Source organism: Phragmites australis, chromosome 14 (genome assembly GCF_958298935.1).
Source record: "Phragmites australis chromosome 14, lpPhrAust1.1, whole genome shotgun sequence".
In the NCBI taxonomy this organism is placed as follows: Eukaryota; Viridiplantae; Streptophyta; class Magnoliopsida; order Poales; family Poaceae; genus Phragmites; species Phragmites australis.
In genome coordinates, this window is record NC_084934.1 from 28,790,255 (window position 1) to 28,860,216 (window position 69,962).

The 69,962-nt window shown below is 46.3% G+C and overlaps 5 protein-coding genes across 10 annotated transcripts in view; 3 read left to right on the forward strand and 2 right to left on the reverse strand.

The window, feature by feature from the left end:
• Nucleotides 1-1,811, reverse strand: part of LOC133890072 (uncharacterized) — a 3,467-nt gene extending 1,656 nt beyond the window's left edge. Inside the window, exons 1-3 of the mRNA XM_062330515.1 lie at nt 1,573-1,811; nt 1,186-1,431; nt 1-281 (exon numbers count right to left, since the gene is read on the reverse strand). The exon at nt 1-281 is cut by the window's left edge and continues 634 nt beyond it. Coding sequence (XP_062186499.1) covers nt 1-281; nt 1,186-1,431; nt 1,573-1,593 — 548 coding nt within the window. The 5' untranslated portion in view covers nt 1,594-1,811. The remainder of the gene's footprint in view (nt 282-1,185; nt 1,432-1,572) is intronic.
• A 4,125-nt stretch (nt 1,812-5,936) lies between these two features.
• Nucleotides 5,937-22,362, forward strand: LOC133890408 (beta-glucosidase 26-like). The gene is made up of 11 exons (XM_062330787.1): nt 5,937-6,189; nt 6,311-6,372; nt 6,479-6,557; nt 6,622-6,687; nt 6,802-6,889; nt 6,981-7,091; nt 7,811-7,943; nt 8,075-8,190; nt 8,953-9,028; nt 20,268-20,385; nt 21,995-22,362. The coding sequence occupies exons 1-11, from the start codon at nt 5,937-5,939 to the stop codon at nt 22,360-22,362; spliced, it is 1,470 nt and encodes a 489-aa protein (XP_062186771.1).
• On the forward strand, nt 22,266-24,501 carry LOC133891353 (uncharacterized). Its single transcript, XM_062332067.1, has 5 exons — nt 22,266-22,626; nt 22,728-22,805; nt 23,519-23,618; nt 23,751-23,893; nt 24,197-24,501. The coding sequence occupies exons 1-5, from the start codon at nt 22,384-22,386 to the stop codon at nt 24,431-24,433; spliced, it is 801 nt and encodes a 266-aa protein (XP_062188051.1). The 5' UTR covers nt 22,266-22,383; the 3' UTR covers nt 24,434-24,501.
• An 8,217-nt stretch (nt 24,502-32,718) lies between these two features.
• Nucleotides 32,719-41,038, forward strand: LOC133890861 (uncharacterized). Of its 6 annotated transcripts, none has more exons than XR_009904118.1 (8): nt 32,723-33,159; nt 34,017-34,277; nt 34,365-34,384; nt 34,466-34,518; nt 34,634-34,664; nt 34,871-34,952; nt 35,619-35,705; nt 40,585-40,710. XR_009904118.1 is itself a non-coding variant. In XM_062331474.1 (8 exons), the coding sequence occupies exons 1-8, from the start codon at nt 32,922-32,924 to the stop codon at nt 40,779-40,781; spliced, it is 804 nt and encodes a 267-aa protein (XP_062187458.1). In that variant the 5' UTR covers nt 32,743-32,921; the 3' UTR covers nt 40,782-41,038. The 6 variants fall into 6 exon arrangements, 5 of the variants coding, with proteins under 5 accessions (XP_062187461.1, XP_062187456.1, XP_062187460.1 ...); XM_062331474.1 differs by lacking the exon at nt 35,619-35,705 and having other exon boundaries at nt 32,743-33,159; nt 34,017-34,130; nt 34,209-34,277; nt 40,585-41,038; XM_062331472.1 differs by lacking the exon at nt 35,619-35,705 and having other exon boundaries at nt 32,739-33,159; nt 40,585-41,038.
• A 251-nt stretch (nt 41,039-41,289) lies between these two features.
• LOC133890860 (serine carboxypeptidase II-3-like) lies at nt 41,290-45,002 on the reverse strand. Its single transcript, XM_062331471.1, has 6 exons — nt 44,106-45,002; nt 43,716-43,976; nt 43,474-43,592; nt 42,230-42,322; nt 42,037-42,142; nt 41,290-41,782 (listed from the first exon to the last, which is right to left on the reverse strand). Exons 1-6 carry the CDS (start codon nt 44,925-44,927, stop codon nt 41,606-41,608), a joined length of 1,578 nt encoding a protein of 525 aa, XP_062187455.1. The 5' UTR covers nt 44,928-45,002; the 3' UTR covers nt 41,290-41,605.
• Between the last annotated feature and the right edge of the window lie 24,960 nt (nt 45,003-69,962).

A 69,962-nucleotide genomic window follows, 5' to 3' on the forward strand; every position in this document is an offset into this window, starting at 1 on the left:
ATGACGCGCACCATGGCGCGCGGCCACGCGCGCACCGCCTTCTGCCACGCGAACGCCAGCACGATGCTGAACGCCACCGCGCCCTCCACAGGGAGCAGCCAGTAGCGCAGGAGGTTGCGCTCGCGCCGCGCATTACGGGAGCGCGGGTGTTGGGTGATTTCTTGGACGGTCTTGAACACGAAGAACACAACGGCAAACCCGGCCGCGGCGAGGTGGAGCAGGAAGAGGCACAGCGAGATGCCATTGGTGTACACGCGCGAGTTGAGCGACGGGAGTGGCCCCTGCAAAACGTATCAGTCACTCAGCCCAACCGGATCAGCAAGTCATTAGCTGCTACAGCTTGTCAGCTTCAAGCTTAATTAGCACCAGGTCATTTGCAGGTTCGGAGATTCGATTCCAAGTAGTCGAACATTCCAAGCAACCCAAGAATCATGCATGTAGCTAGTTAATCAAAGCTATACGTTAGGCTACATTGATTAAGAAATCGTATCAAACACTACCACATATGCTCCTTTTCTTTAGTGGGAGGTTGAGCACTTCGAGTTCTTATAAAATTGCTTGTGGCGTTCTTCTCTAAAGAAAACACATATTGCTTGTAGTGCAGATACTCCACCACGCATTATTCGGTTGCTGGTGTGTGCTATGTGGAAGCTCCATAATTGAAGTACCTCAACCTAAAATATACATGTAAAGATCGCCCCCTTTTTTCTTTGTGACACCAAACATATCTGCAAATATCAACAATGCACTTGCAAGTAAACTAGTCTTTCGCCTGTTCTAATCGAAATCAATCGCAACTATCAGCATCAAACTATTCTTTCACCCCTAAGAACTATTTTTTTGGAGTACATTAAAATTCATTCTGTCAATGTAGTGTAGTGGCAGAATATTTCTGTCAATGTAGTATACTGGTAGAATAATTCTACCATGCATGAACTCCCAAAGTCTGAAGCACAGGACAACACAAATATACTAAACCAACTAGTACCAAACAAAATTATTGTAATAGCCTACTTGCCTACCAACAAGCCTGATGCAGTTGGATCACAATCCACGCACACCCACATGTCCTAAAAAGACCGAGCCAACCTCGCTAATTTAAACCGAAAATTCTAATCAATTCAATCGAGAGTTTTTTTAAAAAATAATGAAGAATCAGCAACTGGACATTTCTAGAATTCTCACCTGCTGCGGGGTCTGCAGAACGGGCTGGTACGTCGCCACCTGCGGCGGCGGCTCGACGGCGCCGGAGGCCACCGACATGGGCGGCGGCGGCGCCTGCGTGGTGACCTGCAACGGCGCCAGCGGCCGCTGCGCCTGCAGCCTCGCCGGTGGAGGCGGAGGCGGCGGCTGGTCCACGACGACCACCTTCACCTCCTTCTCCTCCGCCTCCGGCGCCGTCCCTCGGGCACCCTCCTGCCGTGGAGGCGCCTGCACGCGCCACACGGACACAGCAAAGCCAAGAAACCAATGAGCGCCAATGCCCAAACGGCAAGAACAAGCGAGGAACCGGCGCGTTACTCGAAAAAGGGGCAATCTTTCGGGAGAGAGAAAGAAAGAAAGAAACCGTACGGCGTTATCGGCGGCGCCCATGACGCGACTCCCGGCAGCCTTGTTTCGCCCTGTCTTGGTGGATGAGTAGGTGGAGGAATGGAGCGGTGGACTGGTTGGTAGTGTAGAGACTACGGAGGACAGGAAGGGTGAAGGCAAGAAGGACTCGGGAAGGAGAGAAGATTTAGGGACTCGGCGTTGGCGAGAGGAGAGAGAGACGACGACGACGACGAGGCGAGGAGAGCCCAATCAGTGGCCGTTGGTGTGGCCTTTTTCGCTCGTGTCGTGCGGTGGCTTACGTATCCCTGGCTGCGCAGGGGCGCGGCAGGGCGTGGTGGGACCGGCGTGGCATTGGGCGCAAAAAGTCTGAGTCCTGTGCTCCTGTGGGCTCCCTTGTGGCGTATACGCTTGTTCGGTGGGGAGTTTAGCCTCGTTTTTCTCTCTCCTCGTCAGCATGGCAGAGTGGCTGCGTTGTATGCTGAACAGCAAATTGACCTTTTTTTTTCTCTCTCTCGAACTCTCTCGTTGGAGTTTGGAGTTGGATTTTTTTTTTCTTATTGAGATGGTGTACCGAAAGGAAATGGGTTCTTTGGTCGGGGCACACGTTGAGCACGCAGGGGAATGGCTTTGTTGAGTTTTTTTACATGTTACTCCAACCTTTTTCCTACCTGTATGGTCCACGTGGGCCTTCGGCTGCCTGCTACCTTTGAAGTATGTGGGCCACGTCGTCCACGATGGTCCTCGATGGCATGCTGGTACCTTTTCGGCTTTTTTTTTGCCAGGGATGAGATATGCGATGTGGATGCAGGGTTTGGCTTATCCACAGGAGCTCCATTAAAAAAAATCACAGTTACCGTAGTAACCGGTCGAAAAATTAAAAAAATTGGACAAAATTTATTTAGTAAAATTTGAAATTAGGAAAAAAAATCACAATTTTAGTTGTATTTGCGATTTATCGAGCGGTTTTCTCGAATTTTCTGTATTATCGGTAACCGCTCGGTTTTCTCGGTAACAGTTCAGTTTTCTCGATTTATCGAGCGGTTTTCTCGATTTTTAATGAAGTTTAACAAAAAAACCAAAATTATCTTAATCTTATAAAATCAATAACTAATTCATCTAAGCTTCAAATCAAGTGAAATAAATTTTGTTGGTTTCTTGTAACATGATCTACATGATAAAAATATTTATACTCATAAAAAAGTTCAAAATTTTCTGTGAGAAATTATATTTGTTAAACCAAGTTAAATGCATAGTTTACTCTTTGCTAATCCAAAAATCATGAAACTAATTTTGTTAGTCTTCTTACATTATCTTATGTCTTTTAAAAATATATGAACTCATGAATTAGTTATTGTAACATGCAGGATTGTGTAAATGTGTTGCGACTATATTAATTCATAACTGACCCATCACACCTCAAAAATTAGTGAAACCACTTTTATTAGTTTATTTATACTATGATTTACGTAGGAAAAATAATAGTAGACATGAAAAAGTTAATTGCAGTGTTGTTTCTTAACATATTCACTTTATTCTTGTGAACTTTGTAAAAATCATAGAGAAATTAATAAAACTCTAAATAAAGTGAAATCAATTTTAAAGATCCTCTTAAGATACGTTTTACACAAGAAAAATATGTGTTTATATGTTAAACTTTTCCTTAATATGAGTTAATAACTAAGCCATACGCTTCAATTTTTTCATTTTTTTCAAACTTCCTCCCTATAGAATATGAGGCAAACGATATTATTTTTGAAAAGTTTTTTCACAGAAGGTCTTAGAATTATGTCTAGTTTTTAAAGATTTTTTTGATTTTTTTGAATTCAAATTTGGTTACCGTTCGGTTTCTGAAACTGAACTGGACCGAGATGGTCGGTTTTTGCAATTTTTACTCGGTTACCGTCGGTTTTTTAACCCTGTGTGGATGCGAATCATGTGACATTTTTTCACCTTGCAAGTAAGAACCATAGAAAGATAAACCCGTCATGTCCTTACCGGTTTGGGATCGTGATCCGGTTATCATCACCATGCCTTTCTTTTCGCCATTTGTGTGTTCCATAGCATAGTCATAGTCAGTGACGGAACTTGGTCACAAAACAAGTAGAGGCAGCACCGAAAGTAGGGTCGGAGGAATACTTCGGAGCTCGCGAGCTAGTTTAGTTCACATTTGGTTTGATTTGCTTTGGTCCGTTACAAAATTTAATGAGTCGAGTTAGGATGTTATCTTGTTTAGATAACAAGATGATTTGAACTAACTTGTAAATCAAACGAGTTAGGAGACAACCCATATAACATTGTACAGTCCAGCAGCTTATTTACATAACCAAATATATATATACCATGTTTCTAGAAACCCTAACGCCACATTCCATTCTATTATCCCGTAGCCGTCGCAATCGGTGCTCGAGGGATGAGGGCTCGATCGCTCGAGGTATGGGCCCGAGGGCTATGAGGCCCAAGTGCAGAGTCGCCAGTTGCCGACGATTCGTTGAGCGGTGAATTTGTGACGCTAACCTCCGTTTGTAGCAGTCATCAGTCCCCCGTCCACGACGTCTGTGTCGTTGGCCACCCAGATCCTCATCCACCTCGGTTGCTCGGTGTCATTGCGAACCTCTGTTCATGTCATCCATAGTCCTCTAACAACCAGGCTACGTCATTCTCCATCTTGATGTACCTTTTAACCCTTTCTGTCCCTTCTCCTGTGCTAGTTCTTCTAGATCTAGTGCAAATATTGTACTGATTTAATATGCACATGGTTATAGGAAAATATGACCCCAACTACTAGTTCGTCGCAAGCTACAGCAATACCAACATCTAACCAAGTCCAAGTTGAAGCTGCAGTTGTTAGTCACCTTATTGTCATGGATCAAAACTTATAGTTTGATGCAATCAGTTATGTTTGAATCAAATTCTAAACACTCATATACATGTATGAATATGGACATATGATATAAGTTTATGTACCAAGATGATTGACTTGCAGAATGATAAGTCTGTTAAAGAGAAAAGGGGATGAATGAATTATCAGTAACTGGCTTGCGAGCCAAACGAGCTTGCTGGAGCTTTAAATGAACCAAGCCGAGTTGATATTTTTACTCGTTATGTTAATGAGCCGAGTTGAGCTAGCTCGTTATCTAAACGAGCTGAAACAGGTGGAGCTGAGCTGCTCGTTATCTAGCCCTAACTAAAAGCAACGAATTTCATAAAAAAATGTAGCTGGTTTATCATATTCAAATGCTATATAGACCAAATGCCCTATATTTTATCTAATAATTTGCATGTTGAGTTCCGTTCCTTGTTACATGTCTCAAAATGCGTAAAAACTAAGGTGATATTTGGTTGAGGTAAATGTAACGTAATCTAATAACAGTGACAAATGATTCTATTAAATAGTGTTTGTTTGAGCATTAGTCATAATTCAATTCCATATAACTAGATACCAGCAGTAGAAACTCGATACCCCTCACATCTGATTTGCGCGCGACTCAGGTTGGATCGCGTTCGGTGACGCAATAGAGGGGATCTAATGGGGTCGATCATGTCCGATGAAATCGACAAGGATGAGCCACTGCAATGGGATGACGCACAGCCCACGCGCGCAGACTCTGATGAGGTCGTATCTAGGCTGCAGCTGGAGATGCAGAGCTCACGCCATAGCTTCGACTCGACGGTGGCTGGAACCAGCTACAGAAAGCCTAAATATCCTGACAGAACCATTGCAAAGCCCGCTGCCAATGCCATGCCTAATGAGCCAAAATTCCAAAACCCATCGCTTCCAATTCTATTACAGCGGGAGAGCCAAACAAAGTCAGAACTCGCTTTACTTCCTTAGCAGTATCGGCGTTTTCTGATACCCTTTACGTTACTTTTGCACTTATAACCAAACAATAAAGGGAGACCGTACCCAGAGCCCAGAGCACGCGCGGAAGACCGTACCTCAAAAGGAATGGCACGTGTGGAGTAGGTGAGTACGCGAGCACGGGACATCGCCGCAAAAGATCACACGACCCACCGTCGTCGAACGAGCAGCCAAGTTTTACTTTGAACTGATATGCGCCCATGCTCCGTGCGATCAGCTCATCGCAGAAGAAACCTGGGCGGATCGGATGCGCTGCCGAACGGATAATTTGATCCTCGAAAATGTGGCACGAGCTCACTACCGTTTGACCGTCCGTTGGATGCGTCTCGGCAGAGACGACGGCGACGGCGACGGCGATGCTTCGGCAGAGACCACCAGCGGGTAGGCACGTCTGTGTGTTCCTCTAGCATTCCTGCTACCATGGGTAGTGGCTAGGTAACGGCTCAGCTTCTCTCTCCCCTCTCTTTTATAAGCCTTCGGAAAGCAAGGTTTTTTTGTCTCCGGCCTTCCTGCTCCCTCTGTGTCCATGCACAGTACCATGAAGCTCAGAGCACAAGTGATAGTGCTAGCGGCGGCAGCCCATGTTCGGCTGACGCTGCCGACGGCGCAATGCTACTGGCTCAACCCGGAGATCTACGACACCGGCGGGCTGAGCCAGGGCGTGTTCCCTGAGGGGTTCGTGTTCGTGTTCGGGACGGCCGCGTCGGCGTACCAGGTCGAGGGGATGTCGAAGCAGGGAGGGCGGAGGCCGAGCATCTGGGACGCCTTCATCGAGGTACCAGATAAGTAGCAGAGTAGTTTACACGTTTCAAGAACAAAAGCATGCTTGTTTTTCTTCGATAAAGAAACGTTAGTGGTGTGGTGAACAGGTGATACATGCAATTGTGTTTTTTTGGTAAACAGGGACGATCCCTGACAATGTCACCGCTGATGTCACGGTCGACGAGTATCATCGGTACAAGGTCATGTGTATCTTGTCTCGTGTAAGTATTTTGATCAGTATGGTTTTTTCTTTCTTTCTTTGGTGTTTCTTGTGTTGATGCCAGATGGATGTTCTTTGAGGTGTAGGAAGATATGAACATAATGAAGAACCTGAGCTTCGATGCGTATCGGTTTTCGATTTCTTGGTCTAGGATTTTCCCAAGTAAGTGACTTTGATTTATAAAATTTTTATTTGGTCAAGGAGTTTGTGATGCAGAATTCTGTATAATATTCTGGTCAGGCGAACCAGGAAGGAGTGGAGTACAACAGGCTCATATATTACATGATTCAGCAAGGTAATTTTCACATATGACTTGCCTAACCTTATAAGAAACCAATATTTGTACCAGATTTCTGACATATGATTCCTCAGAAAAGATTCCTGACTTATGGTTTTCATGCTAAATCAGGCATCGCCCTATATGCAAATCTCTACCACTATGACCTCCCGTTGGCACTCCATGAGCAGCACCTGGGCTGGCTTAGCCCAAAGATTGTGTCAGAATTTCAAATTATGAACTGTGTCATTCACATTTCATATTGATTTAACCATGTGTTTGATAAAAGAATGTGCATTGTACCCATGAAGGGAGGCGTTTGCAGATTACGCCGACTTCTGCCTCCAGTCGTTCGGGGACAGGGTGAAGAACCGGTTCACTTTCAACGAGCCAAGGTGCGTCGCTGCCCAGGGCTACGATAATCTTATATTTACTAATTAGAGGCTCCTTTTGGTGCCTCCATATTAATCCTAGAAAAATCTTAGAAATTCTCATAAAAAAGCAAAATATCCGACCGTCAAATTGATTGATTGACTAACTGTAACCCTAGATCAACAACCAGAAGAAACAAAAGATTAAAAAACAAATCAGAGTCCAACTCTAAGACTACTTCCTTCCTGATCTTTCCTTCTTCTTTTTTTATAGATATCCTTTGTCCAACAAGGTTACGTTAGCAAACTCCAACTTAGTTACGTTAGCAATAAACACACTTTTCTAAATCAATTAAAATATACCAATTAAATATACGTGTAATCAGATATTACAAAATTAAAACAACAAAACGCAAACATATTACGGATTATCACATAAAAGTAATATCAAAGAATTTATAATGTATCTCAAAAAAATAATATGAGATACGGTGACAATATTAAAAATAATAATAATTTCAAAAAATCAAGAAACAAATAAAAATCAATTTGCATAACACATAAAATGAAAATTATAAATTAGATCTATTCACAAATAATAAATATGATTTCAATATTATGAATAAAAATTACATTTATATTTTATATTCTAATATTTAAATATAAATAGCTGATGTATCTTAGCATATAATTATTATTAACACAAATATCTAAAATTCAGTTGTATGCTAAATTTCTAGCCTGTACAATCGCACATGTTGATGCGCTAGTGGCTACAATGCACCGGGAAGGTGTTCTTCGCGCGACGCAAGAGGCAACTCCACGACGGAGCAGTACCTCGTTGCCCACCATCTTATCCTTTCTCATGCAGCTGCTGTGAAGCGATACCTCGATAAGTACCAGGTAAACTACAAGATAGCAATTCAGTTCAAGGACCAAAACTGTACACCACACAGTGTAATTTTCAGTTCAGCTAAGGTTTTACTGTCCAAGTATATATAAGAGATTGGTCTGTATTTCTGTCAACTGAACAGCTTTACCAAAAGGGGAGGATTGTAATTCTCTTGGATTTTGTACGGTTCGAGCCTTTCAGCGACAGCAACGCAGATCAAGCTGCAGCGCTGAGGGCTAGGGATTTCCATCTTGGATGGTAAAACCTGAATTATACTTGATTCATGATGAACTATCAACGCTTACCTTATAAGTTAAGGTGTTTCAGTGACAGTGATACAGTGTAGCCATAAACGGTAAAAATTTAAAATTAGATGACATATATGAGCGTATTTATCAAAATAGACAACATGTTATCGTATTTATAAATTTAGCATCCATATTCCGCGCATCATTTACCGAAAATGGATTTTCGGTATATGTACGCCGAAAAACCCATATTCAGCACACCGTGTGCCGAACACGGTACGGTAGCCCATATTCAACACACAATATGTCGAATATCAACAGCATTCGGTACACGGTGTGCCGAATATGACCAGGACGTGAGTTGACGTGACCGCACGGCAGGCAAAGGTTATATTCGGCACACCGTGTGCCAAATACAGCACTGTAGCCCATATTCGGCACACGGTGTGCTGAATACGGTTGATATTCGGCACACTGTGTGCCGAATATGTGCTACAGTGCCATATTCGGCACGCGGTGTGCCGAATATGACCGGGCTCACGGTTTTTCGGCTTACGGTGTACCAAAATTCTATTTTCGGTAAATGATGTGCCGAATACGAATGTTAAAAATTGTAAATACGATAACATGTTTTCTATTTCAGCAAATACGCTCATATATGTTATCTAATTTTGGATTTTTGCCGCCACAAACTGATGCTATCATCCTTTTGAGGGAAACAAATCACTCTGCTGGATTAAAAAAATACAATGAATTTACAATCAATTTACAGGTTTCTTCACCCCATTACATATGGCCGGTATGCGTACTCAATGTTGAAGATTGTCAAGGACAGAATGCCAGCGACGGTGGGGCCGACGACGCGCCAACGCTGGCGCTGCCATACGAGAGCGCCGCAAGCGACGACGCGGTGACCGCGGGATCCCAGCCGCCACACGGGAGCTAGTCAATGGTGTGCGCCCTGCCTCCAGCCGGCCCTCCATGTCGAGCACTAGTGTGGGCCGACCGATGCGGAGCCCCTCCGTGCGGCACACCACACAGCCAGCGTGCTCCAGCATGTGTAACGCCTTGGAATCGAACAATCCCGGATCGCTATTGTCTTTCATCTAAACCTAACAAGTTCGAAAATTATAAGAAATTTCGACAGAGTTTTCCCTGTATATAGTGCTTTATTGGATAGCAAAAATACATTCATTACAGGCAGGATATTTATAAACTGAAAGTAGACATAACCGTCTAAAACTAATACCTGACACAACTCACGGACCCGTTACAATACACCAAAAACAACCACGAGCAGTATACTGACCAATATAACAAAGTACGGTGCTAAAGAGTTATGGATACAACTATAAAGTGTTTTAAGTGTGAACACTTGCCCCTAAGTGATGCTATTTCCCTTTCCGAATATGTCGCGAGCAGAGGTACTAAAATCCAAATGAAATACAAGTGTGAGTAAAAACACTTAGCAAGTACAAATATAAAACCGGAAGAACGGACGTATCAACAGCATCAATGAAGAACAGGAAATATTGGGTTTCCTTTTTCTTGGAAACAACAAGAAGATAATAGTTTCTGTCGATACAGACCGCCCTGAATTTCCTTTGCATTAACCGGTAAGGCCGAGCAAGTGGGACCAACACTCACTCATATGATCATGAACATAAGAATCAAGTTGTCTGGTAACACCCGTTGGCTACTGACATGAGTGGGCTCCCGTCGGGCTTCTAACCGATGGAGAGTGGCATAGGGACGGCATCGTCCTCCTCAAGCTCCTGGACAGCACATGGACGGGGGATCGACAACAGTGAGCTGCGGTGGCGTGCAATGGCGGTGGTGAATTGGGGAAAAGGAGAAGGAGAGGTCCTGGGATGTGCTATTTATAGAGGGGAAGGGGTGGAGTGAGGCGGTGGGCGCGTGACATCAGGCGGATGTTGGTGTGCAGCGCTGCGGCTAGGTGGTGGGGCGGCGCCCACTATTTTTCCCATGTCACGGGCGCTCTGCGCCGTCCAGGCACGGGCGTGAGCACGAAAGTCACGCTGTGTAGTGGTATGGGTGGCACAAGCATGGGCAGAGAGATAGAGAGATAGAGAGAGAGTGAGGAGGGTGTCGCGACGATATTTCTCGGAGAAGGCGGCCAGCGCGATGGCAGGGATAGCGTGGTGTTGTGTCGTGCTAGAGGAGGGAGGAAGACGATGGAGACGCGGGCGTGGATGGCCGACACGTGGGCGGTTGAGGTCGCACACAAACGCGCGAGCGGACAAGCCAGCGCGTGGTGAGGCTAGGCTAGCAGCGCGCGCGAGTGGGTTGAGCACGGAGGAAGGAAAGGGGAAAATGAGCTAGGCTGGTTGTGCCGTGCGATGGAGAAAAGAGGGGGAGGAAGGCCGGGCTGATTATGCGGAGAAAGAGAGAAGGAAGGGGGAGATTGAGCCCGAGGGAAAAGGAAAAAAGTTTAAAAGGAAAAAAAAGAAAAAGAGGTAGGGTTTTGGAATAAATTCAAAAGAGCGTTTTGAATTTGGATTCGAGTTTGGTTTTGTCATAAATTCAAATAGGGACATTTGAATTTGGATTTGGAAGTAACACTCTGAGATTTGGAAGATGATTTGAATCAAATTGGATTTGAGCTGAATAGAATCTAAGAATATATTTGAAATCGAGAGACATTCAATTTCAAATCTCCACACAAAGAACAATAAAAACCATAAACCAACACATATTAACCAATTTAATGTAGGGATTATTTTAGAAACAATTTTAATGCATTTTAGAATACCTGGTCAACTTAATACATTTAATATATGCATGTATAAATACTGGTATATATATACATTCATATACATACCTCCTTGATTTTAGTTAGTCTAATTAATTACAAAAGTTTTAATTTAAAGTAAATTTTGTAATTAATTAATATGTTAAACTCAGGATGTTACATTATCGCCACCCACCGGTTCTGAAATCAGAGATCGAACAGCAAGTGCAAGACATAGTGCAACAAGGACTGATTCAAAATAGCACAAGTGAATTCTCCTCCCCAGTCAAGTGTCGCTTCTGTGTCGACTACTCACAACTGAATGCTTTGTCAGTCAAAACCAAATATCCAGTACCAGTGATCGACGAATTACTCGATGAACTGTCCGGCTCCTCTTGGTTCTCCAACTTGGATCTGCGTGCGGGTTATCACCAGATCCGCCCAAGCGAGGGAGAATAATTCAAGATGGCCTTCCAAACTCATTCGGGTCACTACGAATTCTGAGTTATGGCCTTCGGTTTATCAGGCACTCCAGCCATGTTCTAGAGCGCGATGGACACAACTCTGTCAGCGCTTCTCCACAAGTGTGTCCTTGTATTCTTGTATGATATCCCCATCTACAACAAATTATTCAAAGATCATTTGGTTCACCTGGATAAGGTCTTGCATCTATTACGCACTGATCACTGGAATGTCAAACTCTCCAAATGTGCATTCGCACAGTGGACAATTGCATACCTGGGACATACTGTCAGTGTCGCCGGGGTGCAAATTGATGAATCAAGATAACAATGATTCATGATTGGTCTACACCTACTTCGGTGAAAGAATAGCACAGCTTCGTGGGACTTGGCAGAAACTGTCGCAAGTTCGTTTGTAAATTTGGCTCTATCAGTAAGCCACTGACTGATCTCTTGCGCAAGAACACCATGTTCATCTGGACATCACAAATGGAGACAACGTTCCATGCCCTCAAGCAAGGCTTAATTGAAGTTCCAATTCCGCTGGCCCATCCCTTCACGTCGGTGCTAATCGCTAAGCTATGCATGGATTCCATTTACAAATTGCACGGATTGCCCCTCTCCATCATTTATGACAGGGGCAGGATATTCACGAGCTTGTTCTGCAAGAGCTTTTCAAATTGGTCGGCACCAAATTGAGCATGAGCTCCACGTACCATCTATAAACAGATGGCCAAACCGAGCGACTCAACCAGTGCGTCGAGACTTATTTGCATTGTTTTGTCAACGCGTGTCCGTCGCGCTGGAGCCAGTGGATTGCACAAGGAGAGTTCTGGTTCTACACGAGCTTCCACTCAACACTGAACAAATTCCCTTTCGAGATCCTCAACGGCATAATGCCTCACCATCTCGGCATCGAATCGCCAGACTCTTGTCCAGTGTCAGAGTTGGCAGCTTAGCTGGAAGAACGCAGCTCCAATTTGAGGTGGGCGCTATGGTCTTCTTAAAGCTGCAATCTTATGTACAATCATCAGTCGCCGTCCGATGCAAATCACAAGCTAGCCTTCAAGTATTATGGGCCATTCTGCATTCCAACTCAGTGGCGTATCGATTGGACTTGTCACAATCCAGTTCAATTCATCCAATCTCTCACGTGTCTCAGTTGAAAGCAGCGATCGGAGCCAAGGCTCAGATACTTCCTGAATTACCATCTGCTAACCATTGTCTCCAGGTGCCAAGCTTGTTTTGCAGCGTCGCATGGCCACGCGGGAATCGTCATCCATCGCCCAAGTGCTGGTGAAATGATCTTCCTTACCGGTGGAGTTGGCGACATGGGAGGACACCGAAGCGCCACCGCTCCTTCCATCCGTTCCTGGAGGCCATGGATCTCAAGGAGAAATTCGTTGGCTTTGTTTGCAATTTTAATGGATGCGCCGTGCCGCGTGTCAAAACCGTGGTGGATGCGCCGTGCCGCGCGCGGGGGGCGGGTTTCATGGTGGGAGACGGAACGGGCGGCCGCGGCGGTGAACGCTCTCGCAGTTGACGTGCCAGTCGGGGTGCAGGCGTGTGCAGGCGTTGTGTAGCCTGGATCCGATGACGAGCCGAGCTACCAAGTCGTGCACGCACTGGCGTGGAATAGGACTGTGACTCGAGCGTACGTGATATGCCACAAAAAGTCGAGAGCAAGCTGGTGTTGGATGAAGGCAGTGAACACAACGGGGTGGCGTCTCCGGCGAAGGGGAGAACGTTCTAGTGATACCAAAGCGGATCAAGGCTTACTTTCTTACACGTGCTGCACGCGAAAGTTCAGGTGCAGGTGTTACAGTTATGAACTATCAACGTTTACCTTAGAAGTTCAGGAGAATCAGTGACAGTGTTACAGTTTAGCCCAAACCGATGCTATCTTCCTTCTGATGGAAACAAAGCACTCTACTGGATTAAAAAAATAAACTGAATTTACAATCAATTTATAAGTTTCTTCACCCAATTACATATGGCCGGTATCCTTATTTTTTTAACAGTACAATCTCAGCATGGTTTTCATGAAAAACAACGGGCGTGTGAAGCCTGAGATCAAAACCGCGACCGGCTCGGCCTCTCTCTAATGCTTTGCCACCGGGCTACCAGTCCGTTTGCTCCAGTATCCTTAGTGGATGCTGGAGATTGTCAAGGACAGGCTGCCAGCGACGATGGGGCCGACGACACGTCAGCGCTGGCACCGGATCAAGGAGGCCGACTAAGGGGCGTGCTGCCTATGGGCTTACCTGTTTGCTTGGCATGAACTTGAGGGACCCGTGTGTGCCAAGTGCAGAACAGTATCCGCTTGGAAGATCTTGTCAATAAAGGTGTAGTATGCTGCAAAGCCATGGCGAAGGCTGGCAGACTTCGAGAACAGAAGACGCATTGGATCACCTTCATAGCCAAAAGTGGGCTGCACACAGATGAAGACATTGCCGTACTGCTTCCCATAGACAAGGAAGTTCTCAGCATCAGAAATTCAGAATTGAGGTGCCCACTGGTGGTGCCCAGGTGGCTTGCCCCAGCAAGGAGGCATATGAAGTGTGTGCCTGGTACTTCCGCACATTCATGTGGTAAGCAAATTGAGGCTAGGACTGTTGAACTGGGCTTCCTTATCATGGATCACTTCCTCAATGAGGGCTTCAAGTGTGTCTGGAAGACCCTCAACATTGTAGCCATCCTTCTTGAGATCTTTCAGGACAGAGTAGAGTAGACGGAGTTGCAAACATCCAGATATGCTGCCTACCTCTTCCTCCATTATAAAATTGCAACTGTCTGCAGATGAACCTAGTATGGCATGGGAGTAATTTATCATAATGGATGTTTCTATTTGGTTTTCTAATTTGAAGTTGAAGGCAACTTCAAGAGCAAAAGGAAACTGCAGACAATCAGTACTAGGCAACTTCGGGTAACAATTGCACTCAGGACAATCTAACGACCAGATTTACATGCTGTGTAATGTAAGAAATAAACATACTTGAATATTTGTTATCCACTGTTCCTACTTGCATCAGGTCTGGGCACTGATTTGTTCAAGGATCGGGGCGAATTTTAGTATACCAGCAACTTAACAATGAACAACGTAACTCTTGACGAAGAACTGGTGGTGCTGGTGCACAACCTGAGAAGTCTTTAGACACTCTGGTCGGTTATTCTTATTCTGTTGCATTAAAGGATCTCAAAAGAATGGAAAAACAGAACTTCTCAGCAATCAGCTCTATCACCTAATAACGCTATGTGGTTTATCAAAGTGGTTTGGTCATGAAAAAACAGCAACAAAGATCCACATCAATTAGATTATTAAGCTGAAAAGGTTGGTGTAACCTCCGGTTCTTAGCGAGTTGTTTCTAACAATATTATTTCTTTTATTTCGATGGAAGTAATTTCAGTGCCAATCATGAGATCATATTTGAACTCATATATGGTTAAATTTAGCATGATTTGCAAAGAGGAAGAGAAAGCAGCAGAATTGTTAATTGTTAGAACATGGGATTCTAGAAGTCTCTCTTACATAATATGCATAAATTTCTAGAACAGACATACAAAAACTAGCTGATCAGAAAACATTGAATTTCCACGCCGACGAGACTTTTTAATGATTTCTCTTTATAGTACCAATCTAATGTATAACTTAGATCTAGGATACAAGTGGGCTGGGTTTTGCAGTTCACAACACGCACTAGCTTTTTTGGTTGAAACCCAAATAGTGGATTCAGGAGGTGCAACATGTTGCAACCAACCAAATAGCTTCTACATCCAGAATGCTTTAGAAGAAAAGTAATATTTATGCCTAGATACTTGGTAGGAGCACTTGGATCGGTGATTTGTAGCTTGCAACTCTCCCTTATGATTGTACTTGAGGTCAAACATGGCCAGATGGAGCAAACAACCATCGTCGTCATCCAGTGGGTACTTCTCCTCCGCTCCCTTGCATATCACACTCTGGACGCGACATAATTTGCTTTTGCCAATGTAGGTGAGAGAGGCCCCCAAGCGCCTCTCGGTTTCCTTGCGAAACAACTTGTCCTCCACCATCTTCCAATCCATCCAGTTGCGTGTTGCCCAACTCTGTTGAAGTTTTGTTGCCAATGTCAGAGGTAACTTGGCAGCAACAAATGTAGCCATCCATTTAAATCCCAACCCATGCATGCAACTTGCTGTCAAAGTGACCTTGGCCTCAGAAAGGTAGAACAGAACCCAGTCATGCCATCTCTACACATGATACTTGGTGTTGAACGACTATGTGCTCTTCTGAAGGTCCGTATGGTCCCTGTAAGGCGTGTTCATGGAGATGGTGCATCCATCTAGGTGCATGGCGTAGGAGGTGATTATTTTGTAGATGTTGAATGGTGGTGGTGGCAGCGGCGACAAACTTTTCCAGGACCAACACTCCTCGCTTGGATACCTTGAATCATGATGCAAGCCAGTGGGTGCCCACGACATCACCTCAAAGGAGTGCTGCTTGTTGTAAGCTAGAGATGAGAATTCATAGTGTTTCACAGGCAGCCACTACGATGCTAAAGCCACATTGCAGGTGAGCAAGGACTACAGGGCCAATTGCACATCCCGCCGTCTTAGTGTCGTAGATAAGGGTAGGGGTCTGTCCATAGCATGCATTTTAACAACAAAATTTTTGCTGCCCATGGTGGTGAAGAACATGCCCACATGAGCCCCTGATGTCTCTAACTACAGGGCTGAAGGCTCAGGGAGGTGCCCAGCAACAACAACCCTAGGGCCCTACCAAAGCTAGTCCTGATCTCACTCCTCGCCATATTAGAGGGGAAACCCTAGGTTGCTTTCTCCCTCCCTGACAACCTCCCATGCCCGCCAATGTCGCTTTCTAGGCTACAAGCCCATGTCCTGCCACCACCATCACACACTTCTTCCTTGCCTCCAGCGAGCACCTCCACTGTGCCCTCGCTCGTGTCTTGCCTACCTGGTCTCTAGCATCTCCTACCACCAGCCACCTTCTAACCACCATGTCCTCATTGCCCCCACAGTGGAGTCTGCCCATTACCCAGCTAACAAACCCACGATGCCACCGCTTCAGCCTAGCTATAGGAGTGGAGGCAATCACAATTAATTCCCTCAAGAAGTTGTCCATTGGTTGCATCTTATCAGCAAAGGAATCAGGGATACAAGTATGTCATCAACTACCATAACTCAATGATAGAGTATCATCAAGCAATCACATCTCACATGTCATTGTACATGATATTTGTACACTTATATTACAAGAATCCAAGGCCGCATGAACTAATCATAACCTAGCTATCACAATACAATGGGTAAAAGATGGTCCCTGTCACTGCATCAATACTCTGATGAGCAGGACAAGAACACAAATTGAGCCTAATAATGGGATGGAAATAGACTACCGGAATGACATAAGGGGTGTTTGAAGCTCGCCCGCCATTGTTGGCAACACATGGACGGTTCTATGAGGAGGTGGTTAGCTTGATCATAGGTGTGGACTTCTCGTAGCTCCTAACGCGTTTTCATGAGGTCGATGCAGCACAACTCGGTCAGATGAATTTGGAATCTAGCATGGGGTAGATGTCTTACTTCACATGGCTTCTAACTCATTTCCAAGGGGCCATGTTTAATGCAACACAACTTGGAGAGCCGAATCTTGAAACTATGATGGAGTAGATGTTCTTTACTATGTGGATACATGTATACTAGAATATATATGTAAACACACATACACACACACACACCAAAAATAGAAGTCTGATTCTTACCAAGTGAATGAGAGACTGTATGGAGATGCATACAGACATGCTAGGATTTGTTTGTTTTGTGGAGTTTTTTCTGTTTAGAGCTCTTTGACACATGGTGTGGTGCCGACCATGCATTTTATACTAGTGTTTTTGGATTTTGATATTGAGTTAGTAAATTTATTTTGCAGATAAATGTATATATCTGTTGTATCGTATTGGGGTGGTTGTAATACCCACTAAGTTGAGGACCTAGAGCTACATCAACTCAAACGAGTCAGTTAGCCCCTCCCCCCCCCCCCCCCTTTTACAAGAATACACTCTTTATTACAACAATTGTTGGTATAACAAGGCTCACACTTTTCTTAGTGGCTATCTATCTCTACTAAAGACCTTCTCATGGCCATCCCTAAGACTCAAACTCTTGGTAGCTTTTTGTTCTTCATGATACTATCTTACTTCATGGTGTGGTATAGTACATAGGAGGGCCTAGCACCCCTATTTATAGGATTGCAACACAGTTGGATGCATGACAAGCATCATCATCCCGACCATCCTACTATAAATATCTATCTTATAGAGTTCTCCACAAAACCATCCAAGCTCTAGATATTTTCTTACTTCACCATGAAGAAACTTGTCTACCATCTTCCTTGGTAAATATCCTTGTACTTATGGAAGCTCTCAATGATTCTAGAATGTTCTAATTTTGTCATGACAAAATACTTGCCATTTTCTAGGAGCTTTCATGCAAACATATTTCTCTCTTGTAGTACTCTAAATATTCCAGAGTATTCAAATTTGACCATGAAAAAATACTCCTTGCAAATATCTTCATCATGCTCTTTCCAAAATTTTCTAGAATGCTCCATCAAGTATGCATTGCATTTTCTCAACATCTGCATTTTGTTTTGATGATAAAATGATTTTGGTCAGTTGTGGTTAACATACTTGATGCTACAATATTTGATGATTTAGATGGCTGGTTCGGTTGGCATCGACAACCAAATATATATTATTTAACTGTGATGATTAGCTCAGTTATCTTAAAAACAGGATAACCAGAGGCTTGACTTGGTAATTATTGAGTGAAGTATCTGCATTGTTGGCTTGTCATTGTAACTGCATTACCCTTGTACTACATCTTAAGTGTGTTACTCAATTACGGGAATGTCTCCATTGTCCATGTCTTTCATTTAATTTCCTGTTGTTAGAGAGGTCCGTCAAGATTTTGAAAATGCCGATGGTATTAGACGCCTTCATGAGGAGGGAATGAGAATCCCGTAGCTTGAAGAGGAAGCAGAGAACATCCCAACAAATGAGAACAAGGGTGATCCGGCAAAGTCAGCCAGAAGATGATTTCAACAATCCATCCACGGAAACTTAGGCCTTATTTGGTACGGTTCTGGATTCTCCTAGAAACATTTCGAATTCTGTTTCTCCTTAGAAATATTTCTATGGTGAATCGGAATTAATGTGTACAAACATTTGGCTAGTTAAGTAGATTCATATTCCTGAAGATTGTATGTGAGAGGGGGAGGTGATTCTAGTGAGAAACACCATTTTGTTATGGCTAGTACAAAAACATAAACGTTTCTCTTGGTTTCTTACATGAACCAGAAACCAAACTACCCGTTTGGCAGGGATTCTCTTGTTTCTAGATAGAAATGCTCCAACAATTCTTGCCAAATGCTCCCTTAGTGTGGGTGTCTATTGAAAAATACTCATTCACCTTCATATCATGCTTTGAAAAATATTGCTTCACTAAATACTGATTTTCATAGTGACAATTCCAAAAGTGAGAGTAGAGTGAGTGACATTAGCACAAAGTGCAAATCAAAATAATGAAATTCCGGCAGTTAATGTGGTGTGATCTTCAACTGATGTTCTTCCTATGGATAGGGAATTAGAGGAACCTTATCCTGATATAACGAACATGGTAAAGATTTAAATTCATGAATGATATATTATTGTTCAGCGAATGCAATTTCATAAAAGAAATCCCAAGGATTCTTGAAGAAGATAAAGTCCAGTTCTGCCCTCTATACCTTTTTTCTTCTTTAAATTAGATAATAGAATAATAAACATATCCCAGCATCTACATCCCTAGATGCACATCTGCCCTCTACTACCTAAAAAATAGGCCAGATATCAATAAAATAACTTTCTATTGATGACCATTTTTCCTAGCTTCTATTTCAATTTGAGATAATATTAAGGGAAATTCGTTGGTGACCAGGGGTTCCGGCGTCTCCATTAGCGAAAATACGATATCCAACATGTTGCAATGTTTAAATTTTTTATAAACAATCATGTATGTAGTACACATAATGTTAATTAAACCTACAAAAATTTATTTTCAAATTTATCATTGATACCAAGATTAAAAAAACACAGTGGTAGTGTTAGCACATGATGAACAATGCTAGATTGGATGCTTGTCTATTTTGTTTCTTGACATCTAGGATGAATTTGATGTTGATTTTTTACATATTTATTTAACTTCATGTGTACTACATACATGATTTTATGACAAAATTTTGAAACATTGCAACATGCTCAATTTGCTAATGGGGATGTCAGAACCTTGGACACAAAATCCGCACTCTATTATTAAAGCAAAAAATAATTTTCTGCAGCACATGAATCAGAGCCATCAAGTTTTCTGGCAACATTGTTTGCTTGCTGCAGAGGATTTCACTGTTCTGGAATGTAAGTTATGTTTGTCTGAAACTATTTGTATGACCTTCTTTTTATGCAGTCTTGTGTGCCATTTATGTTACAAATATAAAACAGAAAGGTTTCTTTCAATGAGTAATTGTAATGTGATGTCCTGCTAAACTGTTTTAAGTTATTATCATACTATTTTTCTCATTTTTTATTCTTTTTCTTGTGATTATTGCATTTTCGTTACATTCTTAGATAAAATGGTTTTTTTTCAGCGTTTGTTTTGTACTGTACAATAGTAAACATGCCCCTTCCTACTGTATAAAAAATTCAATGCACCATGGTTTAATGCAGCTCCTCAACCTGAGATAAAGTACCTTACCTGGCATAGATCAGTGCCTTCACAATTTTCACCATCTAGAAATCCTCTTGGGACGAATGCTGGACGCTGTATCTCAACACTTTATAGGTTGTATCTGCAGAACTAATCTGTTTCATGTATGTTCCACAATCAGAGATTGGGACACCTGGAATCAATCTATCTGATTTTGATTCTGCTTTAAGGCCAGCAGCACCATCTGCAGGAGGTACGATGAGAAATGTAAGAAACTGAGACTGAGACACCAAGAATCAAGAGGGGAATATTTTACCCGTGCTACTGTAAAGGACTTGCGTTCAAGAACTCTAGTCGCTGTTCAGAAAATAAACTTTATTTCTAAGAACATAGAAGATCTAAGGGATAAAGATCTTCAACCACAGCTGGATGAACTTCTAATAGGAAGGTATGTTTATCTGTTTCAGTGCCTATCAGCCTATGTAAAAGTATGGTCTTCCTGTGCATTATAACATAATATAGGTGTGTTAGGAACTGCATGCTGCAAGATATTGTCAGATTGGCTTAAAAGAAAAGGGTTTATTACAATAGGCAGTTTGCATTTATTTAAATGTTTATGTATTGATAGCTATGTACATCTGATAGAGTATCTTTTTTTCGTGCAGTTTAACTAGGAATCTAGGATGTGTGCCACAATGCATGCAGTTTAACTTAGTATCCAGAAGCTACAATCTGAAAATACCATTTCGGTCAGAATCTTAATGCTAAGCTGGGCTTCTCCTCTCGGTGGAGTTGAGAAAATTATGTAGAACTTCCAAAATTGGATGGCATTCCACAAGGCTTTACCTCTGTAGCCTGAACTTTTGGTTGCACAAGTGCATGAAACCACTGAAGAGGAAGAAGGGCTCTAGGAAGCAAAATATTGTAGACGTTTCACTAACAGGGTGTTCTGTTGCACCCATTTTCACAACCTGTGAAGTCTGCATAAAGATTCTGGATGATTTACCTAATGCTCGTCGCAACTTTTGCTGCGCAGACTGAAAAAACCAATGAGCTGATCAGCATTCAGCCGATGTTGTTGAAACGGTTAGAAGTCAGAACAGATTGTTGTTTGCTCCATTTTCTCAATTCAGATATGCATGCTCCTTGATGATCAACTAGGTCTTATTAGTCTTACGGATTGTTGCGTTGTGGATTAGATGACTGAGGAAGCACTGTTTTTTCTCATGTTAAAGTAGGTCTCATTTTGATGGTGAGAGCTTGGACGAACAATGCAGTTACAGTACCGCCGATCGACTCAGTCTCGGAGTGCTGGCGTGCCTCCTTGTCTCCGTGACGGGTGACCAGAAGCGCGCGACGGCAGCAATCCTGGAAGGAAGGCAATACACTGCAAATGTTGAACAAGTGCCCCCTCCAACAAGCATCGGGTTATTTTTCAAAAAAGAAAAAAAAAACAACAGACACAACTATGCATTTAATTATAAGCTGAGATGATGTAATAATGAATAAGGGATATATATATCACACGATAAAAAAGTCAGAACTCTTTTCTATTGTCTAAAAAAACAACCATGCACGCTGTGTTATTCAGAGTATCGATCTGTTTTGTGGGCTCAAGTTGTTTATGACTAATTGGCATCTGCAAGTCCGTTCCTGGCCATCTCAACTCGAACTCTCATAACCGTTAAAATTAAAATGCAGGCCACACGTCGTGGATTTCCAAAGACACAACACCATGTGAATCGAGCCAGAAACGCACTTCTCCGGATAGGTATGGGCACAGAGCAATTCGTGATTATCCGAAGATCCACTATAATACAACTTAAAATGACTAATTACTTGATAAAATTGATTTATAATAGATCCACAAATCACTCCACACGATCACGTCCACCCCTACGTCTGGACGAGCCCGGCTAACTTCAATGAACGTGTGTCTGAGGAGGAGCCTCTCCGCTTCTCCACACCACAACACTCGCACGCCGTCGTGTTCCACGAGCGATTGAGCGGTGTGTTCCACGCGCCAGAACCAACAGCCAGCTTGGCTGCGTGGGGACGCGCGCGGCCGGAGAGCGACGCGCCCAGGCCCAGCCGCGATGCCAGGCACAGGCAGCTATATCTCCCGCGCTCCTCTCCCGACCACTCGTCACACACTCTCACTCCACTCCAAAATTTTCACCGGTGCACCGCACGCAACCCGCAGCTGCACCGGTGCACCGCACGCGTGTAGCAGCGGCCCGGCCCGTGCGCGATGGCTCTCCTGCTGCGCGGCTGCGTTGCGCCGGTCGTCCGCGCGGCCCCGGCGTTCCGGCGGGCGGGGCTGCTCCCGCGCCGTCGGCTCGTGCCGGTCGCCTCGGCGGCTTCCTCCACGCCGTCCGCGTTGCCCGGCGACGGCGCCACGGCGGTGGCGTCGTCCGAAGCGCGCAGCTACGGGCCCAACGGCCCCATCGCGCCCACCGCCAAGTCCACCGCCCTCGAGACCACCGTCGAGAGGGTGCGTGGTTGCCCGTTCGCTTGGTTTGATCGTTGCAAGATTTGCTTTGCTTGTGATTCGGGGCGTGACGTCTAAGCTGACGCTGTTGTTGCTTGCGGCAGGTGATCTTTGATTTCCGGTTCCTGGCCCTTCTCGCTGTCGCCGGCTCACTGGCCGGTTCCCTCCTGTGCTTCCTCAATGTAAGCAATCTTGTCATGCTACCTGTGTAATTTCTGATCCTAATTCTAGTCTAATTACATCAAGCCAATCAAAATTAGTACTCTCTCCAAGGAGTTGGAAAATAAATTTGCTGGCAGTACAGAATGGCAATTGCAGAAATTTGCGTGTCTTTGGATAAAGCTTTCTTGAATACTGACATACCTAGTTGAACAGTAGTTAGTTAGTCAGCTAATTGAAATGTCACCGTGTTTGTATACCTTATCTAGTGAACATAGACCAACCGAAGAAGTTGCTGCCCCGTCATTCTTCCGCAATAGATTCTTCGATTCTTCAAGATGTAGAACGATATATATAATGTTAATTCGAGAGGTGCTTCTATGAGCTAGATGTCCCAGTTTTAAATCTCAACTCAATGGTTGACTCCAGATTTCCAGTTATTTACCCCTCTGAGCACTAGATTTTCCCTTCCAATTATCATAGAATCAGCTGAATGGTCGAAAGCCGAATACCATGAGTGTATTTTGACCATAACTTTTAGCAGTACTTTTACTTCTGTTCTTGCTAATTGTTCCTTGTAAACATGATCACTTCTGAAAATGATAGGGTATTTTTGTGTATAATTTCAAATTTTCGACGTTGCTTAAGCGTCAATGCTTTACTACTGAGTACTGATTACTGATTACTGAACAACAACGTTCGTGGACCTTATTATCTGACGTATACTCGTGATCAGGGTTGTGTCTACATAAAAGAGGCATACCAAGTTTATTGGTCGAGCTGTGTCAAGGGAGTTCATACGGGGCAGATGGTCCTCAAAGTCGTCGAGGCCATCGGTGAGATGTTCATCTAGCTAATCTGTTCTGTCAGTTGGCACCAACAATGGTATTTGTCGCGACAATGCGATCCTCTGGCTGTGATATCTCGCTAACTGCTGCTTTGTGGCATACTTCTACCTGATCTTGCAGATGTGTATCTTGCTGGAACAGTCATGTTGATATTTGGGATGGGTCTTTACGGGTTGTTCATCAGCAATGCTTCCACTGAGCTGCCTTCTGAATCAGATCGAGCCCTGAAGGGATCGTCGTTGTTCGGGATGTTCGCTTTGAAGGTAATTGTCAGTGTCATCGATATCAAACTTATCATTCAGCACTCCTCTTCTGCTTGCTCTTCAGTCAACTGCTCAATTCAGACTAACTCCACTGCTAGTGAAAAATTCAGACGATCAGTTACTGAAACATAAACAAACTGTACATTAGCACATAAGCATTTCCTACTCCTGGCTTGAAAACTGTACTTACCATCTCTGCAGTTTTTCTTCTAACTTGAGAAACAAAAAGGCACATGCATATTCCCAAATCCTTTTTGAAGCAAAAGCATGCGATGAATCTGAATTCTTTTCTTGTTCATGCAGGAACGGCCAAAGTGGATGAAGATCACCTCCCTCGACGAGCTCAAGACGAAAGTCGGGCACGTCATCGTTATGATTCTGCTGGTGAAGATGTTTGAGAGGAGCAAGATGGTGACGATCGCCACGGGGTTGGACCTCCTCAGCTACTCGGTCTGCATCTTCTTGTCGTCGGCGTCTCTGTACATTCTGCACAACCTCCACAAGGGAGACCACGAGGAGAATGTAATGCCAAACTTGTAACTCTTTAAAATTGTAAAACAATCAAGTCCGATTTCTTGTAGCTATCAAAGGAACTACGATTTTTTTTTGCAGAATTGTTTATCTCACTGATTGTAACAGCCTAAAGTCCAAACCGGTTTAGACACACTCACACGTTAGGTGGACACACACATCAACCCAGACTTGTGCGTTCAGTGCCAGCACATATGCTATGCCATGTGATCACTCAGGACCCATATGTGCCATATGCCCGTGCCTCTGACCCTTTGAGAGTCAGCTCTGATTAAAAGACTTGTCCTTTTTCAATTCAGAGGGATCTACTGATGCCTATATAAAAAAGCACAAGAATACTCATTCTTAGAAAATTGGTAAGGTCATTTTATTCTTCTTTTTTTACTCATTCTTAGAAAATTGGTAAGGTCATTTTATTCTTCTTTTTTTGGTGATCCTGATAATCTAAATCTAATTGTATGTCAAGATAATAAGACTGTTCCTCTGCTGCTTGTAGCCATAGGCGGAGCTAGGGGGGTTTTGGGTATCACAGCACCACCCAAAAATCCCAGATGCTGGTATATATTAGCTCTTTGTTGAGGGAAAAATCATAAATAGCAGTACATATTAGTGTCACAGGCACATCCAGAATTCTCGTATAGTGGGTGCTCTGGCTCCACCACTGCTTGTAGCATATTCTTTTTAAGGAAATTGGCAGGAGCTATACCGTTTAATTAAGGAGATAGAAAGTTTATAGTACAACCATGGGCATTAGGCCCTAATTTTGCCCATGGGTATTTACCCTGATATTTAAGCCACTGAAGGCGCCGCTAAGGACTAGACAACAAAAGGACTAGACTCAACGCAAAACAAAAGACTGTCTACGCTTGCTTGATATCTGAATATATTTTGGAGCACTTGTTACGTATGATGGATTCCATACTTCAGTTTGTCATATTATGTGCATTCTATTACCGCACTACTTTTTTAGAGGCTCTTGCTTGTAGTACAGAAGAAATCATTTTAAGCAGGAACGATTTATGAATAAGGCTGGAAAGCGTTTAAGTTTAAAAGTTGTTTAATTAGTTTTGTATTCAGCTTTAGATGAGAGAATAGTTGTCCAGCGTAATTTGTTTAGCTGCAGCGTTTTAACAACAGTTGCACTATAGTTAGTAATAAACCAAAAAACTTGTTATATCTGTAACCAGAATAGATGTGTCATAGAAAAATGCAGTATAAAACATGTGCACTCACCAATGGGATACTTGGATAGAATCATCCTGTTAAACTATATGCTATTGCTGTAATGTTTTTTTGGTTGCTTAATAGCATTTACACATTAATTTCAGACTAAACAATTCAATTGTTTGTTATCTTGCAGCAAACGGAGGAAGGCATGATAAGCAAGTTAATTCGATGATGTTTTACTCTTGATCTTGGGAAAGGTCAACTTAACGACAGCAGTGAGGGCTAGTATCCTATCTACACAATGGTGACACCTCCCTTGGTTGCTCACTCAACTCAGCATAGATATCAAGGTCTTTCTTCGTGAACCGTGTACCGACCCCACATTGGATGCAGGGTTTCAAAAACCGAACTTGGATCGAAAACCGGGCTCCCAGCGGTTTCGTCGGTTTACGCAAATATCGCTCAAAAACCAACAAAAACTGGTAAAATTCAGACAAATTTTGCCAAAAATTTGAATTTTATTGAAGTCTACCGAATTTCCCACCGGTTTCGGTTATCGAACCGCGGCGAATTGACCGAAATTCGTGAATACTGACCGGTATTCAACGAATTGATAAACCCTAATTGGATGGCGATGGTCACATTGATAAAGCAATGTCATATCTAACCGAAGCAGTTAGGTGCATGCTGGCTCCTACCCACAGAAAGTATATCAGAAGACTCATCTCATTTTTCTTAACCAACAACTGTTCATCTCGTCAATAAAGCTACTAAAAATGGAATGGTCAAAGATATAGAGCTCACAAGTGGGGTTGAGAGGATCCCTGGTGATGTTAGCGATGAACAAATGGTAAAACAAGCAAATGGAGTGAATAGTTTCTTTAGTAACTATCCAAATATATCATGTTGCCCCACAAGGCTCCTCCTTTACAATGCAACGTTTGTTGAATCAGAGTTACATAATCTCATTGCAAATATATGCATGGAAGTGTGTTATCTATATCTCTACCAGCGTGATACTGGCTTCGATTCAATATTCAAGATAGATGTGCCAAACTCAAAACTCAATGTTCTAGAATTTGGCCATTGTTCTTTTGGACCAGTTGAGTTATTTTGCCTTCCAAAGCTAGTATTAGAGACGATTATTCCTTTACATGTATATCACGAAAAGGTACACTAGGCATTTGACTAGCTATATATGAAAAGGTATGCCAGCCATTTGGCTTGTGTGGTGCAATCCTTTCCTTCCAACGCTGGAGCAACTCATATGTGGCTTTTGGTTATCTCAATGTTTACCCTTGACTTTGGGGGGATATGTCCCATGCCTCAAGGAAGTAGAAATCTATTATGACATGCCACCTCATCAGGAATAATTCTAGTTAAGCGAGCTTCTATGTGGTACAACTTGCATAAACACTTTATCATTGGATTTCCTTGGACAAAAGGTAATACGTGTTCTTTTGCCATCATTGTTACTGTCTCTACAAGTGTTATTATCAGCTCTGCTTTTATGCCTATGCAAAGTATGAACTCTAGAGCAAAGCGGTGAGAGGTTATTCTCACATCGGTTTTATGAGTATCTTACCTTTTGAAGGGCTTGCTTGATATAGTTTTGATTGCATTGCATGATACTCATAGAAGTGATTGATTTTGTTATCAATAATTCATTTAGTAACATGGTCAATTACTCACAGAACACTTATTATTCTCGTTTCTTTCTCTCTCATCTCTCCAGATTCGGTTACAACCGAAAAGATATCAACTTTCCTCAGCTTTCAGCAATTTGAGGAAATTGTGTCTATATGATACCTTTGTTGGATTTGGTCTTTTGTGGACAACAACCCTTCTTGAAGCTGCACCATCACTCTAGATACTTGAGGTTGAGGTACTTTTTCTTGTTTATTTAACCTTTAATTCAGAAAAGTCCTTTTATCATAAAGAAAATACTCTAATGACCTCTACGGTTTGAATAGTCATTTACGGGAGTATTGCTGACTTATTCGTGTGGTGGAAGAGCACACCGAATAGAATTGGGTTTCATTCAATCCTTCTCTCCATTTAGGGTGATCTTTTAGGAGTGGCAAAGATGTTAAGTACTTTAATTGGTTTAAACCACCACCAAAGTTTAGAGGGTTGACAATGGGATGTGATTGTTTGGCCTGTTGAGAAATAGCTCTCTTCCCTTATCGTGTATATGTTATCTTAGGTAGCAGTTGCTTTCGTACCTCGTTCGGTCATATTTGCCGCAAGGTACAACAAACCACCTGAGGCAGGGATATATATGCCTCTCCAAAATTTTGTGATCGACCTAGTGATTAATTTATCTTAACCTACTAGAAACTTACTATTTACTATTTCCACTAGCTCCGGTCCAAGATAGATGTCTTAGAATGCATGCATTAAAAACTTCTAAAACTTTGACCACTACTATACATCAAAATATTTAGATTTATCACATGAGAACGATATCAACGGCTTGCTCCAACGGCTTCTCCGTCGGTCCCTGACGTCGAGCAACCATGCCCTCCTGCATGGTCCCCCGCGTCGTCCTCGGCCACGCCGTCGCCATCCACGCTCATGTGGCCCTCGGTGCCGCCCCCGGACTCCACAACCCCAGCCGCCTCGCGCCCGCAGCACCCACGGCGACCGCGGCCGTGATCTTTCCTAATCTAGCTTTTGACTAGCTATATATCAAAAGGTACGCCAGCCATTTGGCTTGTGCGGTGCAATCCTTTCCTTCCAACAGCTAGAGCAACTCATACGTGGCTTTTGGTTATCTCAATGTTTACCCTTGACTTTGGGGGATATGTCCCATGCCTCAAGGAAGTAGAAATATATTATAACATGTCACCTAATCAGGAACAATTCTAGTTAAGCGAGCTTCTATGCGGTACAACATGCATAAACACTTTATCATTGGATTTCCTTGGACAAAAGGTAATACGTGTTCTTTTGCCATCATTGTTACTGTCTCTACAAGTGTAATTATCAGCTCTGCTTTTATGCCTATGCAAAGTATGAACTCTAGAGCAAAGCGGTGAGAGGTTATTCTCACATCGGTTTTATGAGTATCTTACCTTCCGGAGGGCTTACTTGATATAGTTTTGATTGCATTGCATGATGCTCATAGAAGTGATTGATTTTGTTATAAATAGTTCATTTAGTAACATGGTCAATTACTCACAGAACACTTATTATTCTTGTTTCTTTCTTTCTCATCTCTCCAGATTTGGTTACAACCGAAAAGATATCAACTTTCCTCAGCTTTCAGCAATTTGAGGAAATTGTGTCTATATGATACCTTTGTTGGATTCGGTCTTTTGTGGACAACAACCCTTCTTGAAGCTGCACCATCACTCTAGATACTTGAGGTTGAGATACTTTTTCTTGTTTCTTTAACCTTTAATTCAGAAAAGTTCTTTTATCATAAAGAAAATACTCTAATGACCTCTACGGTTTGAATAGTCATTTATGGGAGTATTGCTGACTTATTCGTGTGGTGGAATAACACATGAATAGAATTGATGGGTTTCATTCAATCCTTCTCTCCATTTAGGGTGATCTTTTAGGAGTGGCAAAGATGTTAAGTACTTTAGTTGGTTTAAACCACCACCAAAGTTTAGAGGGTTGACAATGGGATATGATTGTTTGGCCTGTTGAGCAATAGCTCTCTTCCCTTGTCGTGTATATGGGCCATCTCCAAGGGCTTCCATTCGGGGACAAAAATTCTGTCGTGAAGGGATTTTCATTTTCTTCAACGCTCCAATGGTTTCCCTTCACGGTTCCCGTCACGAAGGGATTTCCAATGTCATTCCCTTCAGGACGGGATTCTCTTTCCTTTCCCTTCGCAATTCCCCTTGAAGGGAAGCTGTTGGAGATGAGAGAAAATAAAGGAAATGGAAATGGGGAAAATAATCAGAAAAGGAATGAAATAGAGGGAATATGGTTGAAGATGGTATTAGGTAGTAGTTGCTTTCTTACCTCCTTGGGTCATATTTGCCGCAAGGTACAACAAATCACCTGAGGCAGGGATATGTATGCCTCTCCAAAATTTTACGATCGACCTAGTGATTAATTTATCTTAACCAACTAGAAATTTACTATTTACTATTTACCATTAGCTCCGGTCCAAGATAGATGTCTTAGAATGCATGCATTAAAAACTTAAACTTTGACCACTACTATATGTCAAAATATTTAGATTTATCACATGAGAATGATATCAATAGATTTATCATCCATAATGCTATTTCTGTTAATATATATTTGGAATATACAATGGCCAAAGTGTGGGTAAAGGAGACCATTTTCGTGTCCTAAATGAGAAGCAAAACAGATTGGAGGTACTAATCGGTGGACACTTCCTAAACATCTAAAAAATGTCACCGCTTAAGAGCGATGATGTAAGAATTGGTGGTGGCCCAACCAACTCTATGGGAGAACTAAACACGATTCCAAGGTGGATAATAAATAATGCAAGGTCCTGAAAACATCCCAAGTTCTACACGCATTGCTTCTTTCCCCTTCGTACAAAAGGTAAGACATAAAGACATGCATGCACATACTGTGTTGTGCTCAAAGCTATTAGTTCCCTGCAAATAAAGAGTTATGACTAGTGAAAAGAAAGGCTTAGTTCATATAATCATTTTCACTTCATAAAGACATGCTTCATGTATGTAGGTATATGGCCATCGATGCGATGATGAGGAAAGGAAACGATTATATGCTGAAAGAACTAATGCGCCATGGGAAGTGTCTTGAGTTTGAGCATTTGGCATTGAAAGAGCTCGAACTCATTGGTTTCAATGCAACAGAAGGACAGATAGTATTTGTCGGGGCCGTGATGGAGCGAGCTTCCAACTTACAAGCAGTTGTTCTGAAACAAAATTATTGCAAGGACTGCAGCTCAATCAGTACTCCTCCTTGAGGCGAACGCAGATTTCCAAAGAATGAGGATGAACGGGAGATGGAGTGGTGAATAATCTCAAAAACCGGTTCTCCTCCCGTGCCCAAATAATCTCCAGGGATTACAAATATTCCAGTGATTAAGGATGTGTTATCTACTTGCACTGCTGAAAGAGTTGGTTCTGAACAGAGAGAAATGAAATGTGGTTGTTCACAGCCGATGGGCCATGAACTCGGTTCGGCATCGTCGTCCTCCTCCATGTTGATGTCGGGTCGGTTATCTCCCATAGGCTGCATAGCTTCCGCGCTGTCTCTGGCTGGCTGGCTGTTGCTTGAGGTGCAGTGAGAGTGTGGTCCAATGGAAGATGAGGGAAGGACCAGTTTGGATGATCAGGTCGTGTGACAGACGAGCTGTGCGCTGGGCAGGCCATACCTTACGAAGATCCCCGGGGTTCCCCAGTGGCAGAGCCACCCAGATTTGGGAGCCCGGGCAGAGCCAAAGTCAGTGAGAATTTGGCTAAGGAAAACGATCTCCTAATCCTTTAGGCAGCACTACTCGTTAGTGGAAGCTCACCGGCGTCACCGCTTGAGCTCGGGGAGTTGTCCGCCACTGCTTGGCCCCAGAGATCTCGCTGTGTGGTCGTGATGATGTTGTTATCTTCTTCTGGCCCAGCACGTGCTTCAGAGCATCAGCTCCTTCGTTGGGAGGCGACGAATAACATCGTTAACCGTTAGGTGCCGTTTGGATGTAGGTTGAAACGGGAAAGGGATGTGATCTCGAGATACGATCATGTGGGTTTTGGGTTAGAAAATAAAAATCTTTTTTCCATTCCATGTTTGGCTGCACTAGATTGAGTTTGGGAAATGAACAAAAAATAACTGAAGTATATTTTTGTACGATTAGGAGTTCATTTTGTATAAGGGTATTTTCATAACTTTGCATGTTATAACCCAAACCCTCCACCATAATCCACCCTAGGATATTTTTTTTAAAGGACGGCACCGAAGATGCTGATGTTATTATAGAAGAACAGAGTTAACTCAGTTTATGAGGGAAATCTCGACAACAAAAGCCAAACACCCTAACACCCCGGCAAAACTACACACGTGGAGTCCGCCAACGAGTCATCGTTGCTAAACTCATCGCATGTTGCACCCAAGCAGCCCCGACTTTTTGTAGCAGACCTCGGTCTATATGCAGATGACCCTATGCCCCACCAATGGCAACCTCATATCATTGTTGCCAAGCTTGTCAGACACCTCGACGCAGCAGCAGATGTCGCCCGTGGGTAGAAAGGTGTAGCACCAACAGAGCAGAGACCCAGCCAAACAACTAGCCCCTTAAGAGGACCGGCGTGGTCACAACCATCGCTAAAGCAAGCTCCCACCATAACCAAATCGTCGATCACCTCAGGATATGAATGGTAGGGAATAAATATATAATATCTTTATTCTAGACTGTACTCTTTTCTCAAACTCATCATCCAAACATTAGAAAAAACTTATCGCAACAATCATTTCACATTTCCACCCTTCATTTGCCTAAATCCAAACACCACCCTATGGTTTAATGGGCGGTGGTTTGTTTCAGATTCAACCAAATTTTAGTCTTGGATACAGGAAGAAACCATTGTCTAAATAAAATTGATTAGGAAGAAATTTAACCCTGGTCACTACACTAAAAACTTAACACACTCACTGTTTTCTTTAAATTTGTTTTGAGTCCGTTTGAAATGAAAGACTCCTACTAAAAAAGTCTCAAAATTCCTGCCTTCCGAACGAATGTGAATTTTCAGCAAACAGAAGGGAGCTGATAGTGACACCCATCCATACGACCCACGTGCTAAATTTGACACATGATAATAAATAATCCGTTAAAATGCTTGGAAAAAAAGATCATGTGAAGCCGAACAAAAGTGAAAGAAACATGGGACAAAACGATTAGAGAGTGAATGAGACAGTAGAGTTTGATATAATAAAAATCGATCATTTTTTATTAATTTAATTTAATATTTTGTCTTATTTATTAAAAATATATCTCTTCCTAATAGACGGGAATAACCGCCGATGGCAGATTCTTGATCACTTAGGAACAAAAAACTGAGCCACAAAATCACAGTACCAACCAAAACGGAAAATCCATAAAAAAACCAAAACGGAAAATCCATAAAAAAACAAAACGGAAAACGGGCCGTAGCCTCCAAAGAAAAGTTGGAAAAAATAATAATAGAAAAAGGAAGAGCAACTGGCCAGGCGACGACGGCGACGTGCGGTGGTGGCTGGTCCCAAGCTCGGGGCGGGCGCGAGTCCCGCACCGATGCCGATGCTCCTCCCACCCCCAACTGCTACCTTCCCTCCCTCCTTCCCCATCCACCCCCCTTGCGATTCACTCCCCCTCCCCTCCTAGCTTCGGCCGGCTCCCCCAATGCTCGCGAACGCGTCCGCGGCGATGTCGTCGCCGCCGCCTGACGACGGGGCGGAGGCTGGGGGCGACGGCGACAGGACGTTCAGCTACGGGGCGGCGGAGTACTGGGACGCGCGGTACGCGGAGGAGGGCGGCGCGCCGTACGACTGGTACCAGCGCTACGACGCGCTCCGTCCCTTCGTCCGCCGCTTCGCGCCGCCGGCGTCGCGTCTCCTCATGATCGGCTGCGGCTCCGCTCGTACGCAAAGCTTTGCTTTCTCCTATCAGTTGCGATTAATTGCTCTTTACAAAAATTGCACTTGCTTAACAGTACTGCACGAAGAAGTGGAGTTAACGTTGCGTTGCTTCCGTATCCCTTTCTTCCCAAAAGTAGAAAGCTCATTTCTTTTTTCTTCTTCTTCTTTTGTTCAAATCTGCGCATGATAGCATGGGAACTGGGAATGGATGGTGATCTTCTTCTTCTTTTTTCTTCTTCTTTTGTTCAAATCTGCGCATGATTCGCTCTTATGGTATAGCCACGCAATGGTTTGTGGAAAAGGTCCATGGCTAGGTGGTGATTTTGGAATGAAATCCCAGCCTCTGCAACTATATGGTGATTTAGCTCCACTTCTTTCGTATATTTGCTTATATACCAATATATTATCATGACAACCAGACAAGGGCATATTCTCACCAGTTCTTTTTTAGCAAGTCATTCTCTCAGTTAGTCCACGTCTTGGCATAGATCACTGCCCTATATCCACTGTTTACTCTGAACGGAATCTTGTTGCTGTGAGCTTCTGTACAACTAGGACATCTGTGAACTATGAAATGGTAAGCTCTTGCTATTGCGCCTATAAGGCAGGAGCAGTATTTCTCCGATTTTTCTCATGTTGAGTACAGAATCACGCTTCTGGATCCAACATTTAACTGTTTAATTGAATATCTCAATCAATTCTGGTCAGGCTAGTTCTGCAGTAATGAGTTTGTTTTGTGCTCGCCAAGCTTAAGCTCCAGCTAATCATAAACCTGGGTGCAGTTTCGTCTTTTCCTTAATTACACTCTCTGTGCTAATTGATTAATTCCAATGTTCTTTTCCTGCACTGCTGTCTGTAGTTATGTCAGAGGATATGGTCAGTGATGGCTATGTGGAGATAGTGAACATTGACATTTCTTCGGTTGTAATTGAGATGATGAGAAAGAAATATTTCAACGTTCCACAGATGCAATGTATCCTTTATTGCTTATCATTTCCCTTGTTGCTCGAAGATGCAATCTACCATCAATTGATACCCTTATGGCTTGCAGACTTGCGCATGGATGTTAGAGATATGAGTATGTTTTCTGATGATTCATTTGATTGTGCCATTGATAAAGGTATGAATTCCTACCGTGGTTTTCGATTTCTGGCAATTATTAACCCACATGTGTGATATCTCTTATTTCATTTTCTTCAATTCTTAGGTACTCTGGACTCATTGATGGTAAGTAGGTAACATATGTCACTGTGTCCTTTTGCTTAGTTCTGGACTCAATTCAACATTGCAGTCTTGCTGCTTTCATAATGTGGTGTGGATGCTCCTCTCAGTGCAGCTCAGATGGTTCTGGAAGTGGACAGGTTTTTTAGTGTCTTTCTGCCCCTCTGAAGTATCACTCTGCAGTCTCATCTGCACTGAGATACCTTGTAAATTTCAACATTCCTGCGGACTAATCAGTTGTACTTTTGATTGTAGGCTTCTTAGACCAGGAGGAGTCTTCATTTTGGTAAGCACTTTGAATGCATTCATTCTGAGTATAGTTGTTGAGGACGATTTTGGGACTGAATTATAGATTATTCTCTATTCCTCTTCTTAGTATACATATGCATACTTATATTCATGGGCCTGTGGGCCTTAGTCACATACACAGCCCAATCTTAACTGTTCCTGGATATAGATTATTCTGATCAACTTTAATGTCTGAACTGCTAGATAACATATGGTGGCCCATCAGTGCGAATTCCTCATTTGAATCAGCCAGGATGCAATTGGAAAATTGTACTATACATTCTACGTATGTATAAAATTTAATTTTGAGTTTTAAACCCTTTGCTTTGCAGAAATGCTGTCTGACTGACAGTAAATGTTGTATATCTTCCCAATTTTCCCTTTCCTTAATATTCTGGTACACTGCTTAGGAGAAGTCTCCAATTTTTCTTTTCCTACATCATGCAACTCTAATAAAAACGGAGTTTTTTTTTTGTTTGTGTTAGCTTGCTCATGAATATTGTTTGTCCCGTTAGATAGATTCAAGTTATAACATGAGTAATTCAATTAATTTAATTCTAGAATGTTGTAAGACTTCTACTTATCAAAGGTCAGTACTGTACTTCCAAGTTTTCTTAATTTATTTAGTAAGGTGCTTCAGACCCAAGTAGCAGATTGGGGTTAATTATACTCTTGTATCTGCCATACACCTCTATTCCCCATGTATTTTTCTTCACGGAGAAAGTCATCTTTTTTCTGCTCCAGACTTGCTTCTGTTAGGCAGAGTTAAAGTAGCCAGTGACTCTTCTGTAGTTAAGTCAGTGAATTTCGATTTAAGCGAAGAAAAATAGAAAAGAGATGCTATTACAGTCCTAATATGGGAAGCCTTTTCAAACTGTGTTGTGGTATTGACAGCCTTAATTTGTAGATTGCATTTTGATTTGCTCACCAACTTTTATTGTTCATATCACAGGGTAACTTGCAAATAGTTACTTTCTGTTATGGCTGGAGGTTCGGCAGAGATTGTGCAGGTAGTATTGATGCTCGACGGGAGGGCGAGGTATGACTCCTTGCCTCCCTGGAGCTATGGTGGAGAACTGGTGCAAAGCACCGAAAGGAAGAGAGAGGGATAGATTAGGAGAACAATCTGTTTGCTTGTTCAATCTATCGGCCTCCTTATATAGAGTACCGGCTTACAATTGCTAACTGAAATCCAAACAAACTCAATCCAATGGCTAACAACCGAGCTAACTAACTTCGATGACTAACTATCTAGCAAGCAGCGTGATCTTGAATTGACGCCTACTCCTGCGCCGGGCTGGGGTGCTTGTGGGCCTGCTGTATGCATGGCCACACATAACATCCCCCCCCCCCCCGGACCAACAGCTCATCCTCGAGCTGAAATTGCGGGTAGCACTGTTGGAACTGCTCCAAATCCTCCCAAGAAGTTGCCGATGCTGGCTAGCCGACCCACTAGATGAGGAGCTGGCGCACACCTCGGCAAAAACGCATCTTGAGAGTGCGATCCGGCACTAGAATGACATCACAATGGTGGAGCGGCGGCAAAGCAAGCGGTGCTGCTGGCGGCGAGCCAACGAATTTCTTGAGGAGGCCAATGTGGAAGACATCATGGATACTGGTGCCCAGTGGCAGTGCGAGGCGGATGGCCACCGGATTGACTACCTCCGTGATCTGATACGATCCGTAGAACCTGGGATGAAGCTTGTTGGTGGACACATCAGGGATTCCCGCTGGCGATCGATGGCGCAGGCGTAGCCAGACCCACTCGCCCGTCACAAAAGAGATGTCACGGTGACAGCGGTCGTAGTGGCGCTTGGCTAGCTGTCGTGCTTGCTCCAAGCGGAGGCGGACATCGGCTAAGAATTCGTCGTGCTCTTCCATAGTGCGTGCCACGGCGACAACACAAGTATTGCCGGCCTCATACGAGTGGAGCGATGGCGGGTCGTGGCTGTAGACCACGCGGAACGGCGTGTCCTAGAGCGTCGAATGGTAGGAGGTGTATTCCGCCCACGGCAGCCAGCGGACCCAGTTCCACGGCCGATCCCCTGTCATGCAGCAGAGACACGGCGATCACCTTGTTGACGGCCTCCGACTGCTTGTCCGACTGAGGGTGAAATGCCGAGCTCATGTGGAGCTTGGAGCTCATGGCGTGGAACAAAGCCTGCCATAACGCGGAGGTGAACACCGGGTCCTAGTCAGAGACGATGGAGACCGGCACACTATGCAGACGCACAATCTCCGCGAAGAACACCCTGGCGACGAATTCGGCGGTGTACCGGTGCGCCAATTGAATGAAGTGGGTGTATTTGGAAAAGCGATCCACAACCATGACGATCACGAACTTGCCGCCCACTTGTGGTAGCCCTTCAATGAAGTCAAGCGCGACATCCGCCCGGTATTGGCAGAGGAAGAAGGCCCACTGCATGAAGGTGTTCGGTCTTGTAGCGCTGGCACGTCGTGCACACCCGCACGAAGTTCTGTACCACCGTTCGCGCGTTTGGAGTATGGAAGTCGCTGCGGAACCAGTGCAGAGTCTTCTAAATCCCCTCATGGTTGTCGTTGTGGACCGCCACGAGCGGCGATGTTGGCAGCACGTACAAGCGGTACTGGAATGCGAGGGAGCCTGCCTCAATCTGGTCACGCAGTGCTGTCAGGGTCGGGTCCCTAGCCATCGCCGTCCAGAAGGCACCAAGCATGTTGTAGCTGGGGCCCGATAGCGCATGAGATAATCCTAGGTTCACATACGCAACAACACATACGTGACGATGTGCAACCGGCCCGGCTTGTATTCCACTGCAAAATCGAAGCCCAACAGTTCGCTTACCCAATGGTGCTAAGGGATGGTGGTGAGGCCCTAGTCGAGCAAGAATTTCAAACTGTAGTGATCCGTCTTCGGCATGAATTGTTGTCCCCAGAGGTGAGGGCGCCAATGGCGCACAGCCTGCATGAGGCCGATCAGTTCGCGCTCGTAGGCTGCCAGTGCTTGGTGACGGGGTGTGATCGACCGACTGAAGAACGCCATGGGCCCTGAGCCTTGGTGGAGTACTATGTTGAATCCCGTTCCAGAGGCATCGCATTTGACGGTGAACAACAGCTCAAAGTTGGGAAGGCAGAGGATCAGCGCTATGGTGAACGCACTCTTCAGTGCCCAAAATGCCGCATCCGCCTCCGCGCTCCAAGCGATGCTTTCCTTCTGCGGCAGCTTCGTCAATGGTGTTGCGACTATACGGAAGCCGCAGATGAACTTCCGGTAGTAACCCGCCAAGCTGAGGAAGTCGCACAATGCCCGGGCGGAGCGTGGTGTGGACCAGTCCACCACCGCCTTGACCTTGGTGGTGTCCATGGCGACGTCAGCTGCCGAGACCATGTGTCTGAGGTACGCCACTGTCGCCTCCTCGAATGAACATTTAGATCGCTTGATGAAGAACTGGTGAGCGCGCAAGACCTTGAGGATGGCGCGCAGGTACTGAAGGTGGGCCGCCCACGATGAGTTGTAGATGAGGATGTCGTCGAAGAAGACGAGGATGAAGCGGCGGAGGAACGGGCGCAGGACATCGTTCATCAACGCTTTGAAGGTTGCTGGCGCGTTGGCCAATCAGAAGGGCATGACCAAGAACTCGTACAAATTGTCATGGGTGCGGAACGCGGTCTTCGCCACATCGTCTAGATGCATGCGCACCTGATGGTAGCCGGACCTCAAGTCAAGCTTGGTGAAGAGGGTGGCGCCATGGAGCTCGTCTAGCAGTTCATCGACGACTGGAATGGGGAATTTGTCTTTGACGGTGCGGTCGTTGAGGGCGTGATAGTCCATGCAAAAGTGCCATGTGACGTCGGCCTTCTTTACCAACAGGACCGGCGAGGAGAACAACGACGAGTTGCGACGGATGAGGCCTTGTTCTTCCATTGCGCGGCACTAGCGCTCTAGCTCATCCTTGTGTCGCGTGGGGTACCAGTACGGACGCACAGTAATCGGTGCCGTTCTCAAAAGCAGATGGATTCAATGATCCCGAGAACGCGGCTCGGCTAACACATTGGAGAACTCGGCCAGGAGGGCGAGCAAGTCCCGACCGACACATACTTGCAGTTGCGGACTCGCTAGCCCCACCACACCTTGCCAAGTGACGCGGTGGTCCTGGTACCAGAAGGACATCGTCAACCTGCTGAAATCCCAAAGGATTGGTCCAAGGGTCGCCAACCATTGTGTGCCAAGGACAACGTCGTAGCCGCCTAGCGGAAGGACGAAGAAGTCCGTAATGAATTGTTCCTTGGCGATGGAGAAGGTGGCACGCCGGCACACGGCATGCGTTCGTCATTGGCGACCATGACATGGAGATTGCTGTGGAGCTGGAACTGGAGGCCCATGCGGTGCGCCGCAGGTTCAGACGATAGATCTTGCGACCCCCACCATCATCGTGCGTGGTGCCGCGGCCCCTGCCCCCGAGGATTGGGGCGCGTCCCCCTTGGGCTGGGTGGATGTAGAGGAGGCGGCATGTGGCGTCGGCAGTAGTCCATAGTGACGCTGCATGCGCACCACCTGCAACACCGCTTGTTCGCTGCATTCGAAGGCTCTCGCGAAGCTCATTGCCATCTCCAAAGACTGGGGCTTCTACATCTGCACATCGAGGCTCATCGGCTCCTGCAGGCCAATGGTGAAGAGCTACACCTGTTGGGCCTCGTTCAGGAGACCAGCACGCGCGAGCAATTCTAGGAAACACTCCTAGTAATCGGACACCGATCCGTTCCGACGACATGCCGCCAACTCTCTGAGCGGATTAGAGCGCAAGGGCGGCCCGTAGCATAGATGCAGCAGCTCGGCGAAACGGTGCCAAGACGGAGTGCCCTCCCACTCAATTCGCATATACCAAAGATGTGTCGTGTCCTGGAGATTGAACGACTCCATCCAGACCTTTTTCCTCCTCCACGATTCGTTGGGCGCAGAAAAACAACTCACACCGGTTGATGAACGGAAGTGGGTCGCCCTTGCCGTCATATTTGGGAAAGTCCATCTTATGGAATCGCGGTGGCCGTTCGTCGTGGTGACCATCGGCATAGGAATGGGTGGCATCATGTTGTGGTGCGTGCGCGTCGTCGGCCCGGTGCGAAACTATTTCCCGATGTTGGCGCTCGAGGTGGGCGATGGTGGCGTTGTGGGTGGCTTGTTGTTGAGAGATGTCGCTCAGCGTGCCTTCCATGGAGTTGAGTTTGGCCAGCTTAGGCAACGATGGTGTCCAGGGTGGCCTTGAGCGCAGCGGGCGGATCCTGATACCAAGGTGTTATGTTTACAGGTTCGGCGGAGATTGCGCAGGTAGTCCTGATGCTCGACGGGAGGGCGAGGTATGACTCCTCACCTCCCCGGAGCTATGGTGGAGAACTGGTGCAGAGCACCGAGAGGAAGAGGAAGGGATAGATTAGGAGATCAATCTGTTGCTTGCCTTTATTCAAACTATCGGCCTCCTTATATAGAGTGCTGGCTTATATTTGTTAACTGAAATCCAAACAAACTCAATCCAATAGCTAACAACCGAGCTAACTAACTTCGATGACCAAGTATCTGACAAGCGGCGTGATCTTGAACTGGCGCTTACTCCTGCGCCAGGCTGGGGTGCTTGTGGGACCTGCTGTAACACTTTCTGTGGTGCAAGATTTTTTTATTTTATTGTGTCACTAATGAAGAGCCTGAGAACTTAAAACTTTTTTCCTTTTTTTTTTTTTTTTGAAACGGGGACTACGAACTCAGGAAAAGCATCTCAGAAGAAAAATAAATATTTCATGGTCCAGACTGCTCCACATAGTGATCCGAAAAGAGGGAAAAAATATTAGCATGATAAAATGAAGATAAATAGCTGTGTAATACCCTGTTGAGTAATTTTTCCGTACTTTTATGCTGCCTTCATCATTGGGATTTTATTGTATTGCAGCGAGACCGGGTTTCAAGGGTAAGACAAGAAGGTCTGTATTGGATCCTGTTCCACTGACCGAGAATAGTAGACTCCCTGATGGGTTTATTCCAGAGGATCCTGACTCCCATTATGTCTATGTCTGCAAAAAGATGCAAGGATTAACAGGGACAAATTCCCCAACCATAAACCACATAGAGACGCAAGAGGGAGAATAAATTGTAGGCTGATTCACAATGTTTGTGCACCGTTGTGATTCATACAAGAGCAGATGACGTGATGTTGCCACCATTATGGCCATCCAAATTTAGAAAGCATGCGATTACATGCATGTATATTTTAACAGATCTTGTAAGATTCAGCGAGTCAATGTATCATGCTACAACTGGTTCTTTTTGTGTTGTCTGGGAAGGCACAACATAATTGTTTGGCACATTCGAGGAAGAAAATTTGTTATTTGAACATTTATTTTCAACCGCTGTGAAATGTGAAAGGAATTGACCTTTTTTTCTCAAGGACTGTACTATAATTGTTTGTTTGGAAGTGAAATACTACCTCTTTTGCGGAGTACATCCATGCAAACCGTTCATCATTTCTTGTACATTGGTATTTACTGTTTCTGCAATAATTACTTTTACGAATGCCTGATTGATATTTCTAAGACTTGGCCATTTTGCAATGCTTCAATGCTCCTTAACTCATGCAACCAGTGTTACATATCTCCCGTTTTAGTACCAGCAAATAAATTCCGTAAATTTCATTGTCCTGATTGATATCTGTAATACATGGACGCACCAGTTTTGCAGCATACCTTTCTGGGGATCACTCTTCAGATTTCATATTTCATCTTCATTCGTACAGAGTTTTCTCTATATGACTATATAACTGTCTTTGCAGACCTGCAGTTACATGATCTGCGAGGTGCGTATGTTTCTATTTTCTAACCTCATTTGCCTTTGCTTTCGTTTTTCATACTGAATGAAATGGATACAACTTGTGATGTTGCTGGTGTAGCATATGTACTTTAGATATGATTCTTTTGCTAAACCTGTTCACATTTTTTGCAATCAGGGAGCTTTTTGCCAGCGAGGAAACTCTGAACAAGCACAAGCGCTCGCTGTGGCTGGTAGCTGGGGACCTCATGGCCTGCTCCTCTCACGGTTACGAGGCTGAGGTTGCCCTTGTATTGCACAACGTATCCACCCACCTCTCCAGTACCCTGAGTTCAGAAGATTGAAAAAAAAAACACTATAAATGCAAAACTCTAACAGAAACTAGAGTCGTGATATCAGAAGTCCAGAATTTTCTAATGCATCGAAACAGAGTAATTACATATTCTTCCGTAGGAATTGAGTGAGTATTGTTCACTGATGTTAGCTACAGATTGTTTTGCATTGTTGTGTGCTTTTGTTTGCCTGTTTTAGCCGTGAACAGGTGAGGGAACTGAAGAGTAGAGTGTGAGGCTGTAAGCACCTGATTGCTGCTGAACCATGGCCTCCATTTAGCAGCAACTGGGAGCTGGAGCTGGTTGACAGAATATCTACTGGAAGTGACAGGCACTCTCCCATCAGTGTCTCCACTGCAAAGCATCAGTGACATCATAGTTCAGTTGAATTCCAAGTTGGATTGTCGCATTAGTGAAGCATCTGAAAGCTGGTATGCATACCTGTACACCCAGACTCTGATGTTGTTCTTCAGGAGCTCCTGGATAATAGGCAAGACAGTTGTGGCGCTGTCGACCCAGCTTCCCAGGACATCACTGAAAAATATTAACTTCTTTGTAAAAAAGAAATATATGCCACGGTTTGAAGATAATATTTAATTACATTTATATGTTCTAGATGAATGCGTTTGCAGTCACATGGGCCCAATCCATTCAATTCTTGCAGCATAGGCAGGAAGCAAGTGGATCAATCATCATAGACTTCCAAAATGCAGATGCCAATTGATCCATGCAGGGTGCGTTGGAAGATGTGGAGTATACTGCTCCATATATATTAAAAAGAATTAAAATCCCCAAGAACATGGGGAAAATGCTACTATTCGTCATGTGCATTGCATCACGGCATGAATGAAAAACTATGCAGATAGTGATGTCAGATCTTAGTAGGAATCATCATAAAGTCAAATCTAAAACTCCAAACTGTGGCCATGCATATTCCTTGCCTTCTCATTTGTTATCTATAAAAAAATTGTTGGAAAGCAATCTCTTCAGGAAGCTGGAGCAAGAGGCGATTTCTGCACGCTTGGCCAACTCACTGAAACAAGTTTTGCAGTTGTTGAAAGTTCTAAGGCTTTCAGCAACCACCTACCTTTTTTGCGCTGCTGCCTTTCTTGTGCGACACCTACCGTTCAGAAAGGCGCATATCATACCGCATTATCATACTCTCTTTTTTATTTTTTATTTTTTTGTTTAGTTGAAGAATGCACGTACCTAATCCTAACGTGAAATTGACGTCGGATGGTTTCGTATGAATGATTGCCTCCAGGTTGTGCAGCCACGAATCAGGTTAACATGTGATGACAGGTGATTGATGAAGCATCAGAAATATCTCCAGCAGTGTGGAGATGCCATTTCGATGGCCCTAATCATGCGCCGACCCTAGATGTTGTGATCTCGATCGATTTCACTTCGATGAGTGTGTTTTCTTCCATTACAAGCACGATGCACCCGTGCACACACCATTACGCACGCCTACACCGGCGAGTGCGCTCCTACTATCAAATCTTAAATCTTTTGGTACGTTCATTAGCTATGATGTATATGCAAGGTAGAAGCAGTTCATGTAAATTATGGAGTGAATTAAGTCCTAGTGTGATGAAGCAGGTCATGTTAATTGTAGGCACGAGATGTGTTTTGCTGCCTAATGCGTGAGGTGATTATTTTTGGCCAGTGTACGGCGGGTGTACCTGCAGGCTGACCAGGAGTGGTCGAGCCGGGTGACGTTCGCGTGGAGCGCCTTCTGCACGGCCGGGTCGTTGAGGTAGGCCTCCACGTAATAATCCGTGCACGGATCAAAGTTCTCGATCTGCAGGCACATCACGTAGAGTAGGATCCAAGCCATGTTGGTAGTTAGATGCATGATTCTCCTGCATGCTAGCCCAATTAATCGACTATGATTGAGCATCGATGATGGCAGCGGCGCACGCACCGAGGGGGTGATCGGCGGCGAGACAAGGCCGTCGGACTGGCAGTTGGGCGCGTAGATGTTGTAGATGTCGATGTCGGAGAGGCTCTCGTCGGCCTCCCCCGTCGCTTCGTCGCAGCGCATGTTTGAATCCCCAGCGCCGGCGGTGAAGTTGCAGTGCCTGTTGATGCCGTCCGCCGTCTCGTCGGAGATGAGCGCGTGCGTCCAGAAGTAGTCGTACATGCCCTTGTCGTCCGTCCAGTCGTTGATCACTGCGTTCCCGATCTTGATCGCATCAATTATATTACACCCGCCGGAGACGACAAGCAACGATCGTTAGTTCGTATCACTGTCCGGCTAATTTGCCGCGCTTCACACTCTGCTGTTACGTGCGATGATCGATGCCGTACGTACCATGATGCCTTTGAACTTGATGGGGGAGGGGGGCTTGCCGGCGGCGGCGGCGGCGGAGTGGCGGAGGATGGCGTGGGCGAGCTGCGGCACGTAGTGGCCGGCGTAACTCTCGCCGGCGATGTAGAAGTCGCGGCCCTTGTACTCGGGGAACCGCTCCATCCAGCTGAGGAGGAACGCCAGCGCGTCCTCCGCCGTCTTGTTGTCGCCGCTCCGGTTGTAGTCCGCCGTCGTGTTGGAGTACGAGAACCCCACGCCCGCGGGGCTCTCCAGGAACAGGACGTTCGCCGCGTGGTTCCACGAGTAGGGGTTGCGGTACAGCGTCTTGCCGTCGCTCATGACGCGGAACGGGCCCAGCTCCTCCATGGCGCCGTACCCCAGCGATGAGCACCCGGGGCCTCCGTTGAGCCAGAGGAGGAGGGGCCTGGACGCCGACCCGTTGCCGACGGCCTCGGCGAGGTAGTAGAACAGCGCGCGCCCGGCAGCCGCGTCCACCGTCACGTACCCGGCGTACTGCGCGAAGTCCACGCCGTCCGGCTGACCCGGCAGCCGGTCCACGCGGTCGGACTCCTTGCTCCCCACGACCGTCAGGGCCTTGGGCGACGACGCCGCGTGCTGCGGCGCTCTGCCCGTCGTCGTCGGCACGGCGGCCAGCGACGACTCGGCCTGCAACGACTGGCGCGCGGACGGCGACCCGCGCAGGCGGTTGAGGTAGTCGCCCTGCCGCGGCCGCGCCTTCGCCGTGGCGCCAGAGGCCAGCGCGAGGCATTGCAATGCTGCCAGGAGCAGGAGCACGGTCCTCGTGGTGGCCTTGCAACTCCCCATGCTGCGTGCCGGTGCTGCTCTATCGACCGGTGGTTATGGAGCCGGACGAGAACGTTGGAGTGGAGGCCGTCCGGTATATATAGGCGGGAGATGGTCTGTTCCTCTCCATTTAGTTCTCTGTTCTTACTTTTTTTTTTGCAATTATAAGATAACGCACACACGCAGGTATCCCTCCACATACACACCCCCACTCACACACCCGCGAGTGCGAATCTATCAAATGCCTACAAATAATACCGCTAAAAATACTCACGTGTGCGTAAATAGTCTAAGTTTTTGGTTTTAGTCCATGATCAAGATAGTTATTTTTCACTGGATTCTATATTTATAAAAATGTTTTCCCAACGTATTCAGGTGTTCCAGCTAATTTGATAAAAGCATGGCTATTGTCAAGTTACTAGTTTTTTTTTAAAAAAAAGAACTTGTCAAGTTACTAGTTGTGTTAGGAATTGAAGGAACGTTCAGTGGTTTTATCAGTGGAACTGATGAATTTCCTCTTGGTAGACTATGATTTGATTGATGAGCATTGCAAGCGTGACAGAAACGTTATCATCATAAACATAACCTGGAAGACTCAAACTAATATCGGAAAATTCTCGACGATTTCCAATCAAAGGCAGACACTAAAACAAAAGAGATCTAAATATATGAACAATAAACGGAAATCATCACTTGTTTCATTGTTTGTATCTCATGTTACAAATTAAGAAACTTGCATTTTGCCATTGTTGTGGATTTCAACATTATCTACGGACAGGCCTCCGTCACAATTATGTACTTGAGATGACAATGATCTCCCAATCAATAAAACAATACGGTAAATCATGATCATCTAGATCAAAAGCGGTGTTTTGGCCACACCACTCACTGCCACAGAAACTATAAAAGCAAACAGAATAATACAGACGATTTCTTATGATCCATCACTTACAAAATAGCTAGAGATGATTTCTACGCAATATGTGTTCTTTTGTTGTTGTGAAGGGCGCCATCGTGAACCTAATTTATGCTACGAATTGTGTTTTATTATCTTCTATTTCTGATGAAAAATTTTCTATTGATGTTCGTCATAATAGAGATATTTTTTGAACTGCAAGATTGATTTGAACTGTCATCTCTTACTTATCAAGGGTAAGAGATTTAGAAGCAACTTTGTTTGATTCTAGCACATGACTAAATTAGAATGGTGTCAGATCCTGATGGCACCAAGATGATATATGAAGACAATACTTTTGCTGAGATTATGATGAAACACATGCGTGATGTTAAAGCTCAAGCTCAATCCTTGAAGATCTATTAGGGATTTAAGTTATGTATAGGTTTATGTTCTGAACTATGTTAATTCGATATTATTTCTATGTGTAATTAGGTTATGAACCATGTTCTGAATAATGTGTTCTGATGTGTTAATTAATTTAAATATGATGCATGTAGTGTGTATGCCTATGTGATATATATGCATCTGATGTTATTATGTGAATTTGTATGTGATGTCTATGTTGTATGCCATATCATGAGGGCGCATTAAAGCTGCAAAAAAGTTCGAAGCTCGCAGGATACTCGAGTTTGACTCATTCTACACTCGGTTCAAGGTTTGCTCAATCTTAAAACGAGTTAAACTCGAGCCTAGCCTAAGGCTCGCAAGCCTCACAAGATGGAACTCGATAAGACTCGAGTTAATAAGTATTGTGATTTTTATTTAAATTTATCATACAATCAAGTCTATATGATCTTAACTTTCCTTATATATCTCCAAGGTCTAAGTAAAAGTTGCAAGGACCGAAAGGGAGGTGTCATTCTCAAGCCTATATAGATGATCAGATCACAACAAACAACTAAGATGACAAGATCTACTCGAGGTTTATTCCATTATTGAGCTTAGACGAGTCAAACTTGAGCCTACTCGAACTTAGACTCGAGCCGAGCCTGAGCCTGTCCCTAAACTCGGCCGCTATCATAGGCTCACTCAAGCTCAGCTCGATCTTTTATCGAGCTCGAGCCTAACAGGCCAAGCTTGCTCAAGCTCAATCTTTTATCAGGCTCGAGCCTGACAGGCCATGCTCGCTCGAGCTTGGCTTGTTGACAGCCTTAGCAGCGATGAAGCAAAATAGTTTTTTAGTAGGGAAAGGGTCATAGAGATGGTTTTTTAGACAAATCCATTTGTGACATTTTATATATACGAGTTTCCTTAAAATCCGTATGCAACCCTTAATACACATAGACGGTTTTTTAGAAAAATCTGTCTAAGTGCATTATAGAACTGGTATGTATGTAGCTATATTACATACGCAAATCTTATTTAAACCCGTCTATATATAGCTTTGTTAAAAACGAAGTTATAAACATATGTAACAAGTTCGATATCGTAAATATTTTTATAGAGATAGAATTATACCTATTTATAATAAAATTTAAAATTCATGTGTGACAACCTGGCAACGTCCCCACGGTCTCCATGAATAATGAATGGTTTTTGTCTTTGTAGTGGAAAGTATCTTTTTAGCCTTTGAAGTTTGTAGCTCACTGCTCCAGATATGTTATCCATAATTTGGTTAGGCAAGTACACAATCAGGTAATTACCACGTGGTTAAGACCTAGGCTTGATCAGCATTTCGGTGCCTTCCACTAAAAAAATAAGTGGCCTAGCACTTTTTAACAGTTAAAAAAAGTGAATGAAATTTTATTTCTCGTTGGTTGCTGCTCCTGGTGCAGGTGATGGATGAAACTTAGTGATCGATGGTATGATGATAAGGTCAAACAGAGTGTTTGGTGTCGGACGATCAATAAGGTCAGACGGAGTTAAGCGTGATCCTAACTGAACACGTGGAGGTCAAATAAAGTATGAAAAGCAGATAGAGAAAGCGTGCTGACAAAGTCAAGCGAAAGGGATGTTGGTACAAGTTACAAGGCGATCCAAGGGATCGAGAGCGGGAGAGACTTGCCAGCAGTCAGGATCGTAAGATGGAGTACAAACGTCGATATCAGAGTGCTTTCTTAATGTGGGGAGTCACGCTTTGAGAAGCGTACTAGGTTTCGTATTTTGGCCTCAAAATCATAGGAGGACATGAGGAGTACGTGGCACCATTACGAAGCTTGCGTCGAGGTGAAGGTAAGTCGTGAAGGCGTCGCGACCGTCCGATGAATCGAGGATAAAATAGACCAAAATATTATCGATTGTAGGTAGGAATGTACTACAAGAGAGAAGTATTTTAGGGAAAAGTTAGAAAACTTAGATGTCAAGTTTTCTAGGCTTATAAATAGAGGGGTAAGGATGTGGAAGGAGAGCAACCATCCATTTTAAGCCTCTTGTGTCATCCATATGAGAGTCTTGTGCTAAGGTTTTACAGAAGATGAAGATGAATGTTTAGCCTATGTATTAGGTGAGAGCTTTATGAGAATTTTTTTTTGTAATCTGTCTAAAATAGGGTTGACATGTGCTACAATAAAGTTTATTTTTTAATATTATTATGCTTACCTCCTTCTAGTTTCTCTCTATTATTTTTATTACAAGTTTGCAAGTTTTTCGGTTTCTGGATTTGATTTTCGTTTTGATTTTTTAGGCTGAAATTTTAACACCTTATTAGGTCATTCATCTTGTTACTAGAGACATAAAATCCACATACACACACTTATATGATATGGTCTTGAATTTTCTTGCCTCTAAATAATTAATTTGGAGTGTTTTGTTGCTTGTTGTTCATCTTTTCTCGTTTCTGTGCAAGTTGTGATCTTTCAATGCTAAGATACATGAATTAATCTTAAACGTAACATGATTCACATACATCCGTGGAGTCGTGATCCGTGGAGTCGTGTTGCCTCGATTTTCTCTTGTTAAAACTTCTCTTTATTTTTGTTTCTGTTTGATTTTTTAGGTGCGTTGGGTGATACAAATAGGAGAAAACTATAGATTTCGTAAAAAAAATTGTTGAGACGCCTATTCACTCTCTAATCTTCAATCTGGTTCCTACATAAGTCTCCAGTCCCAAAAATATGATGTTTTAGATAAGCTGAAGCTAATCCCCTTTTAAGTTAAATCCATAATAGCCACGTATGTTTAAATTTGTCCCATGAAATAGTCAGGTATGTTTAAATTTGTCTCATGAAAATGATATGTAAAGATTAGTCCGAAAGAACAGTATTTCTGCTCATGGTTAAAAAAAAATGATATGTATAGATTAGTTTGAAATAGCACTTTGATAAATATCATATTTTTATTTTTAATCAGTTGTATATCTTAACATAAATAATCTATGGTCCAAGCAGTGGAGACTGTGTCTCCGTGAAAAATGTTTGTTTTTTAACCAGGAGCAAATACTACTGTGCGGTGGCTATCGCAGTGCTTCTCACAGGCGTTCTACTCCTCCACCTCTAAGTTCCATAACATGGGGTCTACGGTCCACTTGAACACGTAAAATACTAAAATTGGTGTCTACTATGATGAATCTACATGAGAGCCTTTTTACCGGCTATAACTTCATTGAAGATTAGAGGTGGAGGAGTAGAAGGAGGGAGGAGAAGGAAAAGAGAAGGTGAAGTTGAAGGTGAAAGTAGAGGTGGAGGTGGAAGAAGAAAGAGTTGTCTATCCATCGGTCTGTGTCCGCTACTAGTGTCCACATGGTAGATAGCTAAAGGGTGCTGAAGACAAAGTAAACAAGTATTGCTTCTTTACTGACGATAAATGTTGGCAGATAGGATGTCTCGCTGCGTGATGAAATCCATGAGTGCCCGTAGGAGCTCCATGCAGTTTCATGGGCGCAAACAGTGCTCCATGTAAAAAATTCACCGGAGGAGAATTCGTCCTGATGTGCAGCCTACCAGGGAAGTCCCTGTCCCTCTACCCAATTAACAAAATTATCTCTGAATCCATCGATACATTTCAGTTCAGGCCAGCAAAGGAACAGCACCTGTTCTCTGCAATGCTTCTGCACAGTAGCAGCACGATGCAAATTAATAAGAATCTGGAGGTGCGGCGTCGTGAGTCACGCAGACAGATGAGCCCAGCTTGGATTTTAGACACGCCTCGCAATGCGACAGGAAGTCGGTAATGCCGGCCGGTGTGGCCTCAACCGACGTCCAAATCCGGTCGCCGTTGGCGCCGAATATGTGAGTGGTGCTCGTCGCATCACCGCGCACAAATAAGCTAAGAATCGGAGCAGATTATGCAATTGAGACGAGCCCACTGGTGAGGTCAGGGTATACCAGGTGGGGGGGGGGGGTTCATGCCCCAGTGGATAATGCCATGAGCCTAACTGTAGAATTCTATGATCAAAAGTTCTATCATAGCCTTCTTCGGTAAAGAGGAATCAAACGATTCAAGTGGAGTTTTTTTTAACATATCAATAAGATAGAGCCATGATACGGGTTGTTTCAGGCGGATTGGCATCTCTTACAATGAGATAGGCAGATAGCATTATCTCTCAAGTTTTGCCTCTGGCTGTCTTCTGGCCTGTGTGGCTCTTGGGTCACTTTCAGGTGTAGTGGTATGATACCCCCTTGGATGGAATCCACGCTGGTCAGTAGCCAGCCACTCCAGCCACCACACTCAGCCGCCTGGCATCGTCGACGAGTTTCATCATTCGGCACGGGTCTAGATCGACGACCAACGCACGCTTTGCCCGCGCTCGTGCGCGTTGATTGGGATGCGACGGCTGCCATCGGTCTGTGCCGGCCGTTTCCGCGTGGTGGCGTTATCTGATCGATGGACAACACCTACGGATTCTGAAGGACACGGTCGCGGCGTTCGTCCAGCAAGAAGATGGACGCCATGGCAGTTTCTGGTGCAGGGTCGAGTCGAGCCTACTCTGTCTGAACCCTGAACTCTCTCGCTGTGTTCTCCGTCAGAGTTCAGAGCGGCGGAAGTATTCTATGGCCGCTATCTGAAGTTGCTCGTTCGTCCTTGTCCGTTTGGCTGTCCGTCCCACTGGCATTGGAAGCTTCCTGCAGTCTGAACTTTTTGTTGTTACCACTTACCAGCAGGCAGCAGCATCTCTTTTCGAGGCACGAGGAGGTAGGAGTTTGGCGTATGATTGTAAGATGACAGGGGAAACGTTCAAGTGCCTGATTGAGTGATTGGCCGGCGCATGTCAGGACAGTCGATTTGCATGCACCGTGGTGGAGGTTCTTTAGGACATCTGTTCAGCTAGCTATTGTCGGGACCACGGGGAGTTAGCCAGTTGCATGTCCTGCTTTAGCCTAGCCCCAAATTCAGGCCTCTCCTCACAAACAAAACCAAATTCGGAGCAATACCTCCTCTGACCCCTTCTGCGATTCAACTAATTTTGATGAAGAACAATTAAGCATAAAAGTGTCTAATGGTGTCGCATGAAACGGGGATGTTTTGAAATGGAGGTAATTCAAGAAATTTACAGGAAATATACCGGTAGCTGCGCAATTCACTGTTCTACACAGTGGAGGAACAGAACATCCCACAGGACCACAAAGAAAAGAGAAGGAAAAACGGATTTACTCAGTTTCAATCGATTAAAATCAGAGATTTGTTTCATTCGACACATTGTCTATCCGATCGTCTGATCGTGCGTCTGTCTTTTAATCTGTACTTAGTCAAAAAAATTTATCTAGCATGCACAGAAAATTATATATGTTTTTAATATAGAAAAATATTGTTTAATTATGAATCAGTTTTTTTTTCAACTATTACATCTTGATCTAATCATTACTGTTATCAAGTGAAATATACCCTTATTTTCACTCGATTGAAAATTTACAACTCTAAAAAAAAAAGAACCTTTTGGCACAACCCAATACTGAAATTGTAGACGTAAAAATGGAACAGAAAGGTGTGGAGAAGCACGCAGAGGTGCATGCGGAGAAAATATGACCATTGCAAATTGCAGCTGAATTGAAGTAATGTACATGGAGTAAGGCTGCGTGGGTTAGAGTCTCTGGTTGTTTCGGTTCTCAGCTAGAGCTCAGGCGACTCGGAGCGGTCTCGGCTGGTCTTGGCCCTAGGCCTACTTCTAGGGATTCAAGTGGTTTTTCCCACGATTTTCGCCAAAATCTTAATCACGGATTAGCCCCAGTCCAGTTTTCCCCATACTTTTCATCTTCCTTGGAGCCGAGAAGGGGAAAGGGTAACATGCAAGTGGTTGCTGTTAGAGTACATGCATATCTCGCGCATATCCTGCGCCTCTGGTGCAAATTCGGCAAGCATCGCAGGTCCTGCTCCCTCCGGATTACCTGCATGCGATTGATATTTGTACACAGATGTAAATCTACTGTATGGATGCTGATCAGATAGATTAGGATCATTGTAATATGTCGCCATGTATATCTTGTACCCTGCCGTGCATATATACCGGCTATTGATCAATGGAAAGGCATCTTGCCATTCTCCAAAACACAGTCTCTATCAGTTGCAAAGCTCTTCTCGGAGAAGCTGGGCTATGCCGAAGGGATTGCTCAATCTCTGGGCAAGATATGGTGTCCCAGAAAGGGAATCAAATGCAAGAACCTAGGGACAATCTATTTCTTATCAGTTTTTTGCAGCCGGGGTAGAAGAGGAGGGCGCTAGAGGACGGGCCTGGGGAGTTTGGTGGCGACCTGCTCATTGTCAGGGAGTTTGATGAGGCATGCCGTCTGGAAGAATTGGAATTCTCCTCGACTCCATGTTGGGTGCGTGTGTTGAATCTCCCTCTTGGCATGATGAATCAGGCGACTGGGAAAGCGATTGGGGACACGATTGATCAAGCTTTGGGGGTAGATGCTGAGGAAAATGATGGTTTTTGAGGATTAAAGTTCTTTTGGATATTCGGAAACCTCTGTTAAGAGGTGTTACTATGAAAGTTAATGACAAAGGCGATAAGGTGTAGTGCCCCTGCAGTACGAGTTTCTGCCCAACTTTTGTTATGTAGATGGTTTGCTTGGTCATGTGGACAAATCATGTGACAAAAGCAATTGGCGAGTGAAGAATAAACCTTTTAGTAAGGAGTTGCGGGACATCGTCATGTCCAACAAGAAGGCAGGTATAGTGGTTGGGACGAGAGCAACTTTGCTGATTACAAATCAGACAGGAGTTGTGGTAGCCGAGATAGGTCAGGTCGGAAGGAGACGAAGAAATCGGATCTAAATGGCGCAAAATGTACTAATAAATTTGTAGAGCCATCAGTGAACACAAAGGAAAAAGAGGGGGGGGGGGGGGGAGGCAGGAAGGTAACACAATGAAAGAGAAGCATGGCATTGGAGAGGGAATGGTAATAAACACGCAAGGAACTTTTACAGAGGGAACTTTTACTACTAATACGGAAACAGAGGAAACAACGAAGAAGGTACAGGAGGACAAGCAAAACAGCACAAAGAAGACACGCTCTGATTCTCCAAATGACAAGCAGCAGCATAGTCCCATAGATCTGTCCAGTACCATGCATGTATCTGAAGATTTATCTAATTTCTAAGTGTAGTTTTTTAATTAATGACGGTAAAATTATATTAAGAATTATTAGTAAATTATTTATAAGTGATGCATAGAGGATTGAGAAGCAATTGAGTAAATTTCAATAAGCTTTCGGAAGATCAAATGAAGATCAAAGTAGAAAGCGAGGATGATCATCGTCATCCAGATGAAGAGAAGTGACAACAAGCCTTAAAGAGCTATAAGAAACATAGGGGCTAGGATGATGTATCCGTCAAGTCCGATAGGATTGCTAAAGGTAAATATATAACTAGAATATGTTTTCTAATTTTGCCGGTCTCAAGGAGTTTGATGGGAGACTGGTTTATAGGATCGATAGCCGTACTATCAAGAGGGGCGGCCAAAAGCATTGCTCGATTATTGTGTCAAGTGCTCAAACCATGTGCTTAGTGCGGGATGTGTTTATGGTAATAGTACGCTTTAGGAGTTTGGGTATCTAAAATGCTTTTTAGATTTAACACTTTGAGTTGCCAAGTCTTAGTGGCATTTGTCATGTTACATGTGGTTCCTAGTTAAATCTTTGGGGTTAAACTTTGGAAAATTGGCATAAGTGTATGAATCAGTCTTTGGAGTATTCGTAGATTTGATAAAATATGATTGCGATCATGAATTCACTATAGATGTGTATTCTTCTGAATAAGCTTTCCATAAAATCTAAAATCTTCAAAATCGAACATCAGGATCAAAAGTTATCGTCGTTTTTCAGAGTGTCAGCTGTGCTGAATTCAAAAGTTTTGGTTTTGGACTAGAAGTTTCGGGTTAGACAGTAGTTCCGAGTTCAACTCGGAAGGAAGCTCTCGGTTGTGGTTTTCTCATGAAACCAGAAGTTCTGGTTTTGGAACAGAAGTTCCGGGTTAGTTAGTAGTTCCGGGTTCAACCCAGAAGGAAGTTCTCGGTTTTGGTTTTCTCATGAAATCGAAAGTTCCGATTTTGGACCGAAAGTTCCGGGTTAAGCCAGAATGCCTATAACGGCTAGTTTTTTAGAGTGGCCTTTGCCTCCTTGTGTGGGGGCAGAGCTTTGAAGTGGTTGTTGCTGCCTTTGTGATGCTTGTGAGAGGTGTTAGAACTTGTTGTTCCACCTTTAAGTGCTCTCCTCCCCTCTGTATCAAGAATTTGTGAAAAATCAAGCTTTTGTGGCTTAGTGAGTATAGAGTGAGGTGTGTGGAGCTTTGGTTGCTCATATGTGTCATGTTAGTTGCGTGTGTTTGAGCACTTGATGTTGATCATATGCGAGTTCGGGAGTTTATTACTCTTAGAAACCACTATCTTCTAGACGGTTTGATGGTGGATTGCCAGCAATCTCCTCAAGTAAAGATTGTGAGGAGGCTCGAAAGTGGTTGCGAAACTCATCATCTCTGAAGTGGAGGAAGAGTTGGCTATAGCGAAAATGAGGAGTGCATGTGTGCAACCTCATGAGGAAAATAGTTAAAAAAGACTCGACTCAAGTGTGATCGAGCTTTCTCAATGGAAACGTAGGCTATCAGTGGATATCCAAACTTCGATAACAAATTATTTATCTCCGTATTTTTTTACTCTTATGCATTATCCATATTTGTATGCTTATTTATATGTGCATTGAGTTAATTTTGTGATATTCAAATTTGTTTTTCTGAGCTACTCGGAAGTTCTAATGAATAGTACCAGAACTTCTAATGAATAGTAAAATCAGAACTTCTGATAAACAGTCCAAAACTTCCTATGAAAAGTAATCTTAGAACTTTCGATTAGAGTTTTTTTATATATCTTGCTAAATTTGAATAATATTTGTGGTACCTTAGGATTGTAACATTCACACTTATTTAGTGTGATTGTACACTAGTTGAGTCTAATATATTTAGATTTTTTAATTACAAAAAATTCTTTAGTTTATTTCCGCTACAAGTTTAGGTCAAACAGTAAAAGTGGTCGAAGTTTTTTTAAAACACCTATTCAGCCTCTTTAGGCAATATCATTGTCCTTTTAGTATCATTGGGGACGACCGACTCATGTGCACTCTAGATGGGCACATACAAGAAGAAAAGGAATAAGCGAAGAATGACACGAGAAGGGAGTTAGGTACGTATTGGGTGCCTAGACCATAAACAACATCTATCTGAGGAGATTGTATTGGATGAGATGAGCCAAAAAAGGTCAAGGATGGAGGAGGAGAGGCCTAGTGGGGAAAAAGAGATGAACGAGAAGGATGCTGAGATATAAGTTTTTTCTGGTGAGGTGGGATTGCTTGGACAATCCGACCGGGTCAAATGAAGATCATTGCCTGGAACTGCCGAGGGTTGGGGAATGCCTCGGCAATTCGTGGGCTTTTGGATCTCCATGCCTCGACAATTCCTCCACTCCAGAAGAATGAATCCCCCAATGTTCTCTTTCTGTCAGAAACCAAGATGGACTGCAGGAGGATGGAGAGGTTTAGATGGTTGCTTAATATGCCTAATTCGGTGGTGAAGGACTGTAATGGGTTTAGGTGGTAGCTTAGCTCTCTTTTGGTGTAAGGGAGTGGATGCTACGGCCAAAAGCTTGGCTCGCTACCATATTGATGTTATCATTAAAGAAGGGGATGGTTGGGAGTGGCGCTTGACCGAGATATATGGTGAACCAAAGGTGGGGGAAAAGGATAAAACATGGCGTCCACTGCGTATACTAAACAATTAGTATAAAAAACCATGGTTATGTTTGGGCAATTTTAATGAAGTTCTGTTTAGCTATGAGAAGGAAGGTGGCTAGCCAAAAGGTCAGGCTTGCATGGAGAAATTTAGACAAGCATTGAAGGACTGCAGAATGGAGGATTTAGGTTTTGCTGGGGATGTTTTCACATGGCGTAACCATCACCACAATGCTGCTAGCTACATCAAAGAAAGGTTGGATCATGCAGTTGCTTGTAGAAGTTGGCGTTGTGCAAATCCACTTGTAAGGGTTGTAAATGGGGACCCACACCATTCGGATCATAGGCCTATAATTGTTGAATATGGAGAAAGGGATGATAAGTGGAGGAGGCTATGTCGTGATGTTTCACCAAAGTTTGATGCAAAATGGCTGGAGGAGGAAGATTGCACAGGGGTAGTGGAGAAGGCGTGGGTGGATACCATGGAGGTGGGTGTTGCTAGTATTATTGATATAAAAAAATAGTGATACATAATCTTCATGATTGGGATAGGAATGTCCTTGGTGACTTGGAAAAGAGAATAAGTAAAGTGAAAAAGGAGCTAGAGAGGTGTTAAAGGCAACAAATATCTCAAGCTAGTGTGTCCCGGGAACACTTCTTGCAGATAAGATGGACCACTTTTAGGAACAACTTAATATATACTGAAGCAGTGATCTCGTACTGCTTGGCTTACAAAGGGGGACCGGAATACATGTTTTTTTTTTCATGCTACGGTCTCTGCAAAGAAAAGGAGAAATCTAATAAAGAATTTGAAGGAAGAGGATGGACGAGTAGTAGAAGGGAGTAGACTAAAAAAATTATATTGCTAACTACTATAAAAGCCTCTTCCTTTCTCATGCAGGTACCCAAATGGAGGAGGTGTTGCACTATGTTTCACATCGTGTTACAAATGAGATGAGCATGATGCTTATCAAACATTTTACTAAGGAGGATGTGTGGGGTGCTTTGCAAGCCATTGAGGACTTCAAAGCTCCCGAGTCTGACGGTGTGCCTTCCATCTGCTAAAAGAAATTCTGGAGGAGCTAGCAGTATTGAATGGTGGTTCAATGCCCCAAAGTTGGAATGATACCGTTATTGTCTTAATACCAAATGTCAAGAACATAGAAAAGATCAAATATATTTGGCCAATTAATCTATGAAACATGTTGTATAAACTGGTGTCAAAAGTTCTTCCGAACTGTCTTAAAACTATCCTTTCAGAGATCATTGCGCCTTCACAGAGTGCTTTTGTGCCAGGACGTCTCATCACAGATAACGTCTTGTTAGCCTATGAGTTGACACACCATATGTGCAACAGAACAGCGTGGAAGAATGGCCTAGCTGCTTTTAAACTTGATATGAGTAAAGCCTGTAGGATAAGATCAAATAGGTGTTCCTAGAGGATATCATGAGGAATATGGGTTTTCGTGAAAGATAGATCTAGCTCATTATGATATTTGTAATTTTTGTAACTTATAAAATCAAGCTGAATGGTGAGTACATTAAAAATATATTTCCTAGGAGAGGTCTTCAACAGGTACATCCTTTATCTCTCTATCTTTTTATTTTGTGTTCTGAAGGTTTCTCTGCATTTATGGAAGATGCTGAAAGAAAATGTCTTATTGAAGGTGTCAAGATTTGCCCAGGGGCTCCTTGTATCAATCACCTCTTTTTTGCTGATGATTCACTGATATTTATTAAAGCCAGCATCGAGGGAGCTAGGTGTTTACAACATATTCTTTGTTTGTATGAAAGTGCATCGGATCAAGTGATAAATAAGGACAAATTGTTGCTATGTTTAGTGAAAATATTTCAATATATGTCAAGAACCAGATGTTGGCCAAGTTAGGTATTATAAAAGTGGAATGAAATGATAGATACATGTGACTCCCTGTTTCTATTGGGAAATCAAAGAAGAAAGCTTTTGAATATATCAAGCAGAAGGTATGGGCTCGGATACAAGGTTGGCAAGATAAATTGTTATCCAAAGTTGGGGAAAAGATCCTTATAAAAGCAATGGCACAAGCAATTCCAATATATGCTATGTCCTGTTTTGATCTAACCAAGGGTTTCTGTAATGAATTTTGTTCTATGATTGGTAGGTGTTGGTGGAGCCAACAAGATAAAACCAATAAAATCCATTGTATTAGTTGGCAGAAACTCACAAGGTCCAAGAAATTCGGTGGCTTAGGGTTAAGAGATACTCATGTCTTTAATATTGCTATGCTGCCCCGGTAGGGATGGCGCCTCCTAACACAGCCAAATACTTTATGCGGCCAAGTTCTCCATATTATGTACTATCCTTCCAGTAATATCTTACATGCTAGGCCAAAATGAGGTATCTCATATACTTGGCGTAATATCTTAAGAGGGGTCCAACTATTAAAGGAAGAAATGATTTGGCGTGTTGGTGATGGGACTGCGGTGAATATTTGGTCTGATCCATGGATCCCGAGAGGCAAAACTAGACGTGTTATCACATCAAGGGTTGGTTCCATTCTGAAAAGGGTGAACGACATGATCAATCCAATCACATGGAGTTAGGATATATAATTGGTACAAGATATGTTTTATCATAATGATGTCAAATCTGCATATGCGTTGAGAATTAAGTGTCGTGATCACCTTAGCCATTCTGATGCTTCTTCATCTGTGGTCCAACAGGGAAGCTTAGTGTGGAAGAAAATTTGGGGACTGCAAGTCACAAATAAAATCAAGATGTTTTTATGGTGGCTTGCACATAATAGTCATTCAGTCAGGACTAGCATTGCTAGGAAAGGTATATCATTAGACACCAGATGTCCCATGTGTTTCCGTTTTGATGAGGATTGTGGCCACCTTTTCTTCAAATGTAAGTTTGTTAACAAAATATGGAGGAGATTCAATCTGGAAGAGTTAAGAGCAAATCTTGCTACTCTTACATCAACTCTGGACGTCATGATGAAAATCTTATCACTTGATGAAGAGGCACAGTTGAAAGCTATTATTTTAATATGGTGTTTTTGGTCAACGAGAAACAAAGCAAACCAGGGGGAGAAGAGAAGGCATGTTGATAAAATTTGTAGTTCTATTGCCTTTCATCATGCTGACATGCAAAAATTGAAGTCGTCAAGCTCTGGCAGAATACTAGGCCACATAGAAAGATGGTGTCCCCCGTCGGTAGATGTGTACAAAATTAATTGTGATGGTGCTTTTAACATATATACTAAGAACGAAGGATGGGGTTCTGTCATTCGAAATCACCAGGGTGAATTTCTGGCAGGCGTTGATGGCTATATAGCCCTCGATTCCTCCCAAGGTCACCTTCCTTATGTAGCCCTCTATTTTGTCGCACTCCTTCAGCAGCTCAGCGGCTCGGTCACAGGCGTAGTTGAAAAGCCTGGAATGCATGCACATGAATCACGATGAAAACAAATGTTTTCTGGCGCCCAAACTGCCAGTCACACGCTAGGTTGTAGCAATATGCATGGCACCTACCAAGCGCCGCGGCGGAGAAGTCAAGGGCGGGTTAGAGATGGCTAAATAAGCCACTCGGGTTGGTCCAGCATGAGCCTGGCTCGGCATGACCTGGCTACTATAACGGGTCGTGTTGTGTCGGCCCGCGTGCCGCACCATCAATCCATCTGCCATCGTATCGGGTTGGGTCGGCCTAGGCACAGTTGCGGCACGGTTAGCCTGGTGGCCCAGCGGGCACGACGAGGTGGCAACACAAGAGCGGGGCAGGGCGGCAAGGCGACATGGCGGCGATGCGGAGAGGTCAGAGGCACGATGGTATGACGGCGAGGCTGAACGGGGCGACAAGGGGCAGTTAAGCGGCGAGGTAGGATGGCCGGCGGCGGGGTGGGGAGGTAGGACGGCCGGTGGCGGGGTGGGGCGACACGGCGGTCGGAAGGGGCAGGGGGGCGGTGTGGGGTGGGGCAGCTAGCGAGGCAATCGGACGGGGCAGGCCATACTTGTGCCGACCCATCTAAACCGGGTCGTGCCATGTCGACCCGCCATATCGAGACGTTAGTGTAGGCACAACCTGACTAATCGTGCTGTGTCTGAATCGTGTCTACAATATCGTATCTTGAACCGACCTAATAGATACGATCCAGTTGGTCATATTTAGACGGAAGGGTTGTGGATGAGCACGAAGCAGAGTGCATTGAAGAAGAACCGGACGAAGGCGTCGACGGACTTGCAGGGGCGGGAGATGTGGTTGAGCGCCATCAGCGGCACGTCCTCGTACAGCTTCGCCGAGTCCGCCGGGTCGATGAGGTGGTCCTCCGCAGCAGGACAGCCTCCGGCTTCCTTGCACTCTTCTCCCATGGTGGACCGCCGCAAAAGAGAGGGTGCAGGGGCAGGGCGCGCGGCTTTTAAAGCGAGCCGGGGCTCGGCGCACGCATGGCCGGGTACGCGTCGTGCCGTTGCGCCGGCCTGCCGCGTTTCTGTGCAGTCAGCATGCATGGGCCGCGTTTCTGTGCGGTCTCGGCAGATGGTGTCAACCGAGAGGCTCGCCACGGCAGTCTGCGGATCCGAGGGCGCCCTGTCAGGTCGGCACCGTGCGGCCGGCCGGCGGGATGGCGCGCTGACTGCTGCTCAGACTGGGTGATGTCTCCCAAGTCCGAGCATGCATGTGTTCAGTTGGTGCCACGGTGCAAACGCAGCTGAAGCCTGCGCGACGAGCCTACGGCGGTCGACGACCATTTGCTACTAGTCACTTAGTAATGGGCCGGGCTAGGAGAAGGAGGAAGGAGGAAGGCCTGCAGTTGGGTCCGGGTTGAAATTGTTTGACTTAGGCCCGAGTCTGGTTAGAGCTCATCCTTGGTCCAGGCCTGCGAAGTCAAAATGGGCTCAATCGTTCTGGGTCTCGAAATAGTAGCTAGTGTTTTTCTGTTTCTTTTTTGTTTTTGAGTGCTCGAACTCTTCCTCTCTCTTAAGAGAGAGAAGGAGGGAGAGAGAGATATCTCGAATTCCTGATTCCTCGATCTTTATAGTGATTTGTACTCTGTCGGTGTATTTAGAACCAGAGATCCCTAAGTCCCGAGGCCAGGCCGGCCATCCACCACATGTCACCACCCTGTAAGGTAGGTAGAAGCTAAGTCCCGGGAGGAGGTGCTCGGGGCCGCCGCTTCTGGTTCCCGAGCACCCTAGTTCCCCGATGATCCGCAGAGCCCAAATACCAAGAAGGAAGTGCTCGGGAGAGAGTGCTCGGGGCTGCACGTGGCAGCCCCCGAGGACTCGGTGCCCCGAAGGTCCCACCGAAGTGCTCGGGAGAGAGTGCTCGGGGCTGCACGTGGCAGCCCCCGAGGACTCGGTGCCCCGAAGGTCCCACCGAAGTGCTCGGGAGAGAGTGCTCGGGGCTGCACGTGGCAGCCCCCGAGGACTCGGTGCCCCGAAGGTCCCACCGAAGTGCTCGGGAGAGAGTGCTCGGGGCTGCACGTGGCAGCCCCCGAGGACTCGGTGCCCCGAAGGTCCCACCGAAGTGCTCGGGAGAGAGTGCTCGGGGCTGCACGTGGCAGCCCCCGAGGACTCGGTTCCCCGAAGGTTCGCGCAAGATCATTCAACGACCCGAAGGGTCCCGTCGTCAGGGTGTCATCCAGTCAAAGGCCCAATGCCGCATTTAATAGGCACGCGCGGTCTGACATCCTGACATCCTGACATTCTCAGCTGCCCACGCCCCAGTGTCAGACCCTGCCATGCACTGGCAGGGGGCCGTGGGTCCATTAAATGCACGGGTCCCGTCCCGTTTCATCCAGGTGCCTCGGGATAACGTTGCCAGAATCGAAGCGCTCCGCCTGCCACCCTGCCCTGGCAGAAGAACAAGACAGGGTGGGCGCACCGGGCATCTCTGAGGCTGCCCGGTGGGCCCCTTTTATGGCGCCCCGAGGCTTCCGCAGCGGCTGGTGGTCGAATGCGCGCCGCATTTCTCCACCGCCCCTGTCACTTCGCCAAGATGAAATGATTACGCCTTTCTCCGTGGCACCTTGGCATTCGCGTCCCCTCTTTCCCATTCAGGATATGTTGAGGTCGGCGCGCCTATAAAAGGAAAGGATGGAGAACACTAAAGAAAGAAGAGAGAGCAACAGCCCCCGACCACAAGACGACCAAGAGACCAGACAACCAACAATCTCCGGCGAACCAGGCCAAAGATAGATCGACAGACACTCGAACCAGCTCAAGTTAAGCTAGAACATAAGAGCCTCAAGCTCTTTGTAAACAGTTCTCCCCTTAGAACCAGATATCTCCTTGAAGAATCCCCTTCAAGGATAAATATAGCGCTCATACAGGAGTAGGGTGTTACGCCTCCGTGCGGCCCAAACCTGTCTAAAACCCAGCGTACCCACTTTTTCTTGCATTAGGGTGATCGTCTCCCACTAGCCATCGCATTTATTTCCGTTCCCGCTTATTTCCCACACAAGCTTTTCCAGGATCATCCCCCCGGCCGAATCTCTAAAAAGGGGTCTCTCGGGATCCCTGCGACAGGAGTTCACTCTCCGACAGCTGGCGCGCCAGGTAGGGGGGAATATTCCTGGATTGTTTGTTTCACTTTTTTTCACAGGAAAGGATGGCCGGTGGGCACCGTCTCCAGCGTTCTGGCTCCACTTCCAGTAACGGAACGCTGCCCTACGACCGAGAAAGCCCCGTCGCTGCTGCGTGCCCGCGGCAGCCGCCATCCACGCGTGCGGTTTTTCCCGCCCAAGGGGATCAAGGCGCTGGGCCCATCAACGCTGCCGCCGCTGCCGACGTACTTTCCAACCCCCAGCAGGTGGTCGGGACCCCGGCCGCCAGGTCCGCCTCTGGACCACGTCGGGTGCCGCCTCGGCGCAGGCTCGCTTTCAGTGAGGCCAGCCCAGGGAGCGCGTTGCTTGCAGCACATGCTCTCCTCAGACACCCGCCCATTCAGGCCACGCCAAACACTCCGGAAGGCCGGTGGATGCAAGATGTCGTCGCTTTGGTCGGCACTGCTCGTCGCCAGGTGCAGGCCGGGAGTCCTCGCGCCACTTCTCAGCACGGTGCCGCCAGAGCCGGCTCCTCAGCGGGCAACACCCGCACGGGCCGAGGGGTCTCCAGGCGGAGTGCCGTCCCCCTGGCCATGTCCGGAGCCCGGGACCTTCGTTTGCACCTTGACGAGCGGAGGGGCCACGAAGATGCCCGAGTCACTCTCGAACGTCAGCGGGAGACCCGGCAGGGGGTTGGGGTAGAGGACCAGGCTTCCTCTCTCCCGGCCCACGACCACCGGGGATCCCCGGCTCGCCGCTTCTCGCCACCGAGAGCCCCCGCTCGTGCTGCGGGGTACGACACCGGTTGCCGTGCCTTCACCACCGAGCTCCACCGGGTGAGGTGGCCTTCCAAGTTCCGCCCCGAGCTGCCAGAGAAGTACGACGGGTCCATCGACCCCGTCGAGTTCCTCCAGATCTACACGACGGCCGTCCAAGCGGCCGGAGGCAGCGAAAAGGTGATGGTAAACTATTTTCATGTTGCCTTGAGGGGTTTCGCCCGCTCTTGGCTTATGAACTTACCCCCAGGATCTATCGGCTCCTGGGATGACCTGTGCCACCAGTTCGTGGCCAACTTTCAGGGCACGTTCGCACGTCCCGGTTTGGAGTGCGACCTCCACGCCGTCCAGCAGCAGGAAGGGGAGACGCTACGGCGATTTATACAGCGTTTCAGCCAGGTTCGCAACACTATTCCACGAGTGGCCCCCCATGCTGTTATTGTTGCTTTCCGGCAGGGCGTCCGTGACGAGCGGATGCTCGAGAAGCTAGGTACGCACGAGATCGAGACCCATGCGGAACTTTTCGCACTGGCCGATAAGTGCGCTAAGGCTGCGGAGGCCAGGGCGTGGCATGCTCCTCGCCCCGCTTCCGATCAGCCAAGTTCTTCCCGCTCTGATAAGCGGGAAAAAAAGAGAGAAGGAAGCGCGAGGCCGCTCCCGTCGAGCCAGCCCAAGTCCCCGCTCACAGGGTGCCGCAAGAGCCCGATCACCGGCAAGAGCGTCAGCCGGGTGTCGATCGGCGCCCCGTCAGGGCCCCTGCTCGGGCTCCTCCTCGGGCCTCTGTGCCCGCGAGGGCCCCGGCACCGGCTAGGGCGCCAGCTCCAGCAAGAGCCCCGGCCCCTGGCCGAGCTCCTATTCCAGCGAGGGCCCCCGCTCCCGCGGGGCCCGAGCCAGGTAAAGGTGTCCCATACACCTGACCAGATGGCACGACCTCACGGAGTGTCGTACGGTCAAAGGACTCGTGGAGCAGCGCCAGAGGGAGCGCGACGAGTCCCGCGGAGGAGGCGATACCGAGGTCGTCCCCAACAACGCCGAGCTCGGCTTCCAGGAGCCCGAGCATACCGTTGCCTTCATCAACGGGGGCGCTTACACACCCTGCTCGCGCCGTGGCATCAAGGTCATGCGACGCGAAGTATGCTCGGCAACCCCGAGCGAGGAGGCCACAAGACCCCTAAGGTGGTCGGATGCTCTGATCACGTTCAGCATGGCTGATCACCCCTCCAGTACTGCAGCCGTGGGACGGCTACCTTTGGTAGTATCCCCCACTGTCTGCAATGTCAAGGTCGGCAGAGTGCTAATCGACGGTGGCGCCGGCCTCAACCTCCTTTCCAAAGAGGTTTTTGAGAAGCTGCAAGTATCCTCCCGACGCCTAAAGCCGTCACTCCCCTTCTGTGGAGTAACCCCCGGGCACTCCCTGCCCCTCGGGCAGGTTGAGTTGCCTGTCACGTTCGGGAGCCGGGACAACTTTCGCACGGAGTGCGTCCTCTTCGATGTCGCAGAGCTCCCTCTCCCCTACAACGCCATCCTCGGGCGTCCAGCGCTCGCCAAGTTTATGATGGCCGTGCATTATGCATACCTTACGGTTAAGATGCCCGGCCCCGCAGGCTCTATCTCCGTGATCGCCGACTCCGGCGGCGCTGTCTCCTGCGCCGAACAATCATACATGGCTCTGGTCTCAGCGCAGGCCGAGGTTGATGGCTCTTCAGGGGGCCCGGGACCCTCTTCATCTAGACCCCGACTCGCCGCCGACACCTCTGTTCCAACGAAGGAGGTCGAGGTGGGCGAAGATGCTACCCAGGTTGTCCGTATCGGCAGCGACCTGGACAGCAAATAGGAAAGCGCGCTTGTCGCCTTCCTCCGGGCTAACGTGGACGTGTTTGCCTGGCAACCGTCCGACATGCCCGGGATCCCTAGGGAGGTGATCGAGCATCACTTGGCTGTGCGTCCGGACGCCCGCCCAGTGAAGCAGAAGGTCCGGCGGCAGGCGCCAGAGCGCCAGGAGTTTATCCGCGAGCAGGTTCGCAAGCTCCTCGACGCCAGATTCATTCGAGAGGTCCTCCACCCCGACTGGCTAGCAAACCCAGTCATCGTCCCGAAGGCCAACGGCAAGCTTCGCATGTGCGTGGACTACACCGACCTTAACAAGGCTTGTCCTAAAGATCCCTTCCCCTTACCTCGCATTGATCAAATCGTAGATTCAACTGCGGGATGTGATCTTTTGTGCTTCCTAGATGCAAACTCTGGTATCACCAGATTCGCATGGCCGTAGGGGACGAGGAAAAAACTGCTTTTACTACCCCGGTGGGGACTTATTGCTACATGTCAATGCCTTTCGGCCTGCGCAACGCTGGATCATCCTTCCAGCGCGCCATTCGTATCACTCTTAACTCGCAGGTTGGCCGCAACGTCGAGGCTTACATCGACGATCTCGTGGTCAAAACCCGAGACCGCGCCACCCTGCTCGAGGACCTTGGCGAGACTTTCAATAGTCTCCGCTCTACCCGCCTCAAGCTCAACCCGGAGAAATGTGTCTTCGGGGTGCCGGCGGGCAAGCTTCTTGGTTTCTTGGTCTCTGGCCGAGGAATCGAGGTCAACCGGAGAAGATCCAGGCCATCGAGCATATGCGACCCCCGGTTCGACTCAAGGAGGTCCAGCGCCTCGCCGGCTGCATGTCAGCCCTCGGGCGCTTCATCTCCAAGCTCGGGGAGCGAGGGCTCCCCCTCTTCAAGCTTTTGAAGAAATCCGGTCATTTTGACTGGACGTCGGAAGCCGAGTAGGCCTTCCGCGACTTAAAAAAGTACCTTACCTCGCCACCCGTTTTGGTGGCTCCCTCCCAAGGTGAGCCCCTACTACTTTATGTTTCGGCCACTCCACAGGTTATGAGCATAGTGCTGGTGGTGGAGCGCGACGAATGTTCGAGGCCGGGTGCTGGGTCCCAGCTCCCAGAGGCCCCCGACCGTTCACTTATCCTCGCGGCTCCCCCTGGGCAAGGGGTGAGCCCGAACACACTGCTCTTCCTAGCCAAGGAATCGAGCCCGAGTGCCCGGCCAGCCCCGACCATACCGCCGACCCTGGGGGCTATGGCAGCCCCCCGGGTGGGGCCACCATCCGGGCCCGCCGGGTACAGCGACCGGTGTACTTCGTCAGCGAGGTCCTCCGGGAGGCCAAGACAAGGTATCCCCAGGCGCAGAAGCTACTCTATGCCGTGCTCGTCGCCTCCCGGAAGCTGCGCCACTACTTCCAGGCGCACAAGATCTCGGTGGTTACCACTTATCCACTGGGACCCATTCTCCAGAACCGGGAGGGCACCGGGCGCGTTGTCAAGTGGGCGGTTGAGTTGGCGGAGTTCGACCTACACTTCGTCTGTCGCCAGGCAATCAAAAGCCAGGCACTCTCCGACTTCTTGGCAGAATGGACGCCCGTCCCCTGCGTCATCCCAGAAGAGATCTCTGCCTATCCTGGGCACGACGCGCCCGGGTACTGGGTTATGCACTTCGATGGCTCCCTCTCGCTGAAAGGCGCAGGGGCCGGAGTGGTTCTCACCTCCCCAACGGGTGAAGAGCTCCAGTACATCGTACAGTTGCAGTTCCGCGCATCCAACAACATGGCGGAGTATGAAGGTCTCATCGCCGGCCTCCGGGCTGCGGTGGGGCTCGGGATTCGTCGCCTCCTGGTCAAAGGGGACTCCCAGCTGGTCGTCAACCAGGTTTCCAAGGAGTACCAGTGCACGGATCCTCAAATGGCAGCGTACGTGGATGCAGTCAGAAAGCTCGAGAGACGCTTCGACGGCCTCGAATTACGGCATATCCCTCGCCGCGACAATGCTCCGGCCGACGAGCTCTCTCGCCTGGCCTCCTCACGTGCGCACGCCCCTGCCGGAGTCTTTGAAGAAAGACTCGCACGGCCTTCCGTCCTGCCTGCCGAACAGGATGAAGGGGAAACCTCGAACTCAATTCAGGGAACCCCGGCGGTGCCCTCAGTGGGAAGCCCCGTCAGGGCGCCGCCGTCCGGCGAGTGCGCTGTGCTCGCCGAATGTTCTCAAGATGCCTCGTGGATGTCTGACATCCGAGGGTACTTGAAAGAAAAGTTCCTACCTGGGGATGAGGCGTCTGCCGAAAGGGTTGCTCGGCAGTCCAAACGCTATGCCATAGTAGATGGGGATCTCTACCGACGTAGCGCAGGAGGTGTCCTCCTGAAATGCATCTCTCGGGCAGAAGGCGGCGATCTTCTCGCTGAGGTCCACGAGGGCGAGTGCGGTGGCCATTCATCGTTCCGCACGCTGGTCGGGAAAGCCTTCCGGCAAGGTTTCTACTGGCCTACAGCTCTCCAGGATGCTTCCGAGCTGGTTCGGCGCTGCAGGGCGTGCCAGTTCCATGCAAAGCAGATTCACCAGCCAGCTCAGGCTCTCCATACCATTCCCCTGTCATGGCCTTTCGCGGTCTGGGGTTTGGACATTCTGGGTCCATTCCCCCGAGCAGTCGGGGGCTATGCATACCTATATGTCGCTATCGACAAATTCACTAAGTGGCCGGAGGCTGTCCCAGTCATCAAGGTGACCAAAAACACGGCGCTCCAGTTTATCCGCGGCATCACTAGCCGCTTTGGTGTCCCCAATCGGATCATCACCGACAACGGCACCCAGTTCACTAGTGCCTTATTCGGGGACTATTGCGAAGATCTCGGCATCAAACTTTGCTTCGCTTCCGTCGCTCATCCTCGGAGTAACGGGCAGGTCGAGCGCGCCAATGAGGAGATACTGAAGGGCCTCAAAACCCGGACCTATAACGTGCTCGCTAAGCACGGAAAGGGATGGGTAGACGAGCTGCCAGCCGTGCTGTGGGCCAATCGGACTACGCCAAGCCGCGCCACCGGGGAGACTCCTTTCTTCCTCGTCTACGGCGCCGAAGCAGTCCTCCCCTCCGAGCTCACTCTGGGCTCCCCTAGAGTGCATGCATACTCTGAGGGTGAGCAGGAGCATCAAAGGCGCGACGACGTGGACTACCTGGAAGAGCGCCGACGGCTTGCTGCTGTCCGGGCGGCTCGGTACCAGCAGAGTCTGCGGCGTTATCATCTGCGCCATGTTCGGGCCCGGTCTCTCGAGGTGGGGGACCTAGTTCTCCGACGCATCCAGTCGCGCAAAGGAATGAATAAGTTGTCCCCTGTGTGGGAAGGTCCCTTCACCGTGATCGCGGTCCCCCGGGCAGGTTCTTTCAGGTTGGCGACGGAGGAAGGACAGCCACTCCCGAATCCGTGGAACATCGAGCATCTTCGACGCTTCTACCCGTAGATTGTCGTGCTCGCGGTTCAGGTTTGCAAGGCCGGGGGCTTCTCCCTGCCCGAGCAGTATGAAGGCTTCGCCCCGTAGGGTAAGTCGCTGTCGCCCAACCTTGTAAATATTGCACATTAAGTTTTTCAATAAGCAATCGCTATGTCAAAATACTTTTTCTGGATTCCGTATGTTTAATCTGTCTGGTGAGGAGCTCGGTTGTGCGAGAAAAAGTTCGCTCTCTCTTTTTCCCCGCTGACAAAAGAATCCCGATCGGTATGCATGCGAGCAGTCGCCGCTGACTTACGTCCGCCATGGTAGGCTGTGGTGTTCGGTGTCGTGACAGGCTCCCGGGCACTACCGAGTTTCGGGGTGCTCCGGGTAATCCCATCGCTCGAGCTGCTCGAGTAGTCCGGAGCTCGGGCCCCCGGAGCGGGCTGTCGGTGCTCGGTCTGGTCTGTCATACCCGGGCGCCACCAAACCATAGGACCTCTGGGTTATGCCTTTGCCCGCTCTTGTCCGCCGGTTTGGGTGTTCGAGAGGTCTCGGGTCGAAAACGAGAGCAGTCTATAGCAAGTACCGCACTGGCAGAGCGCACCAGACAAAGAAATCCTATTTTTTCTCTTAAGTCACAGGCTGGCGATCGCAAGCAGCTCGGCCGCGAGGGCTTCAATGCCCCGGTCTTTGGTTGGCCCCAAGGGTCCTCGGGTGGTCCTACCACTTAGGCTTGGGTGGTCGAGATCACCCGACCCTAGGAGCCTCGTATGCCTCTGGGCACTCGGGCACTCCGTTGAAAGAATCGAGTCCCCGGGCACCCGAGCTCGGAAGCACATCCCTCCTGGATCGATGAGCTGGAAGGCCGACAGCTGTCCGGTGAGTGGTTATGTTCAGACAAGTCTGCTTTAAGTAAATTTATGTCCTCGAGTCACTCTCGGGGGCTCTCGCGGTTTAATCTGTTCGGCGAGGTGGCCTCCTCGCACGCAAAACCCTGCCGCGTGACTATTTTTTCCCAGAACGATAGAACGGTCTGCAGAAAAGAGTAGCGTGCTTGCGATAACGTCTGACCGAAGCCCTTCGTGGTGGTCGTGGTGTTCGGTCCGCTTTTATGGACCCCGAGCACTACCGAGTCCTCGGGTGCCCTGGGTAATCCTATCGCTCGAGCTGCTCGGGTAGTCCGGAGCTCAGGTCTCGGGGGCGGGCTGTCAGTGCTCGGCCTGGCCCGTTTAAAGCCCGGGCACCACCGGACCGCGAGGACTCTTGGTCACATTCTCGCACGCACGCGTCTCCCTTCTACTAACTGAGTGGTCGCAAAGTGAAAAAGTGTTCATCAGGCACGGCGTGTTTCGCGCGGGATCGATCCATCTCCCGGACAAGGAAGTCTCTGTCTTTGTTCTTAACTTAGGCGATACGGATTCGTGAGAGCTTGAAGGCCGACTGTGCCA

What these genes read in the sequence shown, in the direction of transcription:
- LOC133890860 (XM_062331471.1), bottom strand. Translation starts at nt 44,927, where the DNA reads ATGGGGAGTTGCAAGGCCACCACGAGGACCGTGCTCCTGCTCCTGGCA. An exon ending in CGCCGCCGATCACCCCCTCG is followed by an intron (nt 43,593 to 43,715) that starts GTGCGTGCGCCG and finishes ATGTGCCTGCAG; the next exon opens with ATCGAGAACTTTGATCCGTG. An exon ending in ATCAGAGTCTGGGTGTACAG is followed by an intron (nt 42,143 to 42,229) that starts GTATGCATACCA and finishes GATGCTTTGCAG; the next exon opens with TGGAGACACTGATGGGAGAG.
- LOC133890408 (XM_062330787.1), top strand. Translation starts at nt 5,937, where the DNA reads ATGCACAGTACCATGAAGCTCAGAGCACAAGTGATAGTGCTAGCGGCG. An exon ending in ACGAGTATCATCGGTACAAG is followed by an intron (nt 6,373 to 6,478) that starts GTCATGTGTATC and finishes TTTGAGGTGTAG; the next exon opens with GAAGATATGAACATAATGAA. An exon ending in AGGGATTTCCATCTTGGATG is followed by an intron (nt 8,191 to 8,952) that starts GTAAAACCTGAA and finishes ATCAATTTACAG; the next exon opens with GTTTCTTCACCCCATTACAT.
- LOC133891353 (XM_062332067.1), top strand. Translation starts at nt 22,384, where the DNA reads ATGGCTCTCCTGCTGCGCGGCTGCGTTGCGCCGGTCGTCCGCGCGGCC. An exon ending in CCCTCCTGTGCTTCCTCAAT is followed by an intron (nt 22,806 to 23,518) that starts GTAAGCAATCTT and finishes ACTCGTGATCAG; the next exon opens with GGTTGTGTCTACATAAAAGA. An exon ending in CAAAGTCGTCGAGGCCATCG is followed by an intron (nt 23,619 to 23,750) that starts GTGAGATGTTCA and finishes CTGATCTTGCAG; the next exon opens with ATGTGTATCTTGCTGGAACA.
- LOC133890861 (XM_062331472.1), top strand. Translation starts at nt 32,922, where the DNA reads ATGCTCGCGAACGCGTCCGCGGCGATGTCGTCGCCGCCGCCTGACGAC. An exon ending in CAGGAGGAGTCTTCATTTTG is followed by an intron (nt 34,665 to 34,870) that starts GTAAGCACTTTG and finishes CTGAACTGCTAG; the next exon opens with ATAACATATGGTGGCCCATC. An exon ending in AATTGTACTATACATTCTAC is followed by an intron (nt 34,953 to 40,584) that starts GTATGTATAAAA and finishes ATTGTATTGCAG; the next exon opens with CGAGACCGGGTTTCAAGGGT.